The sequence below is a fragment of the Ursus maritimus genome, unplaced genomic scaffold (assembly GCF_017311325.1).
Source record: "Ursus maritimus isolate PB19 unplaced genomic scaffold, ASM1731132v1 scaffold_2, whole genome shotgun sequence".
In the NCBI taxonomy this organism is placed as follows: Eukaryota; Metazoa; Chordata; class Mammalia; order Carnivora; family Ursidae; genus Ursus; species Ursus maritimus.
In genome coordinates this window covers 69,464,048-69,534,331 of record NW_024424452.1, presented here as the reverse complement: position 1 = coordinate 69,534,331, position 70,284 = coordinate 69,464,048, and the positions used below count along the sequence as shown (strand labels likewise).

General features: G+C 53.6%; 2 protein-coding genes across 4 annotated transcripts in view; both read right to left on the bottom strand.

Moving 5' to 3' along the window:
• Positions 1–5,568, bottom strand: part of LIN9 (lin-9 DREAM MuvB core complex component) — a 62,919-nt gene extending 57,351 nt beyond the window's left edge. For all 3 annotated transcript variants that reach the window (XM_040636111.1, XM_040636112.1, XM_040636113.1), the window contains exon 1: positions 5,490–5,568. In XM_040636111.1, the coding sequence (XP_040492045.1) occupies positions 5,490–5,568 (79 nt within the window). The remainder of the gene's footprint in view (positions 1–5,489) is intronic.
• A 22,245-nt stretch (positions 5,569–27,813) lies between these two features.
• PARP1 (poly(ADP-ribose) polymerase 1) lies at positions 27,814–66,027 on the bottom strand. The gene is made up of 23 exons (XM_040636110.1): positions 65,887–66,027; positions 61,343–61,508; positions 53,851–53,966; positions 53,039–53,253; positions 51,422–51,521; positions 49,548–49,664; positions 48,674–48,850; positions 46,265–46,412; positions 44,902–45,042; positions 43,380–43,631; positions 43,208–43,276; positions 42,834–42,966; positions 40,595–40,790; positions 36,739–36,867; positions 34,547–34,630; positions 33,177–33,299; positions 32,603–32,731; positions 31,470–31,568; positions 30,862–31,014; positions 29,898–30,025; positions 29,204–29,265; positions 28,511–28,625; positions 27,814–28,287 (listed from the first exon to the last, which is right to left on the bottom strand). The coding sequence occupies exons 1-23, from the start codon at positions 66,004–66,006 to the stop codon at positions 28,206–28,208; spliced, it is 3,054 nt and encodes a 1,017-aa protein (XP_040492044.1). The 5' UTR covers positions 66,007–66,027; the 3' UTR covers positions 27,814–28,205.
• Positions 66,028–70,284: the final 4,257 nt, after the last annotated feature.

Here is a 70,284-nt window from a genome sequence, read left to right as displayed (position 1 = left end):
GTCGTTAAGCATCTGCCTTCGGCTCAGGGCGTGATCCCTCCGTTCTGGGATCGAGCCCCGCATTGGGCTCCTCCTCTGGAAGCCTGCTTCTTCCTCTCCCACTCCCCCTGCTTGTGTTCCCTCTCTCGCTGGCTGTCTCTCTCTGTCAAATAAATAAATAAATCTTTAAGAATAAAAAAAAATGGGTAAAAGCAGTCAAAAGGTATAAACTTCCGGTTATAAGATAAATAAATCCCAGAGATGTACCACACAGCACAGCAACCACAGTTAACAATACTGTATTATATACATGAAAGGTGCTAAGAAAGTAGATCTTAAAAGTGCTCACCATAAGAAAAAAAATTGTAACCATGTGTGGTGATGGGTGTTAACTAACCCAGGTGAGGCAATCATGTCACACACAGCAAATCATTATGTTGTACACCTAAAGAATACAATGTTAAATGTCAATTACAGCTCAACGACAAAAATTAACAGAAAAAAAAATCCCTTCTACGCTCCAAAATGCAAACTATTCACAGAATTCTAGATGAGTGAAATCTCCCTCTTTTAACCTAAAAAAAAAACCTGTTTAGAACACTTTTTTCTTGTATTATAGTCAAATTATTACATATCATTTCTCATTTTTAAATTTGCTTTATTTTAGAACCAGCTAGTTCTCATCTCAGTTACTGTGACATCCATCTATGTTTGACAGAATATAATCTAAGATCAGGCAGTAGTTAATGTTATTTGAAAGGCTGGTCCTTTACCTGCCCTGAGAAAAGACAAAGTTTTAAATGGTAAGTTCAAAATGTGTGCAAATAACTCCAAGGAGCCAAACCATAATGGCATTTCATAAAAACACAAATATAAATAAATAAAGGATGATTCCAGGGGATAAAGTAAGAAAGAAGACAATGAACCAGGTAAAAAAAATCAGAGTAGACAGATTAATTCTCCTTGGTGTTTAACAGAAGCAGCCATGATTTACAACTCTTATAAATGGCCAACAGACTTTAAAGGAGAAACAATGAGAATGCACTGCGGTTCTGGCTATGAAATATTTTTATGCCACTCTGATCCCTAAACTTCATCTGACTTTTCCTCTGCAGGGCAGGATGAGAGGCTTATAGAACCGACAAGCCATCAACACCAAAGCCACCCTTGCTCTCACTCTACTCTCTTGCACAGATGTGGAGACCAGGTAACAGGACACCTGGCCGGCCTCCAAACAGCACGGTGGTTTAATGACCAATGGAAGTAGGATTGTGGGGGCGAAGTTGGGGAGAGAGGCCATAAAGTCTAGCTAAAAAGCCTCACGCAGAACAATACAACTGGGAAGCAGCTAGTGGACAGAGCACAGAGCCACCACGAGAAACACAGTTTATTTTAGAAAAAGTAGTAGCATCCACTCATCCAGGGAATATGTGGAGTGCCGACTGCACCCCCCAATCCCTGCTGTAGGCACAGGGGATACAACAGCACGCAAAAGAGCCAAAGTCCCCACTCTCATGGAGTTTACGTCCCAGTGAGGGGAGAGGGGAGACAAACACATACATACACATATCAAGTGATGATGAAGAAGACTATTTTTCTAGGAGGTGCTCATGAGTAGCTTCTCTGAAAGGTGATACTTGAGCAGAGATCGGAAGGAAGAGGTGCGAGCCTCAGGGATATCCATTCCTATTCCATGAAGGCAAGACTCTGTCCTGGGGATTCTGACCTACCACTTTGAACTTTTTTCTGAGAGGTGGTATAGCACAGCAGTCAAGAGCACACACGGAGGCTAGCTGTGTTTGGACACTGGTTCGGCCACTTTTTGCTGGGTTACTTAAGCATTTTACTTCACTCCTCTGTGCTGATTCTTCATTTGTAAAATGGGGATTAGACACGTTACCATATGTAAAAGTGCTTAGAGACCAATGCACATAGCACATGGCTAATTTTTAGATCATGCTTATTGCTACCATTACTTTGGTCAATCAACAACAGCGACGTATCCACTGAACGCCTGCTACCACACTATGCGAGGGCCTGGGCTGACCTGAAGGTCAAGAGCGACAAAGGCCTCTGCTCTCTGAGAGTTTTCACTCCAGTGGAAGAAGACACACAATAAACAAGTACATGAAATGATAATGATGCGTGGCAGTTATCATAAAGGAAACAAATGAGGGGATCTCAGTGTGTGTGCGTGGAGGGGTACTTTACACAGGGTAGAGAGGGAAGGCTTCTCTGAGGAGGTAACATCTAAAAAGGACTAGTCTTGAGGGAGCGGAGGTCAAAGCAATGAGTCTGGGCAGAAGAAATAACAGGTAAAAAAAAAAAAAAAAAAAAAAAAAGCCCTGAGATAGACCGGTTAGAACATTCAAGGAACAGGGGGAAAGGGCACTGTGCTTGGGAGTAGCTAGCAAAGGAAGAGGGCCGTGGAAAAGGGTCAGAGAGGTGAGCCAGGTATTATTCATGGAACCGGAACTGGATATCTTCTCCAGGAGGCTTCTAGCCAATCACGTGAACAAATGTAAAGTGGCAACTGTGACAGGTGCCACCACGGAGTTGCATGGTGGTAGGAAAAGATTTAATAGGAAGATGTAATCTTTGTCAAGGACAGAAAATCACTTTCTAAAGAAGCTTAAAATGGGATCTGAAGGCTAAGTAGCTGTCAACTGCACGAGCACAAGGGCAAAAGCCCTTCAAAAAAAAAAAAAAAAAAAAAGAAGCAAGCCTGGGGAGTACAGGGAATGAAAAAGGCCAAATTTAGCCCAAAGGGACAGGATGAGAGGAAGAGTGGTACAAACTGAAGCCGGAGAGGTGGAGTGTGGCCAGAGTCCAAGGCTCTTGTGGCAACTAAACTGTTCCAAGCAGCAGGATGACATGTACACATTCTGGAAGGACCGCTCCGGCCACGTGTAGGTTGGGGTGTGGGGGCGGGCCATGGGTTCATGGTGACTGGTGCACAGGAGCGTCACCCGGGCTGGGGCAGGAGATGGTGAGAAGTAGGCAGATCAAGACATGCAGAAGGTAAAAGTTACAAGACGTAGTAAAGGCTTCGATATGGAACATGGAAGAGAGGGAAGGGCCAAAGCTAGCCTTTAGGTTTCAGCAAACGCGCAGTGGAGCCGTTCATTAAGACAGGAACCCCTGGATTATGATGTAGGTCTTGGACCCGTAAAGTCTGAAGGGCCCCTGAGGCATCTAAGAGGAGATGTGAAACAGGTAGGGGATACTGAGTCCAGAGCTCAGAGGAAAGGCCTGGGCAGAAGACAGCCTCCGATTCCTCATACACACAATCCAGCTCGTAAGAGTACTTAGCCGACTGAAATGAGCACTCAGTGAGCAAATGCCTGTCATAAGCTTTGCACAGCATCTGGTTCACAGTAAATACTCAGATGGTAGCTTTTAGTATTGATAATGTTATACTGGCTATTGGCTAATTTATGAGCTAGCCCCTTTGACTAAAATTGGCAGAGAAACATACAGCTATTTTCAGTATCAGACTGAAGTCACTTTCCCTTTCCAAGACTCTGCTCCAGGTTCATTAAGAATGCCTCTTACTCTACCTTTGATTCAGTATAAATCAAGTATTTACATATACTCGATAATGCAGCTCTATGCAACCAACGAAGTAAGGCAATTTCTGCTTTCAACAAGCTGTGGTCTAGCTAAACAAGACCTACACCACACAAACACAGGGGTACACCCATATACACCCCAATGTACCAGAGATGTCACAAAGTAATATAAACGTCAGCTATATCGTTTGAGAGTGTAGTTGGAATGTGAACCCTACTGTGAGTCCCCAGTCTCTACGAAGAACCATAGTAAGTTTTCAACAAATGTTTAACGACGACAAGCAAATATTCCAAATGACAGTTAAAAGAAGGCCACTTAAAATGCCTGTCATCTCAACAGAATGACCACAGTAATCAAAATGTCAGGTCTAGTGGGTGTGACTTCAAAGCCCTGATATAACATCTTTATTCTAAAGATAGCACAGATTTTCAGATGACAAGCACGTTGTGTCTAGTAGGCCCACCCTTATTTGGGGGCATCCAAAATCATAACTGTGTTCTCCAGACAAGAAACAACAAGCCCCATGGTGGTCCACGGAGTTGCCCTGTCCAATGTAGTAGCTACTGGCCACAGGAGACCTCGTAAATTTCAATTAATGAAAATAAAATAAAATTTAAAATCCTGATCTTGTCACGCTAGCCACATCTGGAGAGTTTCGCAGCCCCGGGTGCCTCGTGGCTACCCTCCAGGACATTACAAAATCGAGTATTTCCATCAACCAGAAAATTCTACTGGAACTTTGCGCTGGTCTAGAACAAATTTAAAACACAAACTCTGTTCACCAGTTTGGTAACTTGAACTTTTCACTTTGTAACACATTAAGGATACATGACCCCACAAAGAAAACAGAGTTAGCTGTATGTAGCTCTCATTTTAAGAGTTTCTATTTGCCTGCATCCTGCACAGTTGGATTTAGCCGTGATTGAGACTTTTGTTTTTGTTACACTAAGACTCTCGCAAACGACAGGCATACATAAACCGAATAGTGAGTGTGGATCAGGAGGACCCTTCTGTAATTAACTCAAATACCTGCCTTCTTCCATACCTCATACAACACTGTAAATTACAAAATTCCGCCCTGTCGTGCTTAACCTACAGAACTGGTGCTTGCACTTACTAAACACGGGTCAGTGTGCAGGTCAGAGGCAGCAGGGTGAGTAAACACCGTCAAGGCAGGCGATCGCAGGGATGGGTGTCAGGAAGGGCACCGTGTGTGCAAGCTGCGATGCTCTCAGCCATGCAGAAAAGTATCCCATGATTCTGAAGGCACCAACGCACACCAGGAAGTCTGCGGGCTGGGGGCTACCAGCACACCGGGGCGCCCAGCCTGGATCCCCCTGGAAAGGTCCACAGCCACCTGTGGTCCCAGGGGAAGGGGCCAGCCCTTTGACACGGAAACACTTCCAGGGGTGGACACAGCAGGGGGGTGGGGGGAGGACAGCGGGGATCCCGAGTGCCTGCAGAGGCAGGAGCCGCGGAAGGACGCGACCCCGGGCCGGGGCAGCCCCTCCCCGGCCCCCGCCCCGCGCGGCCCCGGCCGGGCGGGTTACATAACCCCGCCGGGCGTCCCCCCGCGCCGGGTGAGCTGGGCAGGCGGCGCGGACGGCCCCCGCGGTCCCGGGGCCGCTCCTCCCCCACCCGGCCGGGGGCCCGAGTCGGGCCGGGACAGCGGCCCCCGCCTCCGCCGGGCGCGCGCCGGGCCCCCGGGCTTTCGGTTTCCGGCCCCGGCGCTCACACCACCCCAGAAACCAGCACACAGACACCATAACAAAGGCGGCGACGCGGCGGCAACCCCGGGGTGGGAGCACCGGGGGAGCGCGGCGGGGCTGGCAACCGGCCCGCTCGCCCGGCGGAGGGCACGGCCGCCCGTCCCGGCCGGCGCAGCCCGGGGGCGGGCGGCCGGCGGGAGGCGGGGGGCGCTTTGAGGTGCTACTCACTCTCGTCAGGCAACTGGTCGAGCTCCGCCATCTTGAACGAGCCGCGCCGCTTTTTCAAAGGCTGCCCGCCGCGGTGCATTGTGGGGCGGAGACTGTCTTTGCGAGGGAGGTTCGAATGCGGAGCTCGCTGCCCGCGGCGCGGCGCCGCTCCCGCGGATGTCGGCTGAGGCGGGCCGGCTCCGCCCGCGGCCGCCGGGGAGGGGTGCGGCCGAGCGGGCCTGCGTTCGTCCCCGCCCCCCGCCCCGACCCGGCCCTCGCCCGCCGGCCGCGGGCCGGAGGGAGGCGGAGGAGGCCGCGCTGCCAGGCCCGGCGCCGGAGCGCGCGGGGAGCGGCGGAGGCCCGCCAGAGGCCAGCCCGGCTGTCCCGGGCTCGCGGCCGGCGCTGCGGCTGCAGTGGGGGAGGGGGGGCGGAGAAGGGCGGCGGGCTGGGGCGCGGCGGGCAGGCGGCACCTGTGGGCCCGGCCGGCGCTTCCCCGGCGCGCCCGGCCCTCCCTGCCGCGGGGAGCCTGCGGGAGGGCCCTGGCCGGGTCACCGACTTGAGCTCGTCGGCCGGCCGCCGGGCAGCTGCTCTGCTCGCCGCAGGACTTCGTACTGGGTGGGGAGGGCACTCTCGGCCCGGCGACCGGAGTCCGCGGCGGGGCGGCGGGTCCCCTGCCCCAGGTGTTCCGGGGACACCGATGACAGCTCGTCCCGCTGCGGGAGAGATTGCACTGCCCCGTGATAAAGCCACCGTAGCTTGTCAACAGTAACGGACGTTAGTGAGCCCCGAGGCTTCCTCTCCACGAGTTCAGGGGGTCGGGGGGAGAGTGAGGCAAAGACGATACAACACAGGTGAATTCAGGGGACTGGAAGCGCCGACGGGGCAGGCAGGCGAGGCCAGGCTAAGCGCGCTGGAGCGATTGAGAAGCCGGGTTCCGAGTAACAGGGTGGCAGCTTGCATCTGTGCCGTAGAACAAAAATGTGGGCAATGGATTGCGGTGCCACAAGGTTAGAGTCCTGGAGACACGTATGGGTGGTGGCGGGGAGGCTCTTTGGGGCGGGCAGGCAAAAGAGGGGAGAGACCTGTGCACCTGCCCTGGGAGAGGTTCAGAGGGTGCGCTCTGGAGGCCCTAAGGCCCGGTTGCGGTTCTGGCTGCCAGTTGTGTAATCTATAATGCAGGTTTGTTTCTCCTTCTTTTTAAAAAAGATTTATTTATATTTGAGAGAGAGAGCACCAGAGGGAGGGGCAGAGGGAGAGAGAATCTCAAGCAGACTCGCACTGAGCGAGAAGGCCGACGTGGGGCTGGTTTCGGGGCTCCATCTCACCACCTGGAGATCACCACCTGAGCCGAAAAGGAGAGTCAGGGGAGCTTAACTTAGTGGGCCACCCAAGGCGCCTGGTAGGTTTGTTTCTTAAATCTCTGTGCCTCACATTCTTACAGGGGAAAAAGTGCTGTTTAAGTAATTTTAGGCTCTTCTGATAATCTGCATTTTATTTTTTGTTGTTTTTAAAACTTTATTATTTTTTTAAATTCCAGTAGAGTTAGCACAGTGTAATATTAGTTTCAGATGTACAATAGAGTGATTGAACACTTCCATACATCACCCAGTGCTCATCACGACAGGTGCACTCGTTAATCCCCATCACCTATTTCCCCCATTCCCCCACCACCCTCCCCTATGGTGACCGACAGTGTGTATTCTCTAGAGTTAAGAATCTGTTTCTTGGGGCGCCTGGGTGGCACAGCGGTTAAGCGTCTGCCTTCGGCTCAGGGCGTGATCCTGACGTTATGGGATCGAGCCCCACATCAGGCTCTTCCGCCATGAGCCTGCTTCTTCTTCTCCCACTCCCCTGCTTGTGTTCCCTCTCTCGATGGCTGTCTCTATCTCTGTTGAATAAATAAAATCTTAAAAAAAAAAAAGAATCTGTTTCTTGGTTTGTCTTTTTTTCTTTTTTCCTTTGTTTCTCAAATTCCACATATGAGTGAAATCATATGGTATATGTCTTTCTCTGACCTATTTCACTTAGCATAATACCCTCTAGGTCATCTATGTTGTTGCAAATGGCAAGATTTCATTCCTTTTTACGGCCGAATAATAATCCATCATGTATATATATCACACATGTGCATGGATATATTGTGAGGGCTGCTTCCATACCTTGGCTATTGTGGGTGCTTCTGTAAAAAGTGGGGGTGCAGGTGTCCCTTTGAATTAGTGTTCTTGTATTCTTTGGGTAAATACCCAAGAGTGCAATTACTAGGTTGTAGGCTAGTTCTATTTTAACTTTTTTTTCTCTATTTTTACTTTTTGAGGAACCTCCATACCATTTTCCACAGTGGCTGCACAAGTTTGCATTCCCACCAACCGTGCACGAGGGTTCCCCTTTCTCCGCATCCTCATCAACACCTGTTGTTTCTTGTGTTGTTGAGTCCAGCCATTCTGACAGCTGTGAGGTGGCATCTCATCGTGGTTTTGGTTTGCGTTTCCCTGACGATGAGTGATGTTGAGCACCTTTTCACGTGTCTATTGGCCGTCTGGATGTCTTCTTTGGAGAAATGTCTGTTCATGTCTTCTGCCCATTTTAATAGGATTATTTGGGGTTGGGGTGTTGAGTTGTGTGAGTTCTTTATGTATTTTGGATACTAACCCTTTATCCTCTATGTTATTTGCAAATACCTTCTCCCATTCAGTAGGTTGTCTTTTAGTTTTGTTGATTGTTTCCTTTGCTGTGCAGAAGCTTTTTATTTTGATGAAGTCTAGTTTATTTTGCTTTTATTTCCCTTGCCTCTGGAGACATATCTAGAAAAACACTGCTTTGGCCAATGTCAGAGACATGACTGCCTGTGCTCTCTTCTAGGAGTTTTATGGTTTCCGGTCTCACATTTAGGTCTCAAATCCGTTTTGAGTCTATTTGTGTATGTGGTGTAAGACAATGGTCCAGACCCATTCTTCTGCATGTTGCTGCACAGTTTTCCCAGCACCTTTACTGAAGAGACTGTCTTTTCCCCATTGGATGTTCTTTCCTGCTTTGTTGAAGAGTTGCTGACCATATAGTTGTGGGTTCATTTCCGGGTTTTCTGTTCTGTTGCATTGATCTGTGTCTGTTTTTGTGCCAGCACCAGACTGTCTCGATGACTACAGCTCTGTAATGTAACATGAAGTCCGGAATCGTGATGCCTCCAGCTTTGCTTTTCCAAGATTGCTTTCACTCTTTGGGGCCTTTTGTGCTTCCACACAAATTTTAGGATTGTTTCTTCTAGTTCTGTGAAAAATGCTGGTGGTATTTTGGTAGGGATTGCATTAAATGTGTAGATTGCTTTGGGTAGTAGAGACATTTTAGCAATATTTATTCTTCCGATCCATGAGCATGGAATGTCTTTCCATTTCTTTGTGTTGTCTTCAGTTTCTTTCATCAGTGTTCTGTAGTTTTCAGAGTACAGATCTTTCACCTCCTTGGTTTGGTTTACTCCTAGGTGTTTTATTGTTTTTGGTGTGTTTGTGAATGGGATTGTTTCCTTACTTTCTCTTTCTGCTGCTTCTTTGTTAGTGTTCAGAAATGCAACAGATTTCTGCACATTGATTTTTGTACCCTGTGACTTTACTGAATTTCTCAGTTGAAGCAGTTTTTGGGTGGAGTCTTTCAGGTTTTCTAATAGATAATTGATAATCTGCATTTTAAACAAAAACCCTAAATGAGTCTTCTCACACTCTGAAGACCGAAGCTGTCTCCCAGACCCACACCTACTACGTATTAACTGTGGGACTGCCAGCAACGCACGAAACTGTGATTTTCAGTGAGGTTCTTTATTGGGTATTTATGAGAGTTTAAGTCATTGGCTTACTTGATTCTCTCAACAACCTGGAAACTTGCGCAAGGACATCGACCAGGTGAGAGAATCAGGAACCTGGCCCCCTCTCCCTGCCTAAGTTTCTCCCTCTGTGGTGTGACAATGACACATCCATCACAAGGCTATTAAATTGTGTATTCCAACTTAAAATGACGTATAAGAGGGGCACCTGGGTGGCTCAGTTGTTAAGCATCTGACTCTTGGTTTTGGCTCAGGTCATGATCTGTGTCCTGAGATCGAGCCCTGTGTTGGGCTTTGTGCTGAGTGTGGAACCTGGTTGAGAGTCTCTTTCTCCCTCCCCCTCTCCCCGCCCCCCACTCTCATGCTCCCTCTCTCTCAAAAAAAAAAAAAAAAAAAAAAGGAGGGAAATTCTCAAATATGCTATAACATGGATAAACTTTGAAGACATTATGCTGAATAAAATAAGCCGGTCACAGACAGACAAATATTGTAAGGATTGCACTTGTGTGAGGTACCTAGAGCAGTCGCGTTCATAGAGACAGAAAATAGAGCAGGGGTTCCCAGGGGGAGTTAGTGTGTGGCGGGTGCCGAGTTTCAGTTTGGAACGACGAAACAGTTCTGGAGATGGATGTGGGCATGTTTGCAGAGATGTGTGAATGAACATAGTGCCACCGAACCCTACCCTTCAAAATGGTGAAAATGGGGGCACCCGGCTGACTCAGTCAGTGGAACGTGCAACTCGTGGTCTCAGGGGTTTTAAGTTCAAGCCCACGTTCAGTGTAGAGATGACCTAAAATCTTTTAAAAAATAGCTAAAATGGTAAATTGTATATTGTGTATGTTTTACCACAGTAAAGAAATGCCATGTTGCACAGACAGTACACATAGTAGGATTCCACTTACAAATATGTATAAACTAAAATCCAGAACAAGACCTATCCACCCGTGGCTATCCCTGGGTAGTGGGATTATGTGTGATTTTTATTTTCTTTATGTCTGTATTTACCACTTTCCTACAGTAAAATTTTTATTTTTCTTAAAGATGTATTTAGAGAGAGTGAGAGCGTGGGGGAGAGGGGCAGAAGGAGAGTCAGAGGATCCCAAGCAGACTCTGCGCTGAGTGTGAAGCCTGACGCAGGGCTCGATCTCACGACCCTGAGGTCACGACCTGTGCCAAAGGCAGATACCCAACGGACTGAGCCACCCAGTCGCTCCAACTGAAAACCTTTGGGAGTCACTTTTTACAGAATGCTTTTCTAAAAGACACTTAATGAAAACGCAAAGTCAAAGACACTCTGCTGGGCAATTTTCAATGATAGCGGCAAACCAAAGACCAAAGAAAAGAGAAAACAATATCCAAACGCTCTCCTTTCCACTCTGTCTTTTCGCCAAGCATGCTCCTTACTACTTTGCACACTATACTGGAAAGAGAAGCCACCTCTCCCGCCGGAACCAAGTGACTGCAGGGAGATGCAAATTGCATTCTTGACCACTCCTGTTTCTTTAGAATGACCCCTAGGAGGGTCATCAAGTACCTGTTTCTCCTGAGACCCAGGTCAAGTATCGTTTGGTTCAAACAAAATGGAACAAAGCAGAAGGCATCATTAAACCTATTTCCCGGGGCTCTACTGAGAAGTCAGTGGCAGCACTGAGCTAAAACACTGGGCTCACATCCCGGCACGTCGGACCAGCTCCCTGCGCCCCCCCGCCCCCCTCCCCTTTCCCTAAGTTGTACCCAGAACCAACTAAATGTTGTCTGTTGTATTTCTGAGGCACGACTTCTAAAGTCTGCGCTCAGCAAAATTTACTAGTGTACCGCAGGTGATTTATAAGTACTTTGTTTTCGTTGAGATTCCCTTTTCCAAAATGTGTCAGAACTCTGCTTCGCTCGTGGATAATCCTCTTCATTGCTGAGTAAATACCAACCGTATCCATTATTCCCTGTACCCTTTTAGTAGATATTTCTAGTAGAATTAAGTAAAATCGTGTTGTAATACATTTGATTATCCAGTTACGAGCACCCCGCTCTCTCTCCCCCTGCAGGCTCGGGCCCAGGGCTCCTCCAGCCCGTCTCCCCACCTAGCCTCTCCCGCAGAGTAGCCAGATGTCTGAGCCCAAGAGCAGAAGCTCCCAGGAAGCTGGAACTGCCCAGCGTCCCTTCTGCTGCATTTTCTTGGTTAAAGCGCCCCGCGGGTCAGCGCAGGTGCCAGATGAGGGGAGTGCAAACCGGGAGGCATGGTTCGCTGGAGGCCGGCGGTGTAAGCGACTACCACAGTGCCTTGGACAAGTAACTGGCTTTACCTCTCTAGGCCTCATTTGCTTGTGTTAAAAGATGGTTATAAGGTAACTTACTTGATTAGGTTGTAATGCCAATGGAGAGAAATAGCCGATTCAGAACAAAGCTGGCCCAAAGGTCTTAAAATGATCTCCTCAGTCTTTTTTTTTTTTTAATTTTTTTAAAGATTTATGTATTGGGGCACCTGGGTGGCTCAGTCAGTTAAGCGTCTGCCTTCCGCTGGGGTCATGTTTCTGGGATCCTGGGATCGGGGCCCGCATCAGGCTCCTGGCTCAGCGGGGAGCCTGCTTCTCCCTCTCCCTCTCCCTGCCGCTCCCCCTGCTTGGGCTCTCTCTCCATCAAATACGTAAACAAAATCTCTTAAAAATAAAGAAATAAACAAACTAATAAATAATAAATATTTATTTGAGAGAGAGTGTGTGCTGAGTGTGGAGGCCAATGTGGGGCTTGATTTCAGGTACCTGAGATCAGGACCAGAGCTGAAATCAAGGATCAGATGCTCAACCAACTGAGCCACCCAGGCGCCCCTAAGGTGATGGATTTTTAAAAAGTTCTTCCAGAAGACTAGGATGCAAAATTATACTTACAGTAGGGTTACAACCAGAACATTCTGTATAGAAAACAGACCAGAAAGAAATGCACCAAAATGTGAGTAGCAGCTCGCTTTGGTTGTTTGCTCATTATTTGGTAATTATTGGTTATTTATTTTTTTCCCTTTCTTCTGGTCCATTCGATTTTAAGCCTTAGACTACCTGCCTGCCTGTGACAATGGTTATTTTACATTTATATGATAAAATTAACAGAATACCCACTACATATTAGTCACTAGTTAGTACCACTTGCATTTTTCTCCCTTGATCTCACAACCTGTTGAGAGAAGCATCGTGATTATCCCTCATTTTACTAACGTTCCAGGAGTTTAGGAAATTTTCCAGGATCACCCAGCCAGTAAGCTGCTGCCCCCTCGCCCCAGAGTGATGGTGGCGTGTCCAGTCTGTCAACAGAAGGAGCACCAAGCTTCACAAAGGCTCTTTCAGCGAAGTTTCCACATGATGCCTGTTTATTAATTAAAAAATATAAGAACTGCTAACATTGAAGAGTGGCACAAGGATTTTGTTAGTTACTCCCAGCTTTTTCATACAATTTTCTGTTTGAATGGACTACTTTGCCTTTTTCACATAAAAGCAGTGAGTCACGCATCAAATTCGACTGCATCGATAGTGAACTTGTCTCTGGATCATGATAGAATTATTTGGCCTGTAGCAACTGCCAGGGATCCATGATCAAGAACTTATGTCATTGAGCCTCTGCGCATTTTCTCTGCCCGCGTAAATCCTCTGTACATTTCAAGACCGGGCTCCTATGTTCCATGGTCCTTTCCAGAATCACTCCAGCGAGTCTTTCAATTTCCCTTCCTCTGCATCCCAAAGACACAGTAGCCTTGAGCCAACAATTTGCTGCTTGATCATATATTGCCTCTGGTTGATTCAATATATATATGTATATATATTTAAGACTTACTTATTTTAGGAGAGAGAGCAGGGGGAGAGAGAGAGAATCTCAAGTAGACTCCCTACCCAGCAGGAAGCCCAGTGTGGGGCTCGATCTCACAACCCTGAGATCATGACCTGAGCCAGATCCAAGTTCTGGGTTCTCAGCCCCCTGGGCCCCCAGGTGCCCCAACTAATATTTATTACATGCATCTTGTGCGCGGGACGGAGTGCCGTCCAGTGGCTTCTTGAGAGGGAAGCTTGCACGTTGGTTCCAAGTATTCTTGGATTCCTGGTGTCACGTACCTAAGTGAACACAGAGCGGATATTAATAACTAACTATTGGTGCATCCCTCGTGCCCACCCCTGGTCCTGGAACTTGTTCTTTCTCCTACGACCTTAGCTCCTGGGTTCTAACCCTCCCCCTGGGCCTCTGTGTTCAGCAGCCGTGTCTCATCTCCATTGATCACCAGCCTTCTAATGTCCTCAAGGTTAACTAGCGCCTCCTCCACCTCCTTCGTGTGTGATTCTAATTCCTCTTCTAAAGCATAATTCCCTCCCAAACCATGTATATGCATTTTTGTCTATATTTAGCTTTTGGCTTTCTTCTTTTTTTTAAGATTTTATTTTTTTAAGGTTTATTTATTTATTTGAGAGAGCGCACAGGAGCAGGAGGAGGGGCAGAGGGAGAGGGAGAAGCAGACTCCCTGCCGAGCAGGGAGCCTGAATTGGGCTTGAACCCAGGATCTGATCATGACCTGAGCCGAAGGCAGACCCTTAACCAACTGAGCCACCCAGGTGCCTCTAAAGATTTTATTTTTAAGTAATGTCTACACCCAACGTGGGGCTTGAACTCACAACCCCGAGATCAAGAGTCCTGTGCTTTACTGACTGAGGCAGCCGGGTGCCCTTAGCTCTTGGCTTTTTGTTCCCCTCTCCTCCTCTGTTTTCATGTTGTGTCTCAATTGCTCCTCCCCTGTTGCTTTCCTCTGAGGGGAAACACACGAACTCTCTCTCTCTCTTCCTGCCCCCCTCATACACTTACACACTCTCATTGAACTTTCTTTCCAATGAAGTAAATCTTTTAAAGTCCTTTATATATTGAGAGCTCTTAACTGTCTCAGTCATTCCTTTCTAAGTAATAGAATAACCCGACTCAAATGACTTTGAACAATAAAGATATGGTGTGTCTTCAGGCTGGGGGTCATGCAGTTTGGGGAAGTTACCAGGGCCCTGGGTCCCTCCCCTCTCCGCCGCCCGCCTTCCTCAGCCCATCAGCTCGTCCTGGAGAAGGAGAGAGCTGTTCTCACAGTGACTGATGGTTACTGTGTCTACACATCCAGACATCAGAAAGCCCAGGGGAAGGAGCCACCTTCTTCCACCTCACCTCAGTGAGGACCTCTTTTCCAAAAGCCCCTGGCAGACTTCCCCTCAAGCCTCATGGGCCAGAATTGGGCCACATGCTTTGTCCTAACCTGTGTGCCAGCAAGGGGCACGGGGCCACCATGGTTGGCTTAGATCAGTGCTGTTGGGTTATCAACCACCTGCCTCGTGTGCATGGAATCACCTGGGGAGCTTTAAACACCACTGACGCCTGATGTCCCCCACCTCACGGTCTGCTTCCGTTGGGCTGGGATGTGCCCTGGGCATGAGGATTTTAAAAATCCCTCATGCGTAGCCAAGATTTAGTACCACTGTCTTAGATTCCTCAGGATTCACCCTGAGTATGAGTTGAGGGTAGAGGAGTGGGGAAGGGGTGGATAGCAGGGGAAAAAGTGGGGTGTGGAAGATGAGGAACAGTTGTTGGACTGGCCAAGAAAAATAAAAATCACCTCCCTAAAAGCAAAGTATGTCCATTTATTCTTCATTTCCTCTTTTGGGAAACATTTATTGGGCTGCCACAATGTTCAGGAGATGAGAAATCAAAGGGCGCTATTAGGGAAGGAGGAAAGCTTATAGGTTAGAAAAAATAGAAGAAGTTTACTCCTCTGGGTAGACACAACCCCAAGTCGTGGAGCTTGATTAGGGAAGAGGAGGCTGGATTTCAGCCTTCATTCACTGCCCCCCTTCCCCCGGGCTGGGCATTCTTGTGCAGTGTACAAACTCATTAACCGTACAAGGAGGACTGAAGAATACAAAGACAAACAGAACATGGGTCCTGCCTGCTAGGATCAGTGTAAAAGAGAAACACACGGGCAAGCATACCAACTGCTTTTGAGAGTCTGTCAAGTTTATCCGAGGTGGCCAAAGTCAGCACAGGGCATCTAAAAGTTCGATCATTAGAATAAATTGTTATGGCTTTTCAGGAGACAAATGCTTGTAATTTGGTTAGTCTATTTTCTAAGTAGGAGAGCAAATAAATCGTGCATATTCTTACATAATGCCATCCTGCTAGCACTCATTATAAAGTTACTTGTCTTTAGAAATGTTTTTCTTTTAAAAACACACACATTCTCACAGTATTGTGTCACTTTCTTTCTCCTGCTCCAAGAGTCCCCTTCAGGCGTGCATTTTTAGCCAAGAAGAGCCTGTGGTGCTCTGCGCCCAGAGCCAATGAGCCCCAGGCATGCGCCTCCCACTGCACGAGCTCTCAGCCAATGAAAGTCCTGCATTCTCCCTGGCTGGGTGGGTTCTGGAAAGAGGCTCATTGCTCTGTGGTTTCTCTTTCTGCATCTGTTTTTTTCTGGCCGCTGGTTCTGACCCACAATGGCCGGCTTCAGAAGTAATGGGGCTGGACCCGTGGCGGTATAACAAAGGGGAAGTATCCTGTTGGATTGCAACAGAGACTGAAGGGGCCCTCAAGGTAGCCTCTGGGTAGGGAAGATGAGCAGGGGGTAAGGACTGCGGAGTCCTCGGCCTCGGGCAAGGAGATCATAAACAGCCGCAGTCCAAGGAGCTGGCAGGAAGGAACTGTTTGCAGCATGTCCATGACCTCAGGGGGTGTGGAGAGCAAGGCCCAAGCAATCGCAGGTGGCTAAAGCCCCATACACAAGTGGGGGCTTCCCCCAGCAGGGAGCACGCCCAGAAATGATCTGTCCAACGCTCTTATTCGCAGGAATGCTAAACAGAAAATGCACGCTCTTTTCAGGGTAGCAAGAATCAGTTGGCTAGTTAAGAGTCTGAAGAAAGAGGAGGAGGGAGAGGAGGAGGAGGAGTCCTCGAAGGGCGCAGAGAAGCTGAGTTCTGGCAGGGATTGAGGGAGCTGGTGAGGAAATCTGAAAAACCAGGTCAGCCTCGCGGCCGGGGCGGCCCGAGCTCCAGCACATCACAGCCAGGTTTGTTAACATCGAGCCGAGGGACCTTAGGGGGGAGGAAGACGGGGCCACTCGAGCAGTCCTGGTTCGGCCAGCGCCTCAAGTGTGCCATGGAAAGGATTTTTACACTGGCTGGGAGGCTGGACTAGATCTGGGATCCTTCAACCTTTTGGGGTCAGGTGCCCCCCGAGAACCCAAAGAAAGGTAAAGACCCTTCTCTTCCTCTGAAAAACTCCTATGTCCATTGGTTACTTATGGCAGCACAATAAATCACCTCAAGGACTTTGTGTATTACATGTAGGCTATATAGTGTATTGATTATATGTTATATAGTTTATGTATTATGCATAGTATCTTATCGCACTGTTTCTGCGGGTCGGATTCGGAAGCAGCTTAGCTGGGTGTTTCTGGCTCGTGATTCTGGGTGATTCACGGAAAGGGAAGTCATGATTTGACCAGGGATGCAGTGGCTTTCAATGAGGGGGGGTGACTTTGTACCCTGGGGACATTGGTGATTGTCACCAAGCGGTGCGTATGGGTGCTCTTGGCATCAGTGGGTGAAGGCCAGGGGTGCTGTTAAACCTGCAGGGCCCAGGAGAGCCACCCTCTGTCCCGCAGAAAAATTATCCAGCCCCAAATGTTTGTAGTGCCAAGGCTGAGAACCCTGATCCACAGGCCCGCCTGGGTCAGGTGGATCTCCTTCCGAGAGGCTTGTTCCTGCGGCCACCGAGGCTGCCGGTGTCCTCGCGACCTGGCCTCTGGCTTCCCCCAGAGCGAACTGAGAGAGGGGGCAAGGAGACAGCCACACTGCCTTTTAGGCCCTATTTTTCTAGAAGCAATTCACCAAATGCCGCCTACGTCGAAGGGAAGACAAAGTAGCTCTTGCTGTTCGAGGGGAAAATGATCAAAGAATTTGTGGACAAGTTTTAAAACCAACACACCCACACACAACGGGAGTTTCCATGTTAAAGTTGAGATGACCCAGATCTCTCGGGAGGTCCACGGAATCCCTGCGTTAAATACCCCGAGGCCTCGACCAGCCCCAACAACAGATGTGCTCTCACAACCTGTGAGCAGGAAATCCGTGAGGACAGGTAAAAATGCCAAAACCAACCCCTGAGGGCCCTCCTCCAGCCTTGGCTGAAGCCCCGGCTTCCACTGCCGTCCCCTCCCTCCCCGGCTTCTGTGTTTCCAGCCAAGATCCTCGCCATTCACCGTGTGGCTCGGTTTTCTTCTAAAGCAGCAGAGGCGCTGAGCCCCTGGCGTTTGCGGATCCACGGCTGAGGCTTCCAGACGGCCCTCCCGGCTGACGCGGGGCCAGCAGGCCTGCCCCTGTGGCTAGGAGGCGGTTCTCAGGGTCTGGGCCCAGAGCCACTCACCCGTCGTCTGACGCCTTATTTCATTTCAGCCCCGTGACTTACTTGCTTTCCACGAAATACAAACTATTTCCAAGACTTTAAAAAATATATATTTTATTTATTTATTTGAGAGAGAGACAGCACGATTGGGGTGGGGAGGAGCAGCAGGCAGAGGGAGACGCAGACTCCCCGCTGAGCAAGGAGCTCGACGTGGGGCCTGATCCCAGAACCCTGGGATCATGACCCGAGCTAAGGGAGCCGAAATGAGCTGAAGGCAGACGCTTAACCGACTGGGCCACACAGGTGCCCCTCAAGATTTTCTACAAAATCATTTCTTTCTTTCTTTCCAAGATTTGATTTTTAAGTCATCTCTATACCCAGTGGGGGGCTCGAACTCACGACCCCGAGATCTAGAGTTGCACGCTCCGCTGACCGAGCCAGCCCGGTGCCCCCGAAATCATTTCTTGCTAAGGATTTTCTCTTCAAAATGGAGAGGGAGGTGCTTCCAGGCTTCAGGAGGTAAGAAGGCTTCCTCCGTCTGGTGGAAGGAGAGTTGGTTACCTGCCCTGGGAATGCCTCAGCTGAGCACCTGGGGCAAAATGCCAACAGAGCAGAGGGATTTAAACACACTGGGTCCAAGGTCTTTCCTGGCCCGGAGATGGGGAGATGGCCGACCCCCCCCGACCCCCCGTCACCTTTGGCCCCAGCAGGGGCCGTGGAGAGAAGGGACTGGCTCAGGCACTGCCGCCCATCACCCAGCGACCCGGCATCCATGGGAGGCACCGGCCAAGTGGCGTGTCTGTGGACGGGCCTCCCTCCATGGCCCGGAGCTGGGGGCGCGGCTGAAAATGGACAAGGGGTCCACTGCTGGAGACCCAGGTGCCACCGCTGTCTCTCACACCAAGAGTCAAAGCCCTGTGTCCTTGCTGCGGGGCTCAGCCACTGCCCCTGGGTGCACCCAGGGCCCAGAGGGGTCACTGGACACACAGCACCCCTAAAAGGGGACAGACTGTGTTTTAAACCACCTTCTCAGGGGGGCATCTAGGATGGGCACTTGTGAAGGGGGCTCTGCTGGGGACCCCATCCTGGACATCCTACTGCTCAGGCCCTGCACACCCTCGGCCAGGCTGGGCCTCAGGCTTCTCCCCTCCACGGGAGCCTCCATCTGCCTCCCCCCACCGTCTACGGCCCCTTGGGGGCTGAGGAGTTGGCTCAGAGGGCCCTGCCTCCCTCTTTCTTGCTCCTCTTAAGGGCAAACAAATACACCCAATGTCTTGCCGATCATTACGCGAGCGGTACTGTTGACAGGGCCCATGTGGGGAAGTTCCCTCGGCCCCAGAAGCTCGCCTGTCTTACAGTGGGGACCCGCCCCTGTGCAGCTGTCCCTAACCCCAAATGAGCCAAAGAGCTCACCGATTCGCTCCCCTCGTGGTCCACCCAACTTCCCAGTCAGAAGAACCAGCCAGTCCTGCGGAAGTGCAGAAGAATCTGTCCAGTGGGCAGGGAGACCCCACCCGGGCGTGAGGCCTGGAGGAAGTGCTGTGGGGGCACCGAGGCTGGCGGCCATCCTTCGGGCACGTGCACTGGGGAGTAAGGGCCAGGAGCGTCTTGGAGAGGCAGCCCTGGCCGGTGCAGAGGCGCCTGGGGGGCCAGCAGATGGATGCCAGGCCCGGGAATCCCAGCAGAGAGCCACCATGGTGCCCGCAGGCCCCCCCACAGTGACTTGTCTGGGGCCTGCCCTGGGGAAAACTCAGGAAAGATGGGGGGTGGGGTCACCCAGGACCAGGGCTCGTCTATGGTCCGTAGCAGGGATAAGGAGAGTGCGGCCAGAAAGCAGAATCCCCAACCGTGTTAAAAACATTCATCGAGGGGCGCCTGGGTGGCTCAGTTGTTAAGCATCAGCCTTCGGCTCAGGTCATGATCTCAGGGTCCTGGGATCGAGCCCCACATCGCGCTCCCTGCTCAGTGGGGAGCCTGCTTCTCCTCTCCCTCTGCCCCTGCTTGTGCTCTGTCAAATAGATAAATAAAATCTTAGAAAAAAAAAGTCATCGTTTCTGTGACCTGATTGTAAAGGCTTCTTGTGAAAAAAAGAAACAAACAAACAAAAAATGTGAAAAACCCAAAAGAGAGAAATCCCTGCTTTTACATGTGCTTTTCTTCTTCATCAGTTTTTCTAGGCGTGTATCTTTTAAATTTTTTTCCTCACAGAATTGCATCATGCTGCATGATGCAGATTTTTAAAATGTAAGACACGGTATTGAAGAAATTTTAAAATGAATTTCAATTTTATTAGAATTAATACACGTCGATGGGCCGACAAGCAAGGGCAATGGTTGAAATGTTGGAACGCAGTAACCGCACCAGGCACCGATCTAAGAACTTCACGCCTATTAACTTGTGAAAACGAGATAAAAGAGACCCGCCTGTCCTTGGAACGACTCCAGCAGCAGGTGCCGCAGGCCCCACTTTCCAGATGAAGGAGACGAGGTGCACAGAGGTCAGTGAGCTGCCCCAGGGCTCACAGGTGGTCGAGCCAGGATCCAAGCCCAGGCAGCCTGGTGGGGACCATGCTCACCCCCAGGCGAGGGCTTGGGAGCTCCCTAGGTCAGGCCCCCCCACTGTCAAGCAACGAGAGGGTCCGCGCCAGGTCAGAATAACTCCTGCGTTTGCCCAAAGCCACTGCCTGGGAGCCCAGGGGAAGGAAACAGGGGGCTCGGGAAGGAAACAGAGGGCTCGGGCTCTGCAGGGAAACAGGAAAGGGGAGGGGGAGAGTCAGGAGCCTATCTTTTCTCCCCCTTGAGGTGGGGTCATGTGGATTCTCTGGAAATCTGCCGGATACCTCTGTCGCCTTTGGTGACTCCCACGCGCTCATGACGCCTAGTCCAACCTGGCCACCCATGCTGGGTGTGCGTAATGACGGCTCCGCTCTGCTCTTCGCCGCTGAAGACAGAGGCCGTTAGGACTGCTTAATCCATTGGTATTTAAAAATCAACTGTAGGGGCGTCTGGGTGGCTCAGTCAGTGGAACGTCCGACCTTTGATCTGAACTCAGGTCTTGATCTCAGGGTCATGAGTTCAAGTCCTGCGTTGGGCGCCACGCTGCGTGTGGAGCATACTTAAAAAATATCAAAAAGATTAAAAATCAGCTGTATTGAGGGGTCCTTAGTTACGATAAACTGCACCTATTTAAAGTGTGCAGCTCAGTGACTATGATGCCACAACTGGGGTACACAGCATCTCCATCACCCCCAGAAGCTGCTTTGGAGGCGCAATAATTCTTTCTTTGTACACTGGTCTAGACTGAGCCCTGGTCATCAGCCGCAGGCCTTGGGGTGGGTGAGGAGGGCTGTCACTTGGTCCGCCCATCCAGCAGGATCTTTGTAGGGGTCAGGCAATGAAAGACATGTCTAGAGCTTAGCCCTGACACGTACGTAGCTGTACGGCCTTGGGCAAGTCACTCAGCCACACTGGGCCTCAGTTTCCCAGGTTGGTGCGAGGGTAAAATTAAATGGTGTGCAGTTGGACTGAAGTTCTGAAGGAGACTTCGCAACACAGCGGGCGTGCAGAGGGAACCGTCTGAGAAGAGTCCTGCGACTCTTAGAACCTCCAGACAGGTCAGGGGTCAGTGCGTGGAGAGAAGTTGAAATTGTTTGAATCTCAGAGTCGTCGTGGGGGGTGAAAGGCCGTCTGTCTTTACGGAAGAGTCACACGGCCTGCCTGCAGGCTGCTCTTCCAGGGGCAGGAGAAAGATGCCCTTGCCGAACTACGTTATTTTATTTTTTTAAAGATTTTATTTATTTGTGAGTGCGAGAGCACGAGAGAGAGAGAGAGAGAGAGAGAGAGAGAGAAGGAGCAGGAGGAGGGGCAGAGGGAGAGGGAGAAGCAGGCTCCCCGCTGAGCAGGGAGCCGGATGCCATGTGGGGCTCAATCCCAGGACCCCGGGATCATGACCTGAGCCAAAGTCAGACGCTTAACCCACTGAGCCACCCAGGCGCCCCTCACTGAACTATTTTATTTTTTTATTTTATACTTGATTTCATTTTATTTATTTTTAAAGAGGCTCCACGCCCAACATGGGGTGGGGGTGGGGCTGAAACTCACAGCCTTCAGATCAAGAGTCACATGCTCCCTCTATGGAGCCAGCCAGGCGCCCCTGCCAGCTGAATACTTTTGAAAGGGCAGCAGGAGACATAAATGGTTTTGATCACCTGTTGTGTGCGTTGGACATAACGTTGATAGGATGTGTTGTGTCAAGTGTCTGTTAGCTTGGCGGGGTGTCAGATGCGTTCCCTTGGTTGTCACCGCAGGCCAGCTGCCTGGAGCCTGTCCCTGGTCCCTGCGCAGGGCTGGTGCTGGAGGTGCCTGGGAAGACCCCGCTGCGGCTCCCTTGGGGCTCCATCCTGCCCCCAGAAAGTCCCCAGCCCCGCCCAGATGTCGTCACAGTCCGTTCCTGCCGTGCCCATGGCTGGCCGCCGCAGTGGCCCAGGATCACCACCAGTATAACGTGGAAACCAGGCACTGCTCAGCCAAAGGGTTTCCACTCCCGACCAGCAGGGCGGGACCATCCGCAGGGCAAGGACATGGGGGCTCCCAGGAAAAAACCAAGCTAAAGAGGGAAACAGAAGCTTAGTTGTGCCAGGGGTGTCTGGCAGTGACCTTGGCAATGTCATGGAAGCCCAACGGTTGTGCGAGGTCAGAACCAAGGACCGCCACGCAGCCTGTTCTGAGCTCTGTCTCTATTTCTGTGGTTTACAACCTCACCAAAGTCACAGCTAGGACAGCCGAGGGAGACTTGGTGATTCTCCAGAGCTGTGGTCTGGGGAGCGCTGCACCCACGGGCCCACTCCCTGGGAGGGGCGCGCACGCAGCCACCATGCTCCGCCGCGTGTTCCTCGCTGCGAGAACCCTCCTCGCCCTCACACGGGCTGCAAACCCCGGTCATTCCCGTCCAACCTCCTTGTAGCCGGGGCCCGGGCCTTGCTCCCCACCCCGGCCACCGAGATCAGTCTCCTTGGAGCCATGGAGAAAAGTCGTTGCTTTTTGTGTTTTGGGTTTTTTCCTGTTAAAAAGAGACGGATGAGGGGGAAACCCTCTCCTTTCCTGCTTTTGCATAGGGGGATGTTAGGGGTCTAGCTGCCATCTTGGCCCAGTGAAGAGGAAGCCGAGAGAAATGCGGGGCGGAGTTCATCCAGGCACCGCCCACTTCCTGATACAGACAAGAGCTGACGTCAGGGGCGCGGTCCTCCTCTCGCAGCCGAAAGCTGCTGGGCCACGGAGGATTCACCGTCTGCCAGGAAGCCTCTTCTGAGTCCGCACACCCAGCGCAGGACGCCGTGAACTAGAGCCCGGTCTCCTCATCGTGCTGATGTCCGCTCGGGTCCTCACCTTCCTTCAGTGACTGGTCAGAAGCAGAGAGAGAGGCCAAGGCAGCTGGAACATAGGTCTCGAAGCCACGCTGGGCTGGCTCTGGGGGAGTTTGTGCAAAGGGCAGTCTGCAAAGATGGGGGCTGACAGGTAAGAAATATCACGCTGGAAAAAACAGCTCAATCCTTTATTATTATTATTTTTTAAGATTTTATTTGTTTATTTGTCAGCGAGAGAGAGAGGGAGCACGGGTGGGGGGCAGAGGGAGAAGCAGGCTCCCCGCTGAGCAAGGAGCCCGATGCGGGGCTTGATCCCACGACCCTGGGATCATGACCTGAGCCGAAGGCAGACACTTCACGGACGGAGCCACCCAGGCGCCCCCAAACCAGCTCAGTCCTAACCTGCATTGGGCCCTTGGGTGGTGTCTGCTGCTTCTGTGAGCCCCAGTTCCCACATCTGTCGACTTCACACTGGGTCGTCCCCACGTTCTCGCTGGCACGTGTGGCTGATGACTTCCGACCCGGCCTTCCACAGCATCAAAATGCAGCCCATCCACCAGGACTGGTCCCGACCAGCGGCTGGTGAGCTAAGAAGCCAGCTTTCTTCTTTCATTCTGGCAAAGAGAGCAGGAGAGCCAGGGTGCCCGGGACACCGAGGACCTGCCACCTGCCTGTTATCACCACCCCCCCCCCCCCCCCCCCCGTCAGCACTCAGTCTCCTGGGTCGTCCCTGGCACCGCTCCAGTCTTCACTGCCTGCTAGCTCTGTAGTTTGGGCTCTTGCTGGTTCAGAGAAACAAAATCGTCTAAACAGTGTATTTCTGGAATGCCTGTAAAGTGCTAGGCAGACACACGGATCACAACAACTCAAAGCTTTGTTCCTGGCTCCAAACCAAAGCTGCACACTGGCTTATTGAAATCTAAAGGCCCAGCCTGGTGCCTGGGTGAGCACCGCATGGCTAAAATTAGCCCGGCCATCTGCTGAAGCCGCAGCTGGGCTATTCTGAGCCCCAGCAGGCCCGCCTGGAAGTGGGGCTGGGCCTTGGCGGGGGCACTGTTGGAGTCTGGTCCCTTCAGACCGAGTGGATAATGGGGGGCTGCCGGGGGGCATGGGAGGACGAGGCCACACTGGGCAGGAAGGCCAGTGCCCTGGCGAGGTCTCATGAGGGATTGGAGGGGGGCACATGCCCCCTTTTCAGCCCTGGGCTCTTCTTCCCGAGACCGTCCAGCTCCCCCATCCCAAGCACAAGATTGGTTTCTTTGTCCCGGTCCCTCATTTCCCCCTTTTCATCTGGGGTTTCCTGTTTGGACTCATACCCCGGCTATGGCGGGAATTTATGGAGGGCATATCAAGGTCAGGGGCCACACGAAGTATTTTGCAGGGATTAGCACACACATTCTTAAGACAACTCAGAAGGGGGGCGCCTCAGCTGGCTCAGTGGGTAGAGCGTGTGGCTCTTGACCTCGGGGTTGTGAGGTCGAGCCCCACGCTGGGTGTAGAGATGACTTAAAAATAAAATCTTCAAACGGACAAACAACTCAAAGAAGTAGGTATGAAAAAACTTCAGGGATCGTGAATGGCTCGATTCATCTTTTTGGTCAATGAAGAAGAGGCCTGGTTGAAAGGGCCAGATAGAGGCTGTGGCTCGGGCGACCCCAGGCGTACGGGGCTCGTCTGCTTTGGTCTCTGACCTCTACTTTCCCCACGCGGAGCCCACCGCTGGTTCTGCAAGAGTAGCCCTCCGAGTTCAGAATGCACTGAGCTAGGAGGGGAGCAATCGGGGGGGGGGTATGGACATGACCTACACATTTAAAAAAATTATTAATTTGAGAGAGAGAGAGAGAGAGAGAACAAGTGGGGGGAGGGGCAGAGGCAGAGGGAGAAGACTCCCCGAGGAGCAGGGAGCCCGATGATGGACTCGATCCCAGGACCTTGGGATCATGACCTGAGCCGAAGGCAGACGCTTCACCGACTGAGCCACCCAGGCGCCCTAACCTAGACATTTATAGATACTCCACAGACAAGAGCCCAGTCGTATATTCGCAGCCACTCAACCCACCATCACACACACCAGGCTCGGGTCCCGATGGGCTGCTTCAGCCCTCATTCCCACAGCTGGTCGGAGAACCTGCCAGCCTACAACTCCCTTCCACTCTCCGTTCCCCGTCCCCCTGCCCTTGGTCGGGACTCCAGCCAATCAGCGCTTCACCCTCGAGGGCCCGAGCCCTCAACAGTCCTGCGTGTCACTGCTGGGGGCTGCTGGCTCCCATTAACTATTCTGTTGGACATGGTAGTGCTAGGAGGAGCCCCTGAGTCTAGGGGGTGCTCCTGAGTCTAGGGGGTGCTCCTGAGTCTGGGAGGTGCTCCTGAATCTGGGAGGTGCTCCTGAGTGGTAGGAGGTGCTGCCGAGTCTAGAAGGTGCTGCCAAATCTAGGAGGTGCTCCCGAGTCTAGGAGGTGCTTGCCTCCATGGCACAGCCTCCCCCTCAGGAGTCAGTAGACTACCCCCTTTCTCTGCCGTGGGGACAGCGGCCTCTAAGGAGCCCCAGCCAGCCAGGCGGCAGCCTCTCCTTGCATTCGATGGAACTGCTGTTGTGTCCTCAAGGGGAGACATGTCTCCCTCAGGGCCTTAGACCTCCAAACCAGCAGAGCTCCAGGGTGGGAAGCAAATGGCAAGTGGGTATCAGATGTGGTCACGGTGAGGACTGCTACCCCCAGCTCCTTGATCTCTAGACCCATGCGCCATGGCCGTGGGGGACGGCGACATCCAGCACCCTCAGGCTTACAGCGTGTACTGGGTCCTACGAGGCACAACCACCTCCCTCCAGGCCATCACTGCTGGCACCACGAGGAGCCACGCCTCCTTTCAGTTAGGCCACTTGTGGCAGAACCAGTGACGTGCCCACGCCCTCCGTGAGCCCCCGGGGCCGCGGGCCACCACCGCCCCCAAGTCCGGCATCAGACAACCTCCTTTACACAAGGGCCCGGTCACCCGGGAGCATTTACAGGCCACGGTTCCTTTTTACTTTCCAAAGTGAGTCTCCAAACATGTCTTCTTGTAACCTGCTTCAGACAGCCCCGCGCTGCTCTCCCCGGACCCGGAGGCCAATCAGCCTCAAACAAGTTGCGATTCGAAGGCTGTGTATTATTCTTTAAAAAACCCCACAAACCCCAATCTTCTGGGACTTGAAACAATTTAAGGGAAGGGAAGTGACACCACCTCGGGACATCATGAACCCCCTGAGGAATCTTGGTGACCAATATTGGAGTGTCACAGGAGCTAGCTGACAGGTCCCAGAGAAGCCGTTCCTGAGACCCGGGCCTCCAGTGCTGGGCAGGCGGTGCTGGGAGAAGCCGGACAGACCACGCGCTGGCCAGGCCGCCAGTGAGGACACTAACCGACGGGGTGGGAGGGAGGACAGCNCGCCAGCTGCCGCCCTGGAGAGACAGGGACGCCGCGGCCTCTGCCTCCAGCGCTCGAGACCATGCACGCGGGCCCCGAGGGACCTGCACGGTCAGCACAGGTCCCCAACCCCCCTGCTGGGGTTTCTGTGAATGGCTTAAAAAAAAATTAAAATTACCAGGATGCATTTCAGCTACGCCCTGGGGATAGAACTTGACTTTAAGTGAGGAAAGAAACTCAAAATATAAATATTGAAGCATCATATGGTAGATTCCCTTTTAGAAGATGTGAATTGAGAAACGCAAATCTCTTTAAGACATCAGTTGTGATGACAGGGAACCCGTTGAGCAATTACTCCAACCTAAAAATACTTTGTTTAATCAAGGACTGCGAGGGTGATTGCCTTTCTCTGCTCCAAGGACGGTGAATACAGAACATTCCAGATCCGGGAAGCCTGAGCCTTGCTGACTGGCTGATCAGGAGCGTGTCTTAGGTCAAAGGCACCAGGGACGAGTCCAGGACACTGGGGAAAGGCAAGGACGCCGCTGCCACCAGGTGGAGTCCTGAAATCGGACACTTGACCTTGGGCCCCTACCGGAGCCATCACTCAGAGCAGCTCAACTCTGAGAACACCTGCCTGCTTCTCTCTCCCGTCAGGAATGCCGGCTGCTCCACTTCCCTCACCAAAACCCCCACGTAACTACCTTTCAGGTTTCAGCCATGGGCTCACTGTGCCGCGACCATGTGGCCCATGTGACCCAGCGGTCACCCTGCTGTCCGTGTCAGGCTCATTCCTCTGCAGAGAGCAGCGGTGGGGGGCTGCGTGTTCCATGGACGGGTCAGCCGACAGGACCTCCACCGGCACAACGTACCTGGTGACCAGAAAGTCCGCGTGCCTCCTGGCGTCTGGTTTTCTGCCGCCCAGACAGGCACTCCCACTGGCAATGCCCTTTGCTGCCGGACATTCTGGGTACCCACAAATACAGGCGCCAACAGCCCCCTGCCATCTTTGTGGACCTTGTACCGTGAGGTGAACGGGATCCACCATCAGAATGAGGCCAAACACAATACACAAACGGAGAAACCATTTCCATTTAATCGAGAACGACTATTAGCCTTTGGGAGTATTAGCGATACTGTTTTCATCTGGAAGACAAAACTGCTCATGGGCAATCCGGGAATTTCAAATGCAACTTCTAATTCCCCGCACTGCGTTATTCTGAGGGCTTCCACAACCAAGCGTGTCCAGAAGAGGAAAGCACTTTTTTAAGTGAGAAACTGTTAATATTCCTCCTTCTGGTCTCCCCACAGAACTCACACAAAAGCAGCTCAAAAAAGGGACAATAAATGCAAAATAAAAAAGAAAATCTAAGTAGTATGAAATTAGTTTTTTATTTTTACCTCAAAATAAATGCTTAACATTTTTCCAAAACTGCAACTGAAGGTGAGCTCGTAGAAAGAAGGTGGACGTCGGCCCTCCTCCCCGGGAAGCCAGTAAGGCAGGCAGCCGTTCTGCCGCGGGACTAGTCTAGACACCCCCGCCCCCACCCCGTCCCACCCCCACCCCCACGCAAACAAAGGATCTGAAAAGCTGGGGAAAAAAATCGCCAAACACGTGAGCGAACGTCCGTAGAAAATCCTTCCTCAGGAGCGCAGCGAAGGTCCGCTCTCCGGCGGCTGCGCGGTGGCCCCGGCGGTCTGGGAGCGCGGGGCACCAGGCACCTTCTCCCCGGCCCCGGGCTGCACCGCGGCCACACGCCCGAGCTCACCACAGGGACGTCTTGAAGTTGAACTTGAGTTTCAGCAGGTATCTCAGATTTACCTGAGCGATGTCGTAGACGATGTACCTGGAGGGGACGCGTGTCAAGGAGCACGTGGTTTCACGGGGGCCGGTGCACGCGCCGCCCCCACGCCGGCAGTGCCGGGGGCGGTCTGTCCCCCCGCGGAGGGCCCCTGTGGCGGACGGAGGGGCTCCACGCGGCCGCCCCCGGTCATCCGGGTGCCCGTGAGTGACCGCAGCCCCACGGCGGCCCTTGGAGCGGACAGCCCGGCACGCTCGCAAAAGGATACTCGTTATAGAGCAGGCAGGTGTCGTTAACGCCGGAGGAAATCCCGGTCCCCAGGGGGACTTCCACGCCGTCCATAGTGATGCTGGCTGAAGGGTCAGGGGCCGTCTTGCCCAAACCTGCACAACAGAAGGCGTAGTGACGGGACGGTGAGGACGGAGGCTGAACACATCTCAAGTTGACATGCATTTACTGTCGGGTCCACGCGTCCATTTGAAGGACACACACGCATTCCACACTCCATCCTGCTCCCAGATATAAACCCGTAGTCACAAACCAAGCTCCCAGGGCGCGCGTCTTACCGATTCCAGTAAGCGCAGAGCCACCCCCCCCCATCCTAATTCTGCCAAGAGCCGTCACTTCAGCCTGGCAGGGGAGGCCCTAAACCCTCAGGCGCCCTGAGCCCCAGAGATCCCAGACGCCCCAGGCAGCGCCACGTCGGAGACGTCCCTCAGCGCCGCAACTGAGAGTCACCTTAAAACCCAGAGCGGATGCACCTGATTCCCGGGGCTCGAACGGGGAACTCTATGTTGGCATTTGTGACACTAGTGGCAGACAGGGCGTGACCTGATTTTCTAATGAACCTCCAGCTGTTTTCCACTAGCCACAGGCGCGCAGCCTGCTAGGGGGAGAGGGCGCCCTCCCCATGCTGTCCTGAGCGCCCGGGGCTGGAATGGCGGTTTCGCAAACACGGTACCTTTGACGCTGTGCTTGCCCTTGGGTAGCTTGCTGATGTGTGAAGCGTGCTTTAGTTCGTACCTACGCGAGAGAGGACCGTCTCAGAAGGGCCTCCGATGACCCTGGGCTCTCAAACCACCAGTCTGATGATCAGGTGGCCAAGTGAGAAGAATCCAGTCCTCCCCCCACGCCCGCTGGGATCTCCCTCCCACCCTGGCTTCGGGAAGTGAAGGTGCAGTCCCCCCCACCCCACAATGAAGGGTCCGTGCCGGCCATCGCTGCTACAGGGCCACTCTGTTGTGGCCGGCCACTCTGGAGGTTTCTCGGCCTGTGAGCCCCAGGCCCCTGCTCTCCGTGTCACGATGAAGGGACCAAGGCAGACCCCCGATGCAGGCAGGACCAACCAGATTTTTTTTGCAAGGAATCTGAAACTGGGATCGACTCCAGTTTGATCTGAGTTGCTCCCAGACACAAAATCTAACACCTGTGTGCACGCATGCATGCTAGGGGGTGACCATCCTTCGTGCGAGTGAGCCCAAAGGATGGGCGCTGCCAGTTCCTGAGGCCTGGCTGAGTTCCTTACCCTGGGTCTTCCTCGTTCACTTAACTAAAACCTGTTTCTACCATCGTGGCGAGAATTTCTACGGTCCCCTCCCGGCCAAGGGGAGCTCTCCTTTCTAGACCCTCCCTCCCCCAAAGCCAGGCTGACTTACATGTTTCCGAGGGCAACTTCTCCCAGCAGGATCAGGCCGATGGGGTCAGCCTGGGATGCGTGGCAGTAGTTGGCGCTCTTGGAGACCATGTCGGCGAAATAGATCCCTTTCCCAAACATGTAGCCTGTCTAGAAGGTGGGAAAAGGGCCACTGAAGACCTTCTGAGGGCTGTCCGGGGCACCACCGACCTCCCGAGTGCTGACCACACACAGAGGCCGAGCTCACGCGCCAGGCTGTTCGGACCCGGGTCCTGCCGGGCACCCAGGGCCGCAGCAAGCTGCTTAACCTCTCTGCACCCCGCTTTCTTCCTCTCTGAACTGGGGAAAGAACCTCACGGGGCCCTTGTGAAAATTAACCAAGTTAATATGCACTCAAGATCAGTGCCCGGCATGTGGAAACACCTGACAAATGGTGGCTATTATGTTCCCGTCCTTCTGTCAAACGTGAGGTTCAAGGAGGTCAGGGCATTTGCCCAGGTCACGTGCTAGCATAAGGCACTGCTCCGCCACTCTTTGCTCCCCACTTATTACAACTGGGAGGCGAGAGGCCTGCAAGACCGCCTCCGAGTGCCTGTCCGGCGGGTCACCTCTATGACCCAGGGGGTGACACATCGACCCCTCATGTCCGGGTAGGGCCTCACTCACACCCTCCCACGGTTTCCTGAGGAACACACCGGGGCTCATGGAGGTCACCAGGCGCAAAGTGGCAGAGGCAGGTCTGGACTCAGCTTGGCTTGTGGCCTAAGCCTGTTGTTTGCATGTTAACATACCCGTCAGCTCCCAGGGCAAGGCTCAGACACCTTACTTTTTTTGTTCCAGAAACTACAGCTAACAGACGTGCAGCCACGTCATCCAGAGTTAGGGGCAGGAGAACGAGGTGAGATGCTCTCTGGGCAACGGCCAAAAGCTTATCTGGACACGGGCCCCGCAGCCGCCCCCTGCCCAGCCCCAGGCCAGCCACCTACCACCGGCGCCTCAGGCGGGGCTATCCGGAGGCCCTGGGACAGGATCCCGGCGAAGTTGGTGGTCCTGGACCCGTGCCACAGCAGCCTGCGGTTATGCAGCTGCCGGAATGGCTTGTAGCGCTGGCTCTCGCCTTCGCGCTCGATCTTAAAAATCTGCTCGGGGTGGGGGGGGGGAGGGGAGTGAAGGGAACGAGACACCAGAAGCCATTTGTTACCCTACAGCAAGATCTACCAGACGCAGGAGAACGGGCCAGCTGTCCCGAGAGCTGGAGGACACGGCCCGTCGCAGGAGGAGAGGTGGTGGGTCAGGTGGGGACGAGCCGCCTAGGGCAGGACCCTGGGCAGGACCCCGTCTTGCAGTGGTGCCCCCAAGGCGCTTCTCTGAGCGTCTGTCTGATTGTACCTTCTGGTTCTCAAATGAGGCTTTGAGATCGGAAACGAACACAAAAGATTAAGCAAAGAACAAAGCCACCCCCAAACCCTAAGACTAATTTTTCCTCCCCCACGAACAGTAAGTCACTTCCTCTAGTCAGTTAAAGCGAAGCAAACTGTTCTTTTCTGCCCAGGCCCAGGCTGGAGGGAGCGGGCAGGAGGAGGAAGATTCTTACGTCAACGACTTCCAGGTCGTACGCGTTGTGTGTGGTCGCGTGAGTGTTCTTAACGTACTTCCTGATGGTCTCCGCTTCCTCCGAATCCCTGTCCACCACCTAGAACGTCGTTGTGGAGTCACAACGAGGGAGACCCCAAGCAGAGCCACCCAACACAGGGGCCAACAGATGTCCCCCAGCCACGACTGCAGTCAGAAGCCGCAAGGACCCCATACACTGTCGGGTTCTGAGGAGGAAGACGAACGCTCCATGTCTTTCTGAATCCTCAGGGCCCTGCACATGGTGGCTCAGAGCTTCTACCCGCCAAACCACCACCAATCCGTCAACGTGATCTCCGCCACACAACATGAGTGTGCCACAAGAAAGGCTGTGCTCTCTTCTATTTTTGTGTTCTTAGCCAAAGTGCAGAAAGCCCAGGAATTCTGGTTTTCCTCACAGCTTCTTAATTAAAAGGCTTCAGAATTGTCAACAGAAAGAATAAGCCCTTCACAGAAAACCATGCCATGGCCTTCCCATCAAGGTGTCCCCGGGACCAAAGAAGTGACATCTGGTGGCTTATTCTACCTGGACCCGCAGAGCTATGCCTTGTCCTACGCAAGAGGCTCTCTTCAGTGATGTGAACACCCCATTCCAGGCTCACGGGAACCTAGCCACACTGCAGGGTCTCAGGAGGCGAGACACGGAACAGACCACGCTCACGGTCAAGGCAAGCTAGGGCTGAGGCAGGGTGACTTCTGCCCCTGCATGGCCACCTTGAGCCGAGAAAGTAGGAACCCAGGCACCATGTTCTTCCTATGGCTGCCAACAGGCACTTCTGCTTCTGAAACAGGCGTGACAAACCTTCTAGACCTCATGCCACACAAGATCCTCTCTAGATTAAGGAAAGATGGAACTCTCTGGAAGGCGGCTCAAAAACGAGTCTCTGCATTAGAGGCCCTGGCTTGGAAGCCTGCCTGGCCAAGGTGCTCATTTCCAGGTGAGACGCTCTGCAGGTCTCCAAGGGTCGCAAGCACAGCATCTGGGAATGTGCTGGAAGGCCGGCTCCTGGGTGCCAATGATGTTTTAAGGAGCTCTCCAGGAGAAACACTGTTGTTGGGACAGGCAGTTAGATGCTCCAGACAGGGGCCTGTTACCTTAATGTCAGTCTTGAGCTTCTCATAGTTGACGTCGATGGGGTCCTTGCTGCTGTCATCAGAGCCTCCCCTGAGCAGACTGTAGGCCACCTCGATGTCCAGCAGGTTGTCCAGCATCTCCACCTTGGCCTGGAGGAACAGATGGAAAACCTTGGGCTTGGGACCAGGGTGAGGGAGACACATCTAGGTTCGGCAAAGAAAACCCACACGCGGGTAACAGAACAGAAGGTGCAGGCGAGGCCTCCCAGCTGGTCGGGGACAGTCTGTCATCCACCCGCTGGTTTGTAGTGAACACCGCTGGAACTTCCTGGGATGCCAAGGGGGGTGTGCTCCCTGGGGGACAGGACAGCCACAAGCTACAAGGCTACAGTGAGAATGGGGTGGGGGTGGGAGCTATTGCTGGCTCCCTGCAGAGGCAGGGAGGGAAGACCTATGTTTGGTCTGTGGTCGGTCTCCACCCATGTGGAAGAAATCCTACTTCAAAACGAGGACCCAGAGGTGGTCCTCCCAGCACTACCCCTGCCTTGAGGGAGCGACACCCAGACCCATACCTCCCTCCAGAAACCCCGGCTACCTGCACAGAGTCCGCGTTATTCAGGAGCGGGGGCTTCTTCATCCCAAAGTCGTGGGGGATCAGGGTGTAGAAGCGATTGGAGAGATCCAGGATCTGGGAGTCACTGCTGCCCTGGGACACCGCCTTTGGGGGAGGGGACAGAGACTGAGACGCGAGTCTGACGTGGCTCGGTGTGGGCACGAGCCACGAAACGCAGGGAAAATGTTTAAGACCAGCTCCTGTTGGTGTCATGCCAGCCCGAGGGCAGGATCCCCCTCCCCTCGTAAACTTTCATTTCTATGAAGACCTATACGGTTAGGGACCTGTAACACCACCACCCCCCTCCCCGCCCCCGCCACCATGCAAGGTGTCAACAATAGCATCTAGGTGGTGAGCTCATGGGCACTCTTAAAATCAACTGTTTGAATGTTTGGGAACTTTGCACAACAAAATAGGGGGAAAAAACCCCACCGCTACGAATTCTGGCAGCATCCCCCCATCCACAGTCTTCAGCTTTAAGGGAATGATTTCTCTTTTCTTGCACCTGAAGGCCCAGGTGGCCACAGAGAGAGGCTAAGTTCCCTTCCTGCCACAGTGCCCATTCGTGCTCCGTATGCAGAAGGTACTCAATAAATGCTGAGGAGCTGGACTGCTGTGATGCTGGGTGGGAACCTGGGTGGCCAGAAGGTTTTAAAAAGGCCACAGCCTGGCCCCCTGAGGGCCCCAGCACCCCCCCCCTCAATTTGGGTCTGTGCCGCAGTCGGCTCTGTGCTGTGGGGAAGGGGCCTGGGCTCAGGAGCAGTTTTCACTGGATCTAAGGGCTATATCTCACGGCCTCCTTTCTAGAACCAGCCGGAAAATCTGCTTCCCGAGTACCCCTCCTCCTTCACGGGCCAGGCCTGCACCCTCCCCCAAGGCAGACCGGGCCACTGGTGGGTGCCCGGTAAGGTGCTGATCAGTGAGCACGAACCAAAACGAGAAAATACTTTGCTCTGAGATTTCCTAGTAACTGCAAAATAATTTCAGCCTCTTTTCAAAGATTTTAGTTTTACGTCATTTCTACACCCAACATGGGGTTTGAACTCAAGACCCCAGAGATCAAGAGTCGCACATTCCACGGACCGAGCCAACTGGGTGCCCCAATTTCAGCCTAACTTTTAAGAATCCACAACATCCGGATGTTTCTAGGAGGCAGGAAAAGCAAATACCTTACCCAGCTTACAGGGAGCTCACTATGTATCTGATTACTGAACACACGGCCATCTCGTTAGTTTTGTGACCTCTTACTGTACTTACGGAATTAAAGAAACCTCCAGGTCTTCACGCGTTGGGGCGTGCCACCTCACTACCTCGCCCCCGCCCCCCTTGAGCTGGAGCTCGGCCCCGCCTACCTGCTGCACCTCACTAAGGATGGAGTACGCCGCCTGGATCTGCCTCTTGCTCAGCTTTCCCAAGGGCATCTTCTGAAGGTCAATCTGCGGAGACAGGGGGAGTCTTCCCTCGCAAAGCTGCTCCGTGCAGCGGACCACAGGCCAGCTGGGTTGTGCCCCCTCGGGGCTCCTGAGACCCAGCCCTGCCTGCCCCGCCAGGTCTGTTAAGAAGGTCCTGCTCACTTCGTTTATGGCAGCGAAGAGCCAACAAGGGCTCCCCAAACCCACACTCCGCGTGTGCCAGCCCCGCCCAACTCCCACCCGGTGGCAGAAGGAAGGATGACGGCCACTCACGCAGCCTCCCCTGGGGTCCCAGCTGAGTAAGGACCAGGAAGCGGTGAGAAATGGTTTTGTAAGTACACGCTCCTGAACATCCACATTTCTGTTCAAATTAACGCTTTTTCAAACCAGTTTCCCTGGAAGGTCACGTGTTACCCTAGCAATACGGCTTCCGCTCACACCTTAGGAATCACCATCGACACAAGTGGCAAGTATAGCGGGAAAAGCCCGTGATCCGCACCCCTCGGGAGGCGACTGCGCTCAGTCTCGGTCTCCCACCCGGAAAACGGGACCGTTTTCCTCCCAAGGCGCCCACACCTACTTGGGGAGTGGCCTGTGTGGCTTGTGCTCTGACCCCCTCCTGAGCCCCCAGGGCCCAGGGCGCACCTCCACAGCTGCGGTGGACCACAGATGGGGCTGTGTAAGCATCGGGAACACGGAATGAGCAGCAGCACGAACCGCGGGCCGGCGGCCACGGCGTCGGATACCGACCACACGCCGTGGCACACGCTCCTCTTCCCTCCAAGCTACAACGTCTCCACCCCGAGGGGAGATCTGTTTCTGGGAAGTTAAGTAGCCACAGCTAGGTCTGGGCAAGAAGGTGGGCCAACTATTTCGAGACGAGAACAGGGCATGTAAAGGAGCACAGCTTCGTTACTACAGACCAGACCCTGGCTCTGGGAGCCACTCCGAGGAAGGAGCCACGAAGGCTCTTGGGGGGGGGGCAGTGCTCTGAAGAAAGAGCCAACTCCCAACTGTGGGGTTTCGGTGCCAATTTAAAAAAAAGGTCAGGTCTCCAGGCCTGACCCTACTCACAGGCCATAAGGACAAGAACAGGGTTCACCCAACACAAGCCACCCCACTCCCTGAAGAGCAACCCGCAGTCCAGCCCCGCGGGAAGTGGAGGGAGGCCGCAAGTCAGGGGAAGAGTGGGCATCCCACTCTTTGCACACGGCCCACAGGCTGCCCTCTGGCCAGCTCTGGCAGCATGGCCCCTGGCCTGTCTTCCTGGGAAATGAGGTCACCTGAGTGAAAGCCAGCACAGGAATGACAGGTCACAGGGAGACACCTGGTCTGGTTAAGAGTTGAGAAACTCTACGAACCAGGACACAGAAAGCTGGAAACGACACGTGGGACATTTCTCCTACAACATTAAAGGAAACGGGAGACCCTCTTCCCCACGCCCTGCACGCCTCTCCCCCTCTCCTGTTCCTGAGCCCACGTCCCTGGTGAGCCCGTCCATAAGCCATCACACTGATCAGCCCTCCCGACAGAGGTCGCTGTAGGGGTCTCTCTGAACGGGACCACACAAGCCCCGGCCGTTTGCAAACCCGTTAGGGGACCTCCAGAACTCCACACTGTTCTCTAACAGCAGCCAGGCAGGGACCATCCTGCCACGGATTCCACACTCAACTCCCGGGAAAGCCAAGCCAGGCTAGAGACCACACAGGGACACCCTGCGCCAAGCAGAAGAACAGGACCAACACCCCCCCCACCCCCAAACTTCTTAGAAGCAGTAGTTCGGTCTGATGCCTCAACGTCAGGAGTTCTCCACACTTTGTCAGGGCCGCTCCCTTCACTGTAAATGGGCTACACGTGGACTTCCGGACGACTCTGGCTGGCGTGCTCAAGAGCCACGCCTGCACACACTACCACGGCAGCCAGGGGACATGTGCAAGGGGACGGGGACCCGGGAGCCAGCTCACTCCGGCACACTGTCCAACTCACGGTAAGTCCGTGATCCTTTACAAGGGCATGAGAGCCCCGGGCCCAGACTCCTGGCTCGGTGTCAGGCGGAAGGACAGGCGGGAGACGCGGACATCTGCCCCCCCAGCCGCCCCCGAGCTTGCCGATCAAACGAAGAGCACAAGAACCTCGTATTCCACCATGGCTTTCTTCATACTCTCCACGTCAAAGATCATCTTAATGAGCTCCTGCACTGGCTTGGGGAGCTTGGACTTGGTGCCGGGGTTCACCGTCAGCTTCTTGACCGCCTCCTCGTCCTTTAGGGAAAAGAAACCCGGTCAGAGACCCCGTTCGACAACCCAGGCAAAGTGGTGGTGGCATCTGGGCCACAGATGAGGGAGCCACAGGATGGGGTGCCACCAGCAGCAAAGGCTGAGTGGTCACGGAAAAGGCTGAGGGAGCGGCTGCCATGAGCGTGGGTCTCACCAGGATCAGACACTTCCCGTGCACCCCCAAGTCCCTGCGGCTGCTCCAGATCCTTCCCCCAACCACCAGTGCAAGCACCCAGCTCCATGCCTGCTGACCTGCACACACCCTCCCCCCCAATGCCTTCCCCCCTCCACACCCATCCCCTGCCCACCCTGGGAACCTGCCCACGGCCCAAGCCGCCACCCCGGAAGCAACAGGCAGCCACCAGGGCAAACCATGGACCAAAGGGACACTGGACTTCTCCCCTTTCTTATACTGCCTCACCCCAGGGCCAACCAGACGTTCCTACAGCCTTCTATACAAGGATCCAAACCCAGACCCGTTTCCTGCCACACAGACCGACAGCATGAGCTCTCCATCCCCCACTGCCTCCCCCCTGCACCCTGCGATCACACTTCCTGACGAGCTAACTGCACGGGACTGCGCACTCCTACTCTCTGAGGAACCAGGCTAAGTCAGGCCCACACGGCACTGGAAACCTCTGAACGGCGGGAGGGTGGGGACTGCGCCCTGTCCCTCACAGTGTCCCTAGCAACTAGCCACGTCTGGTATTTGCTCTGAGTGAACGTTGATCCTGACATCTGCCGAGCCTGCCTGGGCTGCGTGGTGCACCGTGCGCCGTGTTCGTGCGCCTGGCTGTGGCTGTCGACTACACTTCACGTCCCAACACGGAGCCTTCAGCACTTTCGTGTTCCCTGCTTCCAGCTCCCGGGAAGGCCAACTGCTCACGGTTAGAAGCCCTATGTAAATGCATATACTCTGGGGGCGCCAGGGTGGCTCAGGGGTTAAGGGTCTGCCTTCGGCTCGGGGCGTGATTCCAGGGTCCTGGGATCCAGCCCTGCATCAGGCTCCTCCGCTGGGAGCCTGCTTCTCCCTCTCCCACTCCCCCTGCTTGTGTTCCCTCGCTCACTGGCTGTCTCTGTCAAATAAATAGATAAAATCTTAAAAAAAATAAAATAAAAAATATAAAATAAATGCATTACTCTGTGACCGGGTACCTCCCTCTCAGGTGTAATAACCACAGAGCTATTTATGTACTCGGTAGCACCGTTACAGATCATTTACACGCCATGAACTACGGCCTCCGACCACCTGTGCAGCCCCAACAGGTGCTCTAGGCCAGCGCACCCGAACTCAGCGGCCCCTGGCCCTGAAAGACGGCCGGTCTGAAGGGAGACAGACTGCAAGGGCTGAAAACACACCCGATTCCAAAGATTTGGTTTCAAAAAAAGGGGGGGAGGGGGGAGGAAAAAAGGAAAATAAATTACTAAGTTTAGTTTCATGGTCTCTTTTTGCTTTTTAAAATGCAGCTACTGAAATATCGAGGCTACATGGGTGGTTGTGTCTCTCTACTGGCCGGCATCCACCATGAGCTGCGGGGGAGAACGGGGTGCTCGCGACATAGCGTGCAGGGCAGGTGAGGGAAAGTGCAGTTCTCTGGTGAGGAAAAGTCCCCGCGAAGGGACAGGAGCGCTAAAGACACACACCGTGATTTTAACGGCACTTCACTCTGGGTGATTACCATCTCGTGTCTTCGTCTTTCTCAAAAATTTCTAAAACATTATTTTTGAAATCAGAAAAACTAACCAGTAGGAGGCACTGCTGAGTCAGACAAGCCAGGATCTCCACCTCAACATGACAGACAAGGTAAATTCTTTTTTAAAAAAAGGTATTTTAAAGTAATTTGCACACCCAACGTGGGGCCTGAACTCACAATCCTAAGATCAAGAGCTGTTACTGAACGAGCCAGCCAAGCACCCTTAAATTCCATTTTTAATGGTGAGAGCTCATGTTACTCTATAGAGAGCTCCCCATCTGAGAGGCGTTGGGCCTCAAAGATCGAGAATTAAAATCTTTATTCATCTATAAATTCCCTTCTTTCTGTGAAATGAACGTGCCCCTCCCCCCCCCATTAAAAAAGTACAGCGTCCCTTGAACAACAGGTTCAGACTGCGCGGGCCCACGCGTACGTGGATTGTTTACATTTATTTTTTTTTTTAAAGATTTTACTTATTTATTACAGAAAGAGTGAGCATGCTCACAGGGGGCTGGGGCTGAGAAGGGCAGAGGGAGGAGAGACGCCCCACTGAGCAGGGAGCCCGGCACGGGACTCGATTCCAGGACCCAGAGATCGTGACCTGAGCCATGAAGGCAGACGCTTCACCGACTGAGCCACCCAGGCGCCCCTGGATTTTTTTTTTACTACATGAGCGCCTGGCTGGCTCAGTAGGAAGAGTGTGTGACTCTTGATCTCAGGGCTGTGAGTTCGAGCCCCACGTGGGTTGTAGAGTTTACTTAAAAAAATAAAAATAAAAAATCATGAAAAAAAGTGTATTTTCTCTCCCTAGAATTTCCTCATAGTATTTCCTTCCCTCTAGCTCAGCTGATTGTAGAGCGACAGCGTATAACATGTGTAACAAAAGGAGTTGAAATCAACTTATGCTATTGGTAGGGCTCCTGGTCAACAGCAGATGTAGTTAAGTTTGGGGGAGTCAAGTTACATGTGGATTTTCGACTGCCTCACAGGGAGGGGTCAGCACCCCTAACCCTAACAGATTTTCATGTAAAAACCAGGGTAAGCACCTTGTCAGAACAGATGTCCACAAAGGTATCAGCCAAGGGATAACGGAAGGCTATGTGGTGACATATACAGGAAGATGAGCCCCAAACGTGTAACAGAGGGGTGCCTGGGTGGCTCAGTCGGTCAAGCGTCTGCCTTAGGCTCGGGTCATGATCCCGGGGTCCTGGGATCAAGCCCCGTATCGGGCTCCCTGCTCAGCAGGGAGCCTGCGACTCCCTCTGTCTGCCGCTCCTCCCGCTCATACCCTGATAAATAAAATCTTAAAAAAAAGTGTAACAGAAATGATCAGGAAAACATGTGGGACCCAAAACTGCACCCCAGCAGAGCCCAAGTCACTGTAATTCTATCTTGATGACAGACCAGGTCCTATGATCTATGAAGAAACATGGGGTCAGCTAAGAAGCCACACCTGGAATCTGAGAACCACTCCCCGTTGCACTGAGGGAACAACTTCAAAGATGCCCCCACGTTCTCAAAATGCTACCACCGTTGTCATCTGAGCTCACGCGTCACTGTGTGGGTCTGACTCGTGGAAGGAAGCGTGTTGGGCTTGATTCCATGCTGCTTCTGTGTCTGTTAGCACGACCGTGTGGTTTTCGCTCTTTACCGCAGTCGCACAGCAGTGCGCTCACCCTGCATTCCTGGGCTCAGACCCCCTCAGTCCTGGTGCGGAAATCATCCTGCACCGCTGCACTCAGCTCATTACTACGCGGTTAAGAACTCCGCGTCTACGTTCCTAGGGACATGGGAGCCTGGCTTCGGAGTCCGCGTTTAGCACCGGCCTCCGTCAGGAGTCGGGAAGTGTTCCCTCCTCTTCTATTTTGTGGGAAGAATCTGGGAAGGGCCGGTATTCTTCTCTGGAGGTTGGGTAGCGTTCACCTCTAAGGCCCGGGACCTGGGACGAGGTTTGGACACCACGGCACCCCTTCCTTCTACTAGAAGCACCCCTTCCTTCTACTGAGAGCAGGGATTACCTGGCCGTAGTCAATCTCCAGGGGGTAGAACTTTTTGGGATACTTCGTGAAGTTCTTGGAGTGCCAGGCGTTCCCGGTTTTCTCTTCATACAGTTTCATGAAGTGCTCGATGGCGTCCTCCTTGGACGGCACTCGTTCTAGCTTGTTACTGCCGATCACCGTGCCCACACGGCCCCACGACCTGAAGATCCAGTACCTGCGAGGGCGCGGGGACGACAGGAGCATCGCATACAAACCTGTGGGTCGGCCGCTCACGTGTCGGGAGCTGTGCCCCTTCTCCTCATCCCGCTTGGGGGACAAAGAGGTTCGACCCCCATGAGGATGCTGACGGACACAGAGGAACCAAAGAAACACTGCAACAAAGGACCTTTACTTGTGATGAAACGGAGGATTGGGCTGTCGCATCATAACCGTACTGGTGAACGGACCCTAGAAAATGCCAAAGCACAGGTTACACTTGGACCTGGCAGCCAAGCATGCGGAGCAAACCCTGGGGCTTACAAACTCTGACTTTACGAAAACTCCCAATTTCACTCCTCAAAGCAGCACAGTAAGCGTCATGTGAAAGGAAGTCTTGTGCTCACGATGTGCAGCCACGAGCGACACACTCGAAAGATGCTGCCGGCTCTGGGCTTAGACTAGAGGCTGCGATGCGACCAGGTCGGGCGGCGTGTGTGCGTGTCAGTGGCATGCAGGCCAAGCCTACAGGTTCCGCTCTTGGTTCCCAGGCAACCGGGGGCCCACAGCACTGGTACCCGAGGTGCTGCACTGTTCAGCTTTGGGGGAGTACATTTTTCTCAGTGGAAAGAATACAGGACGTAATTTTTCTGTCCCAGTGAGGATGTATCAGAACCTCAAATACAGGTGTGTCTGGGTGGCTCGGTCGGTTAAGCATTTGACGTCAGCTCAGGTCATGAACTCAGGGTCATGGCGCTGAGCCCCGTGCCAGGCTTCTCCCTTCGCCTCTGCCCCTACCCCTTGCTTGTACTGTCTCAAGTAAAAAAAAATCTAAACAACAACAAGAAAAACGAAACTCAAATATAAGATTTGTATGTACTGCTTTTTTCTTTTTAAAGACCTTATCCGAGGGGTGCCTGGGTGGCGCAGTCGTTAAGTGTCTGCCTTCGGCTCAGGGCGTGATCCCAGTGTTCCGGGATCAAGCCCCACATTGGGCTCTTCCGCTATGAGTCTGCTTCTTCCTCTCCCACTCCCCCTGCTTGTGTTCCCTCTCTCGCTGGCTGTCTCTGTCAGGTAAGTAAATAAAATCTTTAAAAAAAAAAACAAAACAAAAAAAAACATTGAGAGAGAGCAGGCGAGTACACACAAGTGGGGTGGGGGGGGTGGGGGAGAAGACTCCCTGCTCAGCGGGCTTGATCCCAGGACCCTCAGATCATGACCTGAACTGAAGGCAGATGCTTAACTGACTGAGCTACCCAGGTGCCCCAACTTAAATGCACTTTTAAGTAAACCAAAAATTCAAAGAAAATCTGGGGCTTCCTGGAGGTTTTCTGGGCTTTTGCCCAGGTGCACAAGCACTCATTCTCTGGTCGGGTTTTTGGCTGAAATGTTTGGGAGGTGCTATACTGAGCTGACCTGAAAAAGTGTCCTGACCCAACAGCCCACGTCGTCCCTTCACTGTGAAAACCAGTAAAACAAGGCCACCAGAGCAGGTGATAAACCACATGACGATGGGCTTATTTCTCCAGAAAATCTAAGTAGCCTACCGGGTACTTTGGACTTTGAGGGTTTCTGATATTCACTCTTGGATCAACGTGCTGGCGACAAGCTAAGGCAATGGGAAGAACCCAGCCGCTTGGTGGTAATAAGCGGCCGCAGGCCAAGGCTTCCCAGGGGCGGACGTCACGCCCCCGAGGCCGCTGCTGCACAGCGCCCGCCTTTCATCCATGAACCAGAGTTCCAGTGGGGAAACCGCTGCCACTTGCTAATGAGAAAAAGTCCAGGTTAACCCACGAGAGTCGGGCCTAGGGAGTCTGAAGGAACATTAAAAGCCAAGTTCGGGCCCTGTGTGGGTACAGGGGTGAGACGCTCCGGATTCCGCTGTAAGAAGTGTCTCGGGAGACAGTGGGACAGTGCGTCCCGTGAAGCTGGGGAGCAGGAGGCCAGGCTCTGTGGGGTGCCGGCGTCTTCGGTCTCGTCAAAGGCCTCACCACACCCCTCACAGGCACACCCCCTTCATGGGGCCACCTTGCAGCGACTCCATCCTGTCCCCAGAACGCACCTGCTTTCTTTGTCATCCTCCAGGAGCTGCAGCTTGTAATAGGAGTTGGTTCCCTTCACAATGTCCACCAGGCCGAGGGTGGCGCTGAACACCTTCCCACCTTTCTCCAGGACATGCGCAGAATGTTCCAGACCTGTCGTAGAGGCAGAGCGCCTTGTTTTTTTCTCCGAAGGGCCTATGAGCTCAGGGAGAATGGGGTCTGCAGGCAGGGGGATGCACACCCGCCTGGACACCCTACTGCCACCCTCGGGAGGCCGCCCACAAGACCCATGTGTCCTCAGGACCGGGGAGCCCAAGCAGGCAGGAGGGTACAGGTGTGGTCTGGGTGCCGCCGGTCTCCTGACCACCCACCCGTCATACTCCCGAGTGCTCACCCGAGTCCGGATCGACAGCAGCTCCACCTTTGAGAGTTAATTTCATTCTCTTCTCAGATTTGTTGATGCCTTGGAAGGAGACGAGACAGGAAAACATTAGAGAGAAATGAAACCAGAAAGTAGGGGTAGGGTGGAAAGTGGGGTGGGCGGGCGATCTGCCACCAGGGCTCACCTTCCTCCTTGACGGGGCCCTTGCTCTTCTTGGAGAGCGCAGCCCCCGACTTTGCTCTCGGGGCTGCGGGCTCCGCGGGCTCCACAGGCTCGGCCTTCACCTCGGCGCCCCAGGGTGCCAGGACGTGGGCCGCGAGCAAGTCCTGGAGGCTCCCGGTGGAGTCAGACAAGTCCCGGAGGAAGTCCTCGGACACCACGCGGATGCCGGCCTCTCGCACCTCCTCCATCTTCTTGCTCATCTTCTCCACCTCCTCTGTTCAAACCAGGGGCAAGAGCAGCTGCAGCGTTAGCGTGAAGTGAAGCCAGAGCCTGACCGACCGCGCCCCCCATTGCCTAGTGCCAGGTGCACCCCGGAAAGGAGCCGCGGTCTGACGGCGGCGCCAGCGTCCCCAACGGGAAGGGAGCATGTCCCTCTGCAGGACCCTGCATGCATGAGCGTAGGTGCTCCCCATTTGGCAGGATGCCGCGTTATTCTGCCCATGATTTCCCTAACACGTGGAAGCTTCCCAGTTGGAGTCCTGCTGGTCCTGTCTTGCTCTTGGTGCCAGAGTCGAAAATCACCAAAACCAAGGTCGAGGAGCTCACCGTCTGTGTTTTCTCCTACCAATTCTATGGCTCCGCGTCTCCCACCCAAGTCTTCAATTCATTCTGACTCAATCTTTGTGAGCCCTGTCAGGTAGGGACCCGGCTTTCCCCATCGTGAGCCCTGGCTCCTCCGTGGGAGATGAACTGACCACGTACACGGGGGCTTACTTCCGGGCTCTCTGGCCTGTTCCGCTGATCTACGCGTGTTCTGACGTCAGCTCCGTACCGTTCTGATTACTAGAGCTCGTGATACAGTTTGCCATCAGGGAGCGCGAGGCCTCCTGCTCTGTCCTTTCTCACGATGGCTCTGGCGATCTGGTGTACGTGTGGCTCCACACGATTCTGTGAACCCAGCCTCAGGCTTTCCCAGGGACCGCTGCGGTCACCACTCTCACGCTTGCAACTCCTAACCTGGTAAATTACTTCCCTCCGATGCCGTGAGAGTTTTTTCTCTGAGAGTTTCTCCTGTGCTGTCGTTTGGAATGTATTCCCGTCTCTTCACTTTGCCTCACTCTAGCAGTTTCTATATCGGCTGACGAAGCAAGCCCCCTCCCGGCCCTGAAGCAGCGCCCTCATGCGGGTCCGTCCAGTCCTGCCCCAGCTTTGTGGTCCCGCAGACCCCGGAGCTTGCCCACACCCCCAATGGTTGCAGATGTGCCAAGACTGTTAGTGTCCCCAAGGGCAGTCTGGCCGAGAACAGCAGAGGGCAGCCTTCGGCTGGGGACAGAAGGCACGCGCGCACACACAACAGAGCGGCTTTGCAAAATACAGGTGCTGGTTTCCTTTAGCAAAGGACCAAACAACGCTGCTGACCAAAGAAGACACCCATCGGGGAGCACCCTGTGGGTGCCACACCGCACTCAGCACGTCCCCCCTCTCAACCTCGCCATCACAGGAGGTATGGCACGTCCCTGCTTTACAAACCAGACTCAACTCACTTTTGGTACTGATGCACAGGGAGGCCTTGTTGGCTGTGCCCGTCAACTTCCCCCCGAGTTTCTCGATCACAGCCTTCACCTCATCCTTGTTCCGGGAGAGTTTCCCGAGAGTCAGGATCTTCATGCTGGACAATGGCTTATCTGGGACAAGAGAACAGTCGTCAGGCCGTGAGGTCCCAGGCAGGCCAGGACACCCTCAGCTCCCCTTTACTCAGTATCCCTGCGGGAAAAATCTATGAAAGCAGAGGATGGGACAGGACAGCATGTGGACAGCCTGTCCTGTCCCTTGGCACTCAGAGGACCAGGCCAGGGTGACGATGACGCTGCCCCATGAATGGGCTGGCCTGGCCAGCGGGGGCTCCTGGCCCTGCCCCACAGGCAGACCGGGAAGGCTGCATGTGGGGAGCACGAGGCTGCCAGTGGGATGGGAAAGGGAGGGGGAATCATGTGAACTCCCAATTACTTTTATTCTTTTCCCAACTCACATCTAAAAATAAACTGCAATTTCTTACGTGATAGTTATTAATTAACCCCATCAAACAAATCCATGTCCTCAAGAGCAGTTACTCGAAGCTTTGGTCAGCAGGACACTGAGCAGAACCCGGCAATCGACGGGTCCAGCACGGACCCCAGACCAAAAAGGCCTGCGAGAGACCTGTGCCTGTTTGTGGCGGAGGCGGACCAGTGCTGGTGATGCACTCCTAAAACAAGAGGACCCGGACGGAGACGTCCCTCAAGGCCTCCCTGTGAGGACAAGTCAGCGCCGACCCTGCACACGCACCTGTGCCCAGGTGACAAGCAGTAAACGCAGAGTGACGACACACACATGCGCCTCCCCAGGAGACGGCAGGCCATCGACAGGCTCGCGTTCAGGGTCGGACCTTGTCCCCCACCCACCCAACTGTGGCCATAGCCTTAGACTCCACCAGGTGCCTTGGACTGAAGAAAGGCAACGAGTCTCTTCAGCAGACGGAGAACCCCAAACTGGTCTCACGGAGTCTGCTGGTGAGGCATGTTTGCACTCGCATTGGTCAGTCGGCACCTGCGGCAGGCCAGGCACACGGCAGGTCTGTGTGCAAGAGCCCTGAGCATCCCGTCGGATTCAGGATCACTGACGGGGCAGGGTGGCCGGGAGGCGGGAAAGCAAGGTCCGTCTTGTGGGCAGAAGAACATTCGGAATGTCGTTCCAGGTAAGGCCCAGTGGGCCTTTCTTAGGAGACCGCCTCCCAAGCATCTCCCTCCTGCTGAGGGGAGCAGGGCAGGCCTTCCCCACAGGATCGGCAGACAGAGGACCTAGAGGGAGACCATCCTCCCGCTCAGGTCAGGGCCCAGCCCTCCCCGCACGGCCGGCCCAGGGCTGTACCTGGCGGAGCGGAGCTGTTCACAGCAGCGGGCGCCGAGGCTGTGGACGGCGGAGCCACTGTGGCCACTGGGGCACTGGTCTCGGGGGGAAATATTCGGTCCTGCCTTTTGATCTTCAATTTTTTGAGGTAAGAAATCTCTCGGAACTCCTAAAAATTTAAGTTTCAGTTAAGAAACCAGTTCTCCTTAGAAATAACCACCTGCCAGAGCCAAGAAGATTTAGCTTGTCCACATTAAGGAACCTCTTTTTACTTCTCGTGATCAGGGATGACGTAGAAGACGTGCGGCTGGGGAGGCTCAGTGGGCTAAGCGTCCGACTCTTGGTTTCAGCTCAGGTCGTGACCTGAGGGTCGTGAGAAGGCGCGCTGCGTGGGGCTCTGCACTAAGTGGGGAGTCTGCTGAGTTCTCCCTCTCCCTCGGACCCTCCCCCTGCTCTCTAAAATAAATCTTAAAAAATGATGTGAGGCTTCCAGCAGTCAAGTACGTAACGCTGTAAACAAACCGCTTATTTCTAGTGCTTCCAAGTTCATAATGACACAGGCACGTGGGTGCCGTAAGCAAAGAGTTTTTCCTTAAAAACAAACCAACAAGACACAAAATCAGCTGACGACGTGGTCAGGGGCCACTGGGGCAGCCGGACTGTGACCTCTAGGCCTCACCCTCGAGGGGCCCCTCACAGGTCGCATGCCCACCCGAGACTGCACGCGCCGAGAGTATTTCCCGAGAGGAAATCAGGGAGTTTCTCTCCCTTCCTAGAAGGGATGGTGGCTGCAGAGAGCCCGACAGTGTTCAACACGGACTCTGCCAAAAGCTCGGTTTACCTTCCTCCCGGGGACTGACAAAGGACTGTGCTCCAGGCAGTCACTCCAGGAGCGTCTGACACACGGAGTTCAGGGGACAGCACGGTCCCTACCTGCCTAGATCTTCACGGAATCAAGGAAGAGCCCATTCCTGCTGTACCCATGCTCAGTGAAAGCCCCAGAGAAAAGGGGCAACGGACCTTCTCCAACACACGCCGAGCACCTACTGTGCCACGGATCACGGTGAGGTTACAGTTTCTTCCCTTGAGAAACAAGTTCGGTCTTAACCGGGTCAGATATAGAAAAGCTAACTTTAACACAGGAGCTTAAGCTCTACAACGAACACACCAGCGTGACACAGACCGGGAACTCTGGGAGGGCTCCTCGGAGGCAGTGACTGCTCGGATAGCTAGGGGCTGAAAAAGCAGGGCTCAAGCAAAGACACGTGACCAACAGACATACTGCGGTACGCTGGCAACACTGGCTGGTTAGTGTCCTGTTGCTGGGAGTGTGAAGAACTGGACAGTGTGTGTGTGTGTGTGTGTGCGCGCGCGCGCACACGCACGCATGCGAGCAGAGGGCCCACAGAGCGGACAGGTTGTGGGAAAGGCAGAGCTGACCTTGACTCTGTGGGCCACGTCCCGGGGGCAGCAGACTCACACGGGGCTGTGAGTCCAGGACTGTGCACAGCCGGCAAGCGCTGTGGACCTGAAAGCAGGTCTTACACGTGCAGGCACCTTCAAAAGTAATCACGGATGCCGTGCAACTGGTACGAAAACACAAGACGGATCCCATTTCTTACCACCTTATTTTCTCGAAGATGGTAAAAGAAATACAAATGCCACAAATGGGCTTGCAACACTGGCAAACACAGAAAAACTCGGAGGGTATTTTCCCGTGAAACGGGGAATCGGTGTGAGGATACGGGGAGTGAGGCGGTCAGAGCTGTTTCTGAGCGACCCCTCAAGAGAAAGCACGGAGGCAGAGTGGGCTGGGCTGTAATTTCGGGCGCAAGCAGATGAGGCGAGGGGGCCGCGGGAAAGCGAGTTCGGCGGCAGGGAGAGCAGGGCGCCCGAGCGCCCACTATGTGCCGCCATCCCGCAGGCTCAGCCCCCGCAGTTCGCACGGGCAGGCCACCCGGCGCCGGCTAGCACGGAGCCTCCGTGCAGGCAGAGTCCCCCGTCGAGGTTCTGAGTGTTTTGCATCCTGAGAATTCAGTATGAATTCAGAGGGGACCAACAATAGGAGGAGTACTTGAACTCTAGACCCAACCCCCGCCCAGCACTAAGGCAGGAAAACCTCCTCAGGAAAAAGCCTCCCACCACGGAGGGAGGAATCATCATCCATTTGTGCTCCGTTCCGTCCCTCGTGCCTAGAACAGAGCCCGGCACCGAGGGCGCACTCAGATCAAGAGGCAGGAGGGTTTTATCGGACAAACCCGTGCTCCCACGTGTGCGGAGCCGCCAACGCAGCTTCGTACTCTGAGTGTGAGGGTGGCCGGGGAACATGGCACGGCAGTTGTGGGGACTCGGAGCATGGACAAGCCCAGAAGGTGGGATGGCGGTGTTCTTCTGCTGAGATCCCAGAACCCACCCCCCCACCCCACTTACCTTTGGGGTCACCCAGTCCTTCCGGCTGGGGGTCTGGGTCTTGACCATACACTTGGTCCAGGCAGTGACGTCGCCCGTACAGTAGTAGGCGTCGCTCTTGAAGACCAGCTGGCCCGAGCATTCCTCGCAGGGAAGGAGGGCACCGAACACCATGCCATCAGCCACGCGGTCCAAGATCTGAAGCCAGGAAAGGAGAAGCTACAGAGAAGGACACTCACCAAAGCGGGCAGACCACACTCACGGAGAGAGAAGAGGGCTCGCCCTGACACGGACTCCCAGGGGCCGCTAGTCTACACGCAGAGCTCAGGCTTCTCTACTCTGAGACCTCCCGTCCACACGTGAAGCACCACAGCTCCCCCATCCCTCGGTGATTTAGAAATAAAGGGAGACCCCACATCAGGCTCCTCCGCTATGAGCCTGCTTCTTCCTCTCCCACGCCCCCTGCTTGTGTTCCCTCTCTCGCTGGCTGTCTCTATCTCTGTCAAATAAATAAAATCTTAAAAAAAAAAAAAGAAAGAAAGAAAGAAAGGGAGAGCCAGAGCGTCCCCTGCTCCTGCGCAAGGAGCTACGTCAGCCAGGGAAACTGGTGGGGTGCTGGCAGGCCTTCCCTCACGAGGGGAGCTCCACGGCCGCCAGATCTGGGCCTTAAAATGTGGGACACAAACACACAAGGCAAATACACGGCCCACCCTGGTCTCCCCGCAAGACTTAAACCCAGGGCTGATGTATGGGGCAATCTTCCTGCCCCTGGACGCCATGACCACGACAGCCCTGACCACGCCACAGAATTGTGGCATTTCCCCTCCTCCTGATCAAAACCAGCGGGCGTCCCAGCGGAGGGCCTCCCACACCGCGGGGGGGGGGGGCAGCTCACCGCCGACTCCCCGGAGGGCACTTGCTGCTTGTTGAAGATGAGCAGCTCTTTCAGGTCGTTTGTCGAACACGCTTTCTTTAGCTCGTCCTTGATGTTCCAGATCAGCTCGTTCTGGGCCTGCGGACAGAGCCAGGCAGCTGACAGACCAGCTCTGTGCAGAGACCCCACCAGAGGGGGTCTCACCTGCCTCGCTCAGCCTCTAGTGGGGTCCTTGTGCGTCAGCTGAGCCGCACCTCCAACCCGGTCCCCTGCAGGGAAGCGGCCCCGCCGCACTCCGGCGGCATTCCAGTTCCACCTGGAGCATGCCGCCCCTGGGACCACCCCCCCAGACAGACCCCACGGCAAAGAGCCGGGGTGCCCGGGCTCCTCAGCCCCAACATTTGCACCCAAGGACACGGGGCGTGTTCTCCAACCTGAACACGGGTGGGGACCACTCCCAAGCCCCCCGCTGGCCTCCACAGCGTATCACACGGGAACAGACGTATGCGTCGCAAGACACGGAGTTTCTCCAGCTCGGGGGCCAACAGTCACGCAGTGCCCACTCTTTGTGAGGCTCTGAGCCTCTCCTCACCACCACCTTGCCTGGGACGGCATCGGCCTCCCCGTCAGAGCACGGGTGGGGCGAGCCTCCTCCCTCGCTAGGGTCCCCGGTCAGCTACTCACGACCTCCCAGGGGCAGACCGCACCCCTGCAAACCGGACAGAAAAATGCCAGCCCACCGACCCCATGGAGTCACTCTCCACGCCAAGTGAGGATTTTAACGAGGCCTGTTTTGTCTTGTTTTTTTTAAAAAAAGATTTTACTTCTAAGTAATCTCTATCCCCAAAATGGGGCTCAAACTCATGACCCTGAGGTCAAGAGGTGCAGGCCCTAGCGACCGAGCCCGCCAGGCGCCCCTCGAGTGAGGAAGATAAAGCGACCAGCAAAGCGACACCGCGCACACACACGTCTGTTCCCGCTTCGCCGCATCTGCCTCCCCCTCCCCGCCCCGCCCCGCAGCACCTGCACCGTGTCACCAGTCACGGGGACGGGGGAGTGCGTGGCAAGTCTCGTGGTGCAAGTTAAAACCGAGGAAGCGAACTACACCACCAGCTTGACCGAGGCCAGGGAGCATGTGATTTTCTGACATTCTTTTCATCTCTGATGCCGCTCAGGAGAACACACGGGGCGGGGCAAGTGCAGAGTAACACCAACCACAACCCACCGCCACCGGCAAAAATGGAATCGATCCTCTCACGAGAGCGCCGAAGCAGGTGGAAATCGTGTTCCCAAGACCGATGCCGGCTCTCCCCTGCTTTTCATTTTCTTACATATTCCAGAGCCGCGGATACCACGCACGAACGTGTGTGAGCGACCAAACACCCAGCACTTTCTGACCAATCATTTTTACTTTGCTTCAACACACGCGTCATGAACACAGCGCTGAATCTCTGATCCGTGACTGTGGACTCAACGGGCGGTTCTCTTCTCTTTCACTACACACCTATCGCTTTTGCACAAGAGCTCTCCATTAAAGAACTAGGAACAGCCCTGTCTCTTCCAGGCTCCTGTGCGTGCCACGCAAGTCTGGCACCCCTGAACGTGACACTCCCTGTGCAGTGCGTGCCAGCGACCCTCCAGGTGCAGGACACAGGGGGCCGTGAGGCTGGGGAGCAGCTGGTCCAGCCCCTGGAGCCCGAGCGGGGCTCTCCTTCAAGCACGAAGGCCTGCTCTGGGGGTGGAGGGAAAGCCGTGCTATTTCACCACTGCTCCCAGTTTGGGAATTCTTGGAGGTCTCGGTAAGTGGGATGCACACGCCCCCCAGAACTTTCCTCCCAGAACGAGGGCAGAGAATTTAGAGAACGATGAGCAGAGACCCACAGCTCAGAGCTCACCTTGAGGGCCCTCTCAAGCTTACTATCCTTGTCCTTTTCTTTTTTAGATTTCTTCTTGGCCACTTCATCCATCCCATCCACCTCGTCGCCTTTCCTCTTTCTGAAAGAGACATGGGACGAAAAAGAGCCATCAGAACCCTGGAACCAGAGACTGGGTGGAGATGCAGGACCTTCACATCCTTGCAACTCCTGTCTGCCAGGCCCCGACATACCACGTCTCACTCTGCCGCCAGGAGCTCATGGTCTGCCCAGGCAGTATTGGCGATGGGCCCCACATACTTTGCTGCCAAGAGGCGGCTCAGGGGTGACCCCAGGGCCTTGGAACTGCCTGTCCAGGATCCATGGCTCAGGCCCCATCTGACATGAAAACCCCCATGTATCTCTCGGCACGAATGAAGCAGCTGGAAGATTCTGGCAGGGACTGTGTTGCCGAGGGACTGGGATTGTGGAAAGATGAACCACTTGTGCCAGGGGCCGAGCCTTTCAAGCTAAAGCACAGGGCTGCTCCTACGGCGGTTCTCCGAGGTGGGGCTGCACCATCATTTAAATCCCGCCCACGGGAGCAAGAGTCTCCGCACAGCTTGCTAGTCACCCGATTGAGGGAAGCAGTGAGGGCCGTCGCAGCCCCCCAGAACAGGCTGGGGTGGTCACAGTGGTTAAAATTCAGCTGCAGCTATTACAGACCTGACTTCAAACCCTAGCATTTTCCCTCATCCACGAACAGAGAACGCCGTGTACCTTCCAGGACCGTGAACTATCCTCGTCACGCGCCTGGCACGGTGCCGGCCACACTACAGTGCCCCACTGATGCCGGCTGTTACAACGGCACACGCGTGAGCTCCTGCCTCCTGACACGCACATCACGGGCGGTGCTGTCCTGAGGACCTTAATCCACGAGCCCGATTTTCCAGTTTCCCCACCTATTCCAGAGCCGCATACACTGCCCACGAGCTCGTGTGCGATGAACCCAGTTGGTGCATGACAGCTGCTCGATGATGGGAAGGTCAGGGTCACCCCAATCCTAATACCATCCACAGCCGGGCATAGCTCTGACACACCTCCCCTTCTGTGCCCATGACCCAAGTGACTCCAGACTGGGGCCCAGGGGACAGCAGAGGGAACAGGAAAGAGTAAGCGCCCATGGACTCCAGACTGGCTCCGACTGGGCTTCCCATCCTAAATGCTGGAGCCACAGGAACCCCACGCCATTCTGACACGTCTCATCCACTGCTCCCCTCTCCCACCACAATCCTCCTAGCAGCAGCATCAGAGAGACCCAGACACAGGAGGCCGTGGGGACAGGAAAGCGAGTCATCCAGGGGTCCCAGGAGATGTGGTGGTCTGCCTGGGCAGGGGGAATACTCAGGGTGGGAGCGTGTGCGCATGTGGTGGCAAACCGGTTCCACCTGTCCGTGGATCAGATGGGGAACTGGGAACGGGCCGGGCGGGAGCTGTGGGAACGTGCGCTGGGGAGGGGTGGGCAGGGGCGCGGCTGTCACTGTCCCTCACTCTGTGACCCCAGCCTGCTGAGTATCAGCAAAGGGAGACACGGGAATAGCCTGGCATCTGCAGGGTCTCACCGGAGCCCCACCCCGCCTCCCATGGCCCCCCACCCACCCTTCACTCTTGACTCCCGGGAGCTGCTTCTTCAGGGTTTCCTTATCTTCGGCGGTGAGGAGGCCGAAGCCCTTGAGCTGGCTGGCGCTGTACTCGGGCCGGAAGCCCAGCTCCTCCCTGTTCTTCACAAAGCAGTTCGGGTGGTACCAGCGGTCGATCATGCCCAGCTGGGGCTTCTCTGGGTCCAGCATCTTCTTGGACAGGCGTATCTGGCCCTGCAGGAAGAACCACACGTGGTACCAAGAAGACAAGAAGAATGGTGACATCGGTGACCTGGGGGACACAGGGGCCAGTCAGCACCCCACCCAGCGGGGCTTCAGGTCCAAGGGTACCGCGAGGGCTGCCAGCAGCCTCGGACTGCTTTCTCCCACCCAGGATTGTGTGCTAGCCTAAGCCTCAGCACCCCCGTTTTAAATGGGGTCAACTCCACCCACCCACCCACCTACCTGGGCCCATGAGGACGTGCTACCTCTTCCCTGATAATGTTCTGCTGGCCCCGAGCTGACGTAAGCAGAGCTGGCCTTGGAACACCACCTAGGACGGGTCCACCCCCCACCAGGCCCCCACTCCAGCGGGCTTTTCTGCCATCCCCGCCGCTGCCTTTTTACATATGAAGGCCCCTCCCTCAGAGCGGCAATAAATCCACACACTAGAACCCCGTGCAGCCTCGTGGACCAGCTTTGAGTCCAGGCTGGACATTCTCAGGAGTTCCGAGCCTGTGAGATGGTCACGTGACGCTTAACCGCCAGGGCTGCGCTAGCCCCCAAAGCCCCCGTATCTGCTCTTCTCCAGACCCCCTCCTCCGGGCTCACCTTCTCTATCTTCTCCATGCAGCCCTTGCAGGTGCTTCTGTTGGACTTGGCATACTCGGCCGCGAAGTCCGCCAGCGTCTTGTCCGTCTTGCCGCCACCTCCATCCTGGCCTTTGCCTGAAGGATGGAACACAGCAGCGCCGCGTTCAGCCTCAGGGCGGCTCCGGAGACCCCGAACCCCCGAACCCCTCCGCCGGGACACCTCGTGTCCGGGCGACTGCGACTGGCCCAGCTCTCCTGCGTCTGCCTCCAACAGCTGTGCCTAACACAGCTGCTTTTCTGGCTATAGAAGACAACCCTTCCGCGGACAGGCTCTCGAAACAGCTCGGTGCCCGCGGGTGCCTGTGTCACCCTCCGGCTCCATCACTGCCCTGGGTCCACCCCCTCACTGTGGAAAGTGCTTCCTTAGCGCTTATCATGAAAGCCACGCCCTCAGCTACATTCAAACGCCACCTTCTGATTTCCGGGCTCCTTCTCGGCATCAAAGTTACGTGAAGAAGTGAAAGGATAGGGAGTGTCTTCATACAGAAAGAGGACTGCAAGTAAGAAGCATGCAGGGAGGCGGCATTCCTAAATCAGTGGGGAAAGCTGGGGTCATTCAGCAAGGAGCCCTGGGGATAAACAGCCAAGCATCCAGGAACAAAGGAGAGTCTTTTCTTATATAAAAGTAAGTCCAAGACTGAATGTTTCTGTCTTAAGATCTGGAACAAGACAAGGCTGTCTTCCCCAACCACATCCATTCAACATTGTACTGGAGGCTCGAGCCAAGTACCATTAAGGCAAGAAAAAGAGACAAAAAGTGTAAGCTTGGAAAAGAAAGGTAAAGTCACCTCTACCTGTAGGGACGTGACTGTGCAAAAAACTACTTCTACCGTTAAATGAATTGAGCAAATCTGGACAGTGCAAGGTCGACATATAAAATGTTCCTATATGTGAACAATAAACATACTTAAAAAAGAAATTAAACCACGCTCCAGTGTAAATAAACACACAGAACAATTAGAAACAGATTTAGCAAGACACACGAATCTTCTGCCTGAAAACTTTGGGACAGTGTGAAATTGAAGGCCTAAGTAAATGGAGTTACTTCACGTTTATGGATTGACTCCATTTGTTGACGTATCGATACGTCAATCCACTTTGATCCCGATTCCACGTGATGCCAGTCAAAGTCGCAGGGAGGGGGCCTGAGTGGCTCAGTAGGTTGAGTGACCGACTGCTTTCAGCTGGTGTCATGATCCCAGCGTCCTGCGATCCAGGCCCACATCAGATTCCCTGCTCAGCCGGGAGCCTGCCTCTCCCTCTCCCTCCGCTGCTCCCCCTGCCTGTGCTCTCTTGCTCTCTGTCAAGCGGATGAATAAAATCTTAAAAAACAAACAAACAAAAAACCTAGCAAGCCTGTTTGGGCAAGAAATCACTAAGTTTACCACAATTTTTGTAAGGAACTACAAAGGACCTAGAAAGGTCAACACAATATTGAAAAAGAACAAAGCGGAAGATTCACGCTATGTGATTTCACGATGTCCCACAAAGTTGTAGGAGCTAAGACAGTGGGGTGCTGGCAGACAAACCAGCCAAGGGGTCCAGAGTCCAGACACACCCACAGTCATGCAGTCACCTGGTCTTAACGAAGTCTTTTCACAAATGGTATGGGAACAACATGGTAGCCACATGGAAAAAAACAAAAAAACCACCCCCTCCTCACACCTAACACGAACATTCTTTTAAGACTGATCAGAAACCAAACATGAATGCCAGACCCACAAAACTTCCAGAAGAAAGCAAAGGAAGTATTGTCACAATCTTGGAACAGGCAAAGACTTCTCAGGAGGCTGACGGCACTAACGAAAAAGAGAAAGAGAGGGGGGAAAAAATCAACCACTGCCAGTAACTAGACAAAAGGCAAGGCCCAGAATGAGAGAAGGCATTCACATTGGTACCTGATAAAGGACTTCAACCTAGAATATTCTACGAACCCTTACAACTCAAGACGACGACTACTGCAAACTGAAAGCACGACGTGCTCTCACCGCACACGCATCGGTGGCTGGTACTGACGAGTGCCTGTGCCAGGCGCTGGTGGGATGGGAAATGGGGCGACTCGGAAAGACAGTCCAGCAGTTTCCCTAAACAGCGGAACGGAGACCTACGGACACTCCGCCGCTCTGTCCCGAGGTGCTCACCCCGGAGAAGCACACGAACGAGAACAGCAGCTGTATTTGTAGCAGCGCGAAGCTGGCAACGGAAGGCCGGCTCAGCGGTGATCTACTGGAGGACTACCCTCCGCAATCCAAAGCACAAAGGGTGACACGCGAGGCAGCCTGTGTCTCACGGGTGTGGTGCTGAGCGGAAGGAGGTTATGGGAGACGTCCACGCTACTCCTTTGCTTCTTGAAATCCTAAGTCACACAAAATTAATCCACGGGGACACACATCAGAGCCTGGCCTCCCAGGTGGGGAGGGTAACAGAGCACAAGGAACCTTCTGGGGGGAAGAGAAATGTTCCCTAACTCCATGGGGTGTTTGTTACATGACTGCCCACATTTCTCAAAAGTCACATAAATCATTAAAAAAAATCCCGGATGAAAAACTGAAAAATCAGACCAGAACCAGAAACTGCAAGTGAGCAGACAGACACGAGTACAGGACATTTACTCCAGGATGAAGCTTTGATGCAGCAAAACATACAAACGCACTTCAAAGAAACACGTCCAAGGGCAGCCTGGCTGGTGGGTGGAGCGGGCAACTCTTGATCTCGGGGTCGTGAGTTCGAGCCCCATGTTAGGGGTAGAGTTTACTTAAAAACAAAACTTTGTATTAAAAGAAAAAAAGTCTTTACATATATTAAAAAGTCAAACTGGTAAATATATTTGCAAAAGGTATGACAAAAAAATTTGTACCTTTGTTTCATTATGAAAAACACAAAATGCCCTCAAGGATGAGGCAAGGACACCTACGAATATCACATTAATAAAACCGACTACCAAATGTGACAAAACATGCCACCCCACCCGGAGCCAAGGGAAGAGGAGCGGAAATACCTGACGCGGGCATCTGCGCACGCGTGGTGCCAGTGCACGGGACGCAAGCCTACTGGAAGGCAATGGGACACAAACAGAAGCCTCGGGGTCATCTCTTCGAGCCGCCATCCTGCTTCTTGGAATTAAAGACACAGCTGGACAGGTGCCCAGGCTGGACAGGAAGTCTGCAGCAGCTCCATCCGCAACGTAGCAAAACGCGTGAGAGTGCAGCCTCGAAGGACAGGCCGTCTGGAGCTGAACCCTGGCTCATTTGCCCTTGGCCTGGCCTCGGCCCCGTAAGCTCACCTCTCAGCGTCTCCACTGGGCACGGGGCTCCCGCACAAGGGTGAGAGGACGTCGATGTCAAAGGTCGTGAACGAAGCACAAAATGTAGCAAACCTCAATAAACGAATACTGCATATTTTAAAAATGATACAAACTCACAATTCTTAACGTGAAAAGAGTAAACATCAGGGGCGCCTGGGTAGTTTAGTGGGTTGAGCGGCTGACTCTTGGTTTCAGCTCAGGGTCATGGTCTCAGGGTCGTGAGACTGGGCCCCACGTCGGGCTCCGAGCTCAGTGAGGAGCCTGCTTGGGATTCTCTCTCCCTCTGCCTCTCCCCCTGATCACATACCCTCTCTGAAATAAATAACTCTTAAAAGAGAGTAAATATTAAATTGTAAAACACAGTACGTAGGTCAATGTCACTAGGAAAATGCAAATCAAAATCACATGAGAGAACACCTTAGGATGGGTATTACGAAAAAAAGGAAAACAAGAACCACACAGACACACGCACCCCCTCAGACACTAAAGCGCTGGCAAGGATGCAGGGGAACCGGAAGCCGTGTACTGCTGGCCGGGACGCACAATCGCACAGCCCTTCCAGAACACAGTAGGGCAGGTACACAGAACGCTAAACGGAACTACATGATCCAGCAGCTCCCCTTCCGGCCGTGACCTACGAGCATGGAGAGCGGCGTCTGGACCAGGTACTTGCACACCAATGTCCACAAGCAACACCACTTGTAATCGCCCAAGGGTAGAAACAACTCGAACGTCCCTTGATGGGGGGACAGATAACAAACTGGCGTATCCATGCCGTGGGCTGACAGCATGGACGACCCCAAGGACACACGCCAAGGGAGACAAGCCAGTCCCAGAAGGACAAACCCCGTGTGATTCCCTTCCCAGGAGGCACCCGGAGTCCCACTCAGGCAGAAATCACAGAGTGGGAGGAGAAACGGGGAGTTACTGTGAACTGGGCATGGAGCTGCAGGCTGGGAAGATGAGAATGTTCTGGAGGTGGACAGGGTGATGGTTGAACAACAGTGTGAGTGTGGGTCATGCAGACGAAGCACACTGGAACACTGCTCGGATGGTGGACGTGTGTTTTACCACCCACACAAAGTGACCGAGCGTCTGAAAGAGTGACACTTAGAATCCCAATTCTACGGGAAAGAAAAAACACAGCACACACGTGAATCAGTATTTGAATAGAAAATTCCTAGGGAGACACCCCAAAGACCAATGGTCGTCATCTTGGAATCACAGGATCTGGGAAGATGTAAACTTCTTGTGTGGCTCCGTCTATTATATCAGGCTCTTGGATACAAAAATCCCTGGACAACTAGCAGGTATTATGTTAACTTTGGGACTTAAGATGTCTCGCAAGCGGAACACAGCTACAGCAAACCTATTGTGCCTTTTCATATTATAAAATGATCTAGTTTGATACACGTAAATTGTAGCTAGAAGGGACATATCCCTAAACAAACAACCCCCACTAACCTGAACACAAAAGGGAAAATGACCAGAGAACGAGAAGAACTTGTTACACCTGCCCCCAGCGCAAACTGACACCCTCACCCTCCGGACCGTTTCTTGGCAAATTCGCTGGTATTTTTACTCACGAGTGTGAGCAGTGTCACTGACCTCTCAGCTTCCACAGACCAGCAGCAGCAGGGGACAAACACGCTGAGGCGAGGACAGGGAGAACAGTTTAGCACAGGCAAAGGCCGGTGGACGTTCCCGCGACAGCCCGGCGTCACGAGAACGGGCTCAGTGGGGTCAGCTTAGAAGGCAGACAAACGAGAACGCAGTCTCAGATCTTCAACAAGTGATTAAAAACGATTTAAAATGTAAAGGCATCTCGAACAAGTTAGGTCTGTGGGTATCAACAAGCTGACTCGAGTTCACATGGAGGAAAAAGACCCCGAACGGCCAACACGATATTGAAGAAGAAAAGACCGAGACTGACACCATCCGACTTTAAGACTTACCACGAAGACAGTCGGGTACTGGCAGGATAGACAACCTGATAAACAGACCAGAACAGACCCCAGAAATATACCACCCCCCAGTCACTGACATCTCACAAAGGAGAAAACACTATATAATGGAGGAAAGGCAATTTCCAACAAGTGGTGAACTGGACATCCGCACACAAAATGAATCTAGATGAAGACTTCATCTCCTTTACAAAATTCATCTAAAAAGGAAACCATACTATAAAGCTCCCAGAATGTGAAACAGGAGAAAGACCTGGCTGACCTAGGTGTGGCGATGACGTTTAGACACAACACCGAAGACACAGTCCAGGAAAGAAAGATTTGGTAAGCTGGACTTCTTAAAACTGGGGACTTCTGCTCTGTGCCAGATACTGCGGAGAAGACAAGCCACAGACAAGGACAAGAGATTTGCAAAAGACAGAGCTGATAAAGGACTGCGATCCAACACAGACGAGCCACTCTAAAACTCAGCGGTAAGAAAATCAACGAAGGGCAAAATAGCCAGACTCCTCCCCAAAGAAGAGATGCAGACGGCCATAAACACACGAAAAGGTGCTCCGCATTGGAGGACATCAGGGGATTGCAAATCAACCCAGGATACCTCTAACATGCCTATCAGAACGGCCAGAATCCCGATCACGGACACCACCAAACGCTGGAGGGAATGCAAACCGGGGCAGCCACTGAGGGAGACGGTTTGCTGGTTTCCCCCAAAAGGAAACATACTCCTCCCGGAACGATGAGCAATCACGGTCCTTGGAACCCACCCAAATGAGCTGAAAAGCTATGTCCACACAAAAACCTGCACATGGATGTGTACGACAGCTTTATTTGCAATTTCCCAAACTTGGAAGCAACCAAGATGCCCTTCCGCAGGTGAACGAACAGACCGTGGTCCATCCAGAGAACGCACTATTATTCGGCGCTGCAACAAACGGAGCCATCAAGCCATGAAGAGACACGGAGGACCCGCAGTGCCTGCTCGTCTCCGAGTGAAGCAGCCAACGTGACGAGGCTGCGTGTGAATGACCCCAGCTCCGCTGACACTCGAACAAAGCGGGGCTGGGGTGCGGACCCCCTCGTGCACTGAAACTGCGTGTAACCTGATGCCCCTGAACCTTAACTCCTTACAGCCTACCTACCATTCACCAGAAGCCCCACCGGTAACCGATGCATCCTGTTACGTGTATTAAATATCGTACTCCCGGGGCGCCTGGGTGGCACAGCGGTTAAGCGTCTGTCTTCGGCTCAGGGCGTGATCCCGGCGTACCGGGATCAAGTCCCACATCAGGCTCCTCCGCTATGAGCCTGCTTCTTCCTCTCCCACTCCCCCTGCTTGTGTTCTCTCTCTCGCTGGCTGTCTCTATCTCTGTCGAATAAATAAATAAAATCTTAAAAAAAAATAAATAAATAAATAAATATCGTACTCCCCACAGATTACAGAAAAGAAAATGTTAAGAAAACCATTATGAAAAGGAAACATCGACAGTAACGTACTGAACTTCCTAAGATCCACACAGAAGCCAGCGTTCAGTTCAGACCCATGCTGTTCAAGAGTCAACTGCTGTTTGGTGAACACTGTCCAAACCCGTACAACGTGCACCACCACGCGTGAACCCTGAACCTAGCGACCTGGGGTGATGACGAGAGGGCCACTGTAACACACGCATCGCTCTGGAGGGAGACAGGGACAGGCCCTGCGTGCGTGGGGGCAGGAGACACACACCAACTCTCCGCACTTTCTGCTTCATTTTGCTGTGAACCTACAAATGCTAGGGAAAAAAAAAAAGTCTATTAAAAAGAAAACTGCAACAGACTTCAAAGCTACATTTCTGGGGCGCCTGGCTGGCTCAGCTGGAGGAGCAGCAACTCATGATCTTGGGGTTGTGGGTTCAGGCCCCACATTGGGTGTAAAGATAACTTAGAAATAAACCTTTAAGAACAAAAATAAATAAATAAATAAAAGCTCCAACTCAAGCACCTTAAAAAACAAACACCCTGCCATAGGCAAGTCGACGAGGCGCCGCTGAAATCACACACTGGCTCCCCGTTATTTACGTGCGCGCCTGGAAGACACGGGGCGAGGGGGGGGGCAGGCAAACGTTCTCTCAGAAAAGGCCCCAGAGAAGCTGCCCAGCTGGGGCCTGGGGAGGACACCTGCCGCGTCCCTGGTCTCTACACACCTGTGACGCCTCCAGCCTCCGCGGTCTTCTTGACTTTCTGCTGGTCGTCCCACCTGAGCTCAGAGAAGCCGTCCACCTCTACGTCGGGGTGTCGGATGCAGTGGCCGACCTTCCAGAAGCAGGAGAAGTGGTACCAGTGTGGGACTTTTCCATCAAACATGGGCGACTGGAAGAGAACAAAGGGAGGTGAGAGAGCAGCTCAAGCCCAGCCCTCAGCAGCTGCACACACGACGCCCTTCTTCCCCTTCTCTGTAAAACGGGGACAGCCGTGCCCGTGTCCCCCATGTTGTGCGAGAAAAGCTGTGAGCCGATAAGAAATGGCATCCCAGTCCACATTTCTCAAGATCTCCCCCAACAGCTACCTGCCACGGCACAGTCTCTTCTTGGGACGCGGGGCACAGCTGGGGAACAGCATGGGGAACAGCGGCGCTTCTGAAGAGAGCTCTGCCCCACGGGCCACGCCTCAGTGACTCAACTTCCCTCCAGGTGCCACGGAACACACACAGGACCCCTGCTCTGTGACCCCATCCTGCTGTGCCTGCCTGGGAGGCCAGTGACTGCCCCCGTCGGGCCTGTGTGGCCCAGAAAGGGCTCTTTTAGTGCCTCTGCTGTTAGAACAATAAGGGACAAGGCCCAGATAATGAGCAAAGCAGAGAAAATGTGTCAGGAAACAGTGTCAAGCCGGCAGCAGCCACACCAATGTGTGCGGAATGAATGAACTTCTTGGAGGGCTAAGGCCCAGGAAGCGGAGACAGCAGCCCCCAGGGCCCAGGGCTGGACGGTCAGCATGCGCACCGTGTAAGTCCAGCCGCGAGGAAAGGTGCTTCCCCTCTCGCGGTGTGCTTCCTCCTTCCCTTGCTGCTACACACTCGGGTTGCTCCTGATGCGACACCATCAGGCTCCTCTCCTGGCAACAGTGCCAGCTCTGGGCTCGCAGAGCGGATGGTGACAGTGACTGGGTAGAGTGGGACCAGCACGGGCATTACTCAGTCCCTAGAACCCTTCACAAGCTATCACAGGTAACCCTCAACTGCCTCTGGGGTAGGAACCGGCACCCCCAATTCACAGATGTCTGCGGCCAGTGACTCAGCCCTGCCTGCATCCACAGCAAGGTTCTGTCCACTCACTACGCTGCTTGGCAGGAAGAGCTACTTAAAAATACACAAATGGTTCTGACCAAAGCAGAGGAGACTCCAAATATCTGCTTTTATAGGAAATAAAGCTAAACGCCACGCAGATGGAATAAAAGTATTAAAACAGCATCAAACATAAAACACCACGAAGGAATTTTCAGATGGAGCTGTCGGACAGGGGAAATTTTCTGGAAGAGCAGCGATGACTTCTCCCACCTAGGCCCCTCCTGCTGTGAGTGGCCTCTTTCTCAGTGTAATAGATGCAGAAGGAAGGTTCTCGCCAGGGCACCATCAAGGACTCCCCAGCATCGAGCTGCCTGGTTTACAGCATATCAGCTGCTCCCTTGGCCCAGAATGCCCTGCAGCCCCACTCGGCTCCCCAGAAGGCTCCTCCCAAGCCCCTCCCAGTGAAGAACAATCTGTCTGGGTGATGACTCGGTCAGTGCCCGTGTCCTGCACTAGGCTGGAGGCTTGCTGAATTCAGGGCGCGATGCCCATCTTGCTAGCATCGGGCAACACCTGCTCACAGAAGGCACTCAAGTGTGTGGACGCCCCCAGTCTGGAGATAAAACAACAGAAGGGAAACGTGGGGTAATTCCTGCTGGGAAAAAGATGCCCTCCGAACCAAACAAAAGATGGTCCCCCACCCCCACCCCCAATAAACAGCATTCCCGAACAGACTTGTGTTCTGGCTCTCGAACTGCCAACGAGGCAGGCAACACCATCTTGCTGTACGTCCGCAGGGACTCGTGCTCGGGGTCCTCCTGCCTTGGCGCCCCATCGACCCCTCCTCCGCAGAACTCGGGTTATACTCCTACACAGGAGGGCACGTGGCCCAGTGCCCCTGCCCCACACTGGACCTTGTGGCTGTGGCGTGTTTTCCCGGCTCTGGTGGGAGCCTTGGTCTGGGTGCTGTGTCCCAACCATCAATGCAGCCTGGGGCGACAGAGAGGTGCAGCCCAAGGGTGTTGTCACAGCACCGGCCTGGGGGACTGTAAGGGCTCCCGGTCACCCTTGAGAGGAAGGACCCCTGAGCAAAGCCAGGCTTTTCTCTAGAAGTTGGGAGTAACAATGATATGGCAGGAAGGGAACTAGAGCAAAGTCACGAGACTATGCTTCTACCTGGCAACTCTTAAGTGGCATAATCTCCGTGTGCTCAGCAAACACACTCCCAGCACCTACTGGGGACCCAGGTCCTCACTCAGCCACTGTTTCCTTCTGCATAAAACTGGCCAGCCCACTGCCCACCTACCCACAGAGAGCATGGAATGCCAGTTAACAGCCTGCAACCCCGCTGTTTGCCTGCTGTCTGCCTTAACCCCGCCCAAGACACAAGAACACAGGGCCCACCCGTCAAAAGGCCTCCATTCGGCCCCCGGAGGCTGCCTCGGGGCAGCCACCTCCAGTATCAGGTATCGGACACTCAGAACAATCCTCCCATACAAGTGTAAAAGAAGGTATTTAAACCCGAGCAGGAGAAGAATGGCTTCGTTCTTTCCGGCTTCCAGCTCTGCCTACAAGACCGGACTTTACATTCTGAGTTACGACTCCGCCCCCAAATACAGCCACAGAAAACCACTTATTTTCAATAATTTCTTTCACGATCAGGAACGCGAGCCTAGCCCTCCTCTGTATTCGGCACACTGACTGTACTAAGGTTTTCTGTACGTCCTTCCCGATAAAACAGGGTCCTCTCTGGCTACCTAGTGAAGCCTACGGATGTGTCTTTCTCGAATAAAATTTAAAAACACGTAACAGAACACACGGGCTCAAAAAAGACTGAAATAGTTACCAAAACATTTAAAAATTCTGTGGGATACAGTGAGCTTTAAAGCACGAAATAAGATTTAGCGACCACGCTAACAACTACAGTAACACTGAATACTGATGAGCGTAATGGATGATTTTGAGAAATCCCCAACAAATGTAAAGCGGTATGAAAATATCTGTAATTATCACTGGTGACAAAAATCATAGGTACTGCTTTTGCTTTTCTGCTTTTACTCTGCTGCTTACATTCATAATTGGAGGAAGTAATGAATTTTATTTAGAGACTAGTGACTACAGAAATGTAATCTTCTCTAAATCCACTGACTGTCACCCCACAGACTTTATAGGTTAAGAGCCCCTGTACTGAGAGAGCTTCTCCCTCTTTTTATTATTTTAAAAATATTATTTTCAGGATAGTTAACAGTGTTATGAGAGGGAGCTTCAGATCAGGCAGCCCATACGTTCAGGTTTAAGATCACAGAGCCCCAGTGGTAGATCTGACTCTTCAGGCAGTAGGCCTTGTCTGCTTCTCCAGCCTCGATTAACTTCCTGCCACTTCTGTGCGTAAGGACCCCTAATCAAGCTCCCACCCCAGGCACTCAATGCCTGGTGCACGGGTATGTTTAGCAGCTAGCGTCCCTTTAACCAAGCTGGTGGCTCCTGGGGTGGGCAGGGGACCCTCTTTGTGCCCCTAGTATGTAACACAGTGCCTGACATGCTCGGTGTTCACTGAAGGATAGGAACCGCACCTCAGGTACTGAGTTAGGTATCCCTGAGGATACCAGAACAGCCCCAGTCTCTAAGGCACTTGGTACCCACTCTGCTTCACCTGGTAAGTACTGAAAGCCCAGCGACGACTGCTGCCTTACTGCAGAGAGAGAAAATCAAGTTACCTTGACCACGAGCACAGAACTTAGTGAACACAAGCTTCATGTTGGAGAAGAGTGGGACAGGGCAGGGGAGAACCAACATTTAATAGGCACACAGGAGGAGACTAACAGGTGGAGGCGGCAGGGGCCCTCAGAAACACCGCCCAGTCCCACACCCCCACCTGAGAGGCCTCAGAAACCGTCGGGGCGACCCCAGTGTGTCCAGAAGCCCCGATGAGCAACCCCCCTCCAGCCTCTCTTACTCAAACCAGAGAGCTGCAAATGTATAGGGAAGAGAAAGAGCCTGTAAACCTGGAAAGTTTGGGGAAAATATTATTCCAAAGCAAAATTAGGCTAAAAGTGAATGCACTGTACAGAAATAACACCGACTGGTATAGTCCTGCATAATTAAGAAAAAACCGAGAGTGAGCGGATGTTGAAGCCATAGACGAAAATAGATTTTAAAAAATCCTCACGCGCCAGTCGCCATCATCAATGTAGGACAAAAATCTTCCAGCACGAGCGAGGTCAGAACCAGGCCAGCTTCAGAAGCCCACGCTCGCCTCTCCCCCCACCCCCCGGCGGACGGCAGGGAAGGAAGCAGCCCCCCACTCAGCAGCAGAGCTCCGGGCCGCACTTTCCGGGCTTTCGAGGGTGGACCGGCGGGCGGGTCCCGGCCCCGTGGCGGGCTCCTGGGGGCGGCCCCTCCCCCCTTCTCCCCTCCCCCTCTACACCCCCTCCCCCCCACCGCGCACAAAGCGGCCGCGCGCACCTGCACCATGATGGCCATGCGCAGCGAGTCCTTGGGGATGCTCTCGCTGCATTTCTTGCAAGACGCGCGCCCGCTCTTGGCGTACTCCACCCGGTAGAGCTTGTCCGAGGACTCCGCCATCGTCCCCTCGCACCGCCGCCGCCGCTCCGGGCGCTCCGCGCCGCGCCCAGGACACACGCCGCCGCCGCCGCTCGCCGCCCGCTCCTCGCTCCCCGCAGGCGCCCGAGCGCCGCGAGCCGCCGCCGCCGCCGAGCACGCAGCGCTCCCTCGCCGCTCCCCCACCGACTGCTGACGCCCGGCCGCGGGCACGCCCCCCGCGCACGCGTCTTCGGGGCGGGGCCGCCGCGCGCACACGTCCTCTGGGCACGCCCCCCGCGCACGCGTCCTCGGGGCACGCCCGCCGCGCGCGCCCTCTGCCGGCTGCGGGGGCAGCGTTCCCCGGGCGCCTGCGGCTGCGCGAGCCTTGCGGGCGGTGGCAGTGTGCAGGGGCGGGGCGTGGAGCGCGCTCCGCCTTCTCGCCGCGGCGTCCTGATGTGCTCTCGCGCGGAATTCCGCCCTGCCCCGTCTAGAGAGCGAGCCCGCTGTGCCCTGGGGCGGGTGCAGACCGCCCGGACCCGGACGGATCTGGGTGCACGGCCGCGCCTGGGGCTCTGCTGTCAGGCGTCCTCGCAGGTGTTTCCGCCCCACCTAACAGGCTCCTCGGTACTTGAAATTGCGGGTTTTGGAAGACCTGCTGCTGAACAGTTATGTCTTTACAGAACTGGTTTCAGTTTTAATCCAGTGCATTTTAGTTTAGTCACTTAAAACATGGCAGGGGAGGAGGTGCCTGGCTGGCTCAGTGAGTTCAGTGTCCGGCTCTTGATTTCCCTGGGGTTGTGATGTTGGGGTCGGGTTCTGCTCTGAGCGGGGAATTGGATTGAGATTCTTTCTCTCTCTGCCCTTCCCCCGCTCTAAGATAAATAAATAAATCTTAAAAAAATAAATAAAATAAAATAAAAGCTACAGTGAACAGGGCGCCTGGCTGGCTGAGTCAGTAGAGAGTGTGACTCGATCTCAGGGTCATGAGTTCAAGCCCCACCTTGGGCAGGCAGCCTGCTTAGAAAAAAATACAAAAATAAAACATTACAGTGGAGTGTGCTGTATGTGAGTGTTGAGTTCTGCTAGAGCAGACAAAAATCAATAGGAGCGATGAAACTCATGAAGTGTGTCCAGCATAAAGAAGCAAGCTAGTAGCAAGAGAGGTGATGTTGAGTATTGAGTAGGCAAGCTCGTCGTGAGGCACAGGCAGGAATCTTAAGTTAGGTGTGTTAGTGGTGTCGAAGGTGAATAGAATAAGGGGTATGTGATGAAACATAAAATAATTTTACTTAGGGAGTAACCAAATCAAAAGACAGGATCGTTCGACCTCTGGGTTCACTCATTGGTGCTAACAGCATGGTCCCATTCTGGCTCCCGTACGCCCTGCCCAAGAATTGCAGATAAACCCTGTCTGTTCAGCAGGCTAACTGGCGAGCTACAGCTGTGGCCTGGCACACTTGCCCCCCGGGTCTCTGCGAGTGGCCTCCAGGCACTTAGAGTGGCCTTGAGCACCCTTGGCTCTGGTATTCGTAACCCCACTGTTTGGCCAATGCAGTGGAGAGCAACAGAACATACGGACATACAAACATTGCCTAACCCTGGATTTAGATGGTGTGTCTTCTATCTAGCCTCTACCCGGTCCTGCGTGTGTCATCGACCCCATGTTGTGTCTCTTTCTGCAGGAAGTTTAAATCAGGGTTTCAAACTGATTCAATGAACCCTGTAGTTCAAGCATCTTAATTTGGTCTGTGAGGCTTTTTCTCTTTCGTGACTTCGGGGATACCATGCCTGATGTGTCTATGGGAGCTGCCACCGCAGTAGAGGTCCACGGACTTCACTGGACCGTCAAAGGGGTCCTGGGCACCCACAAGGGTTAGGAATTCCTGCCCTAGAACCCGAAGGAGAGCCAGCTAGATCCCACTGCCGACTCAGTATTTTTGCTTGGATGTCTTAAATGTTCCTCTCGTGATGTCCAAAACCGCCCTTAGTACTGCCCACGCAGGATGTGGTCCCCGGTTCCCCCATTGCTTAGACCAAACACCTTGGTGTCAACTTGACTCTTTTCTCTCTTCTTTTTTTTTTTTTTTTTTTTTTTAAGATTTTTATTTATTTATTTGACAGAGATAGAGACAGCCAGCGAGAGAGGGAACACAAGTAGGGGGAGTGGGAGAGGAAGAAGCAGGCTCATGGAGGAGGAGCCTGACGTGGGGCTCGATCCCGGAACGCCGGGATCACACCCTGAGCCGAAGGCAGACGCTTTAACCGCTGTGCCACCCAGGCGCCCCTCTTTTCTCTCTTCTATCTCACACCCAATCCAGCACCAAATCCTAACTTCTGATTCTAGTAGTTTCTTTTATTTTTGATGTTTGGCTACTCATGTGCCCACAGCCCTGTGACCCTGGCACATGCCACATCTCTACCTTCTCATCTGCAAAGGGATGCCCACGGGACCCCTGAGCCCACACCCTGCTGTCTTGCAGGGGTACAGGGTGTGAGAGACCGAAGTTCTGGATGAGCTCAAGGAATTTACTGTGATTCTCTTTTGATAAAGGTAAACAAACAAAAATGATTAACATGACTTAAATAGAATGATGAGTGAGAATTTTTCTTCCTCTCCATCCCTCCCCAATCAAGAGGCCATCACTTGTCCCTGTGTACCATTTGGGCTGTGTCCTGCGGGACACACACACACACAGAGTTTGAAATCTTTTTATGGACGCACTGTACCCTAATTTGTTTGCAAGGATGAAGTGTTATCTATATGTATTTTATTCATACAGTTTTCATATTTCCCACATGATGTACGTCCTTTTTGTGGCGGATTCAGACCCGCTCTCTGATACGGCGGCCACAAGAACATACACTACTGAGCACAGCTGAACAGAGATGTGCTGTCGAGTGTAAGTGCACAGTGAATTTTGAAGACTCGGTAGGAAAAAAAATGAAGGAAAAGATCTCATTCGTAATTCCTTTATATTCATTACATGCTGAAGTGATAATATTTTGGGACTATGGGGTCAAAGAGAATATACGACTGAAATTAATTTTACATTTCTCTTGACTCTTTAAATATGGCTAATGACAAATTTGAATTATGTGTGAATCTTGCATTATTTGTCGTCTGGGCAGGGGTCCTTGAGCAAAAACAAAAGTGTGCCGAGCAAGAGAGGAAAGTTCTACCTCGTCCTCCAGCCCCACGTGCCGCCCTGCATTGTCACTTATTTTCATTTTTTTCCAGTGTGTATTTTTTTAATTATTTTTAAAAGATTTATTTACTTATTTTAGAGAGCGTGAGGGATAAAATGCTCGTGCATGAGCGGGGGAGGGACAGAGGGAAAGGGAGAGAGAATCTCCAGCAGACTGCCCCCTGAGTGCAGAGCCAGACATGGGGCTGGATCTCGCGACCCTGAGATAACGACCTGAGCCAAAACCAAGAGTCAGATGCTTAACTGACGGGGCCACCCAGGCGCCCCTGCTATTGCCTGTTTTTAATGCTGTTTTTACTGATACAGTTTTGTTTTTTTTTAAGATTTTATTTATTTATTCGACAGAGATAGAGACAGACAGCGAGAGAGGGAACACAAGCAGGGGGAGTGGGAGAGGAAGAAGCAGGCTCACAGCAGAGGAGCCCGATGTGGGGCTTGATCCCGAAACGCCAGGATCACGCCCTGAGCCGAAGGCAGACGCCTAACCGCTGTGCCACCCAGGCACCCCTACTGATACAGTTTTTGATTGCCGATGAGATTGAATATCTTTTTATATTCCATTGGTATCTGAATTTCTTCCTCTGTGAAGTTCCTACAGTACCATTAAAAAACATTCCCCATGTTGTTTACACTTCCCAGCTTTTTTTAAATGACATAAACATATCTTACTTTATTTCCCTGTTTGCTCCAAACTCCCAAATGCTCTTTCCCATACGTAACATTGCCTGGTTTATTAGCAAGGAGAGGAGAGAGCTGTTGCTGGAGGAAGGGAGAAAGAGGCGCTCAGGGAGGATGGGGGGGCGGGTGAAGCAGGGTCTTCGCCAGGGAGAACCAGAGGCGGCTGGGCCCTTGATGTCGGCTCAGGTCAGGATCTCAGGGTCCTGGGATGGAGCCCCGCTTGGGGCTCTCTGCTCAGCGGGGAGTCTGCTTCTTCCTCTCCCTCTGCTCCTCTTCCTGCTCACTCTGTCTCTCTCTCAAGTGAATACATAAATCTTTACAAAAATAAAATTTAAAAAACCCCACAATAGAAACAGCCTCGTTGTTTCTCCTGATTATATAAGTACATGCAGCATGTAAAAACAAAACCAAGCCCCATGACTTCAAGGATGGGGAA

Bases quoted from the DNA above. Each gene is read 5' to 3' on its own strand.
- PARP1 (XM_040636110.1), bottom strand. From the start codon at position 66,006: ATGGCGGAGTCCTCGGACAAGCTCTACCGGGTGGAGTACGCCAAGAGC. The intron at 48,851-49,547 runs GTGAGCTGCCCC...TCCTGGCTTCAG, and splicing joins TGCCCTCCGGGGAGTCGGCG to ATCTTGGACCGCGTGGCTGA. The intron at 42,967-43,207 runs GTGAGCACTCGG...CCTCTACGACAG, and splicing joins TGCTGTCGATCCGGACTCGG to GTCTGGAACATTCTGCGCAT.